At 34.7% G+C, this 72,089-nt stretch overlaps 4 protein-coding genes across 4 annotated transcripts; 3 read left to right on the top strand and 1 right to left on the bottom strand.

Moving 5' to 3' along the window:
* Nucleotides 1-12,931: 12,931 nt before the first annotated feature.
* On the top strand, nucleotides 12,932-17,024 carry LOC131633492 (cold-responsive protein kinase 1-like). The gene is made up of 6 exons (XM_058904207.1): nucleotides 12,932-13,473; nucleotides 13,557-13,669; nucleotides 14,330-14,540; nucleotides 14,622-14,859; nucleotides 14,944-15,094; nucleotides 16,140-17,024. The coding sequence occupies exons 1-6, from the start codon at nucleotides 13,392-13,394 to the stop codon at nucleotides 16,455-16,457; spliced, it is 1,113 nt and encodes a 370-aa protein (XP_058760190.1). The 5' UTR covers nucleotides 12,932-13,391; the 3' UTR covers nucleotides 16,458-17,024.
* A 1,419-nt stretch (nucleotides 17,025-18,443) lies between these two features.
* LOC131633490 (clathrin light chain 1-like) lies at nucleotides 18,444-22,181 on the bottom strand. The gene is made up of 3 exons (XM_058904205.1): nucleotides 21,692-22,181; nucleotides 19,196-19,349; nucleotides 18,444-19,095 (listed from the first exon to the last, which is right to left on the bottom strand). Exons 1-3 carry the CDS (start codon nucleotides 22,051-22,053, stop codon nucleotides 18,667-18,669), a joined length of 945 nt encoding a protein of 314 aa, XP_058760188.1. The 5' UTR covers nucleotides 22,054-22,181; the 3' UTR covers nucleotides 18,444-18,666.
* A 9,863-nt stretch (nucleotides 22,182-32,044) lies between these two features.
* On the top strand, nucleotides 32,045-32,661 carry LOC131633505 (uncharacterized). The gene is made up of 2 exons (XM_058904218.1): nucleotides 32,045-32,215; nucleotides 32,272-32,661. Exons 1-2 carry the CDS (start codon nucleotides 32,045-32,047, stop codon nucleotides 32,659-32,661), a joined length of 561 nt encoding a protein of 186 aa, XP_058760201.1.
* A 12,301-nt stretch (nucleotides 32,662-44,962) lies between these two features.
* On the top strand, nucleotides 44,963-54,722 carry LOC131633508 (putative anthocyanidin reductase). Its single transcript, XM_058904223.1, has 5 exons — nucleotides 44,963-45,170; nucleotides 45,258-45,424; nucleotides 53,687-53,890; nucleotides 53,974-54,362; nucleotides 54,451-54,722. The coding sequence occupies exons 1-5, from the start codon at nucleotides 45,056-45,058 to the stop codon at nucleotides 54,590-54,592; spliced, it is 1,017 nt and encodes a 338-aa protein (XP_058760206.1). The 5' UTR covers nucleotides 44,963-45,055; the 3' UTR covers nucleotides 54,593-54,722.
* The last annotated feature ends 17,367 nt before the right edge of the window (nucleotides 54,723-72,089 follow it).

Genomic DNA, 72,089 nt, shown 5'->3' with positions numbered 1-72,089 from the left:
TAATCTTTTACCATTTGAACCTTCACCATTTGAAACTCTACGAACTCAAGAATGGTCTTCTAGCTCTGCTGCATTTTTGACTCATTTGTATTCGAAATGTTATTTTAGTTCTTCTCCATTTGAAGTTGTTTACGAAGAAAAGGTAAAAACGTTGTTTTGTTGTTGCGGTGGTTCTATACAGTTTACTGAAAGCTTGTGGTGGTCCTATTGAGACATTTGGAAAGCACATCTTGTCCACTAAATTTGTTATTTTTGTATTGAATATTAGTTTTGGGTTTAGGGATCCATCACTTTTATGTAGTAATTAAGGTTTTGATTGTTAATTGTGAATCATTTTTTATACTTTTTTAGTGTATTTATACAGCATTATATTGAGTGTACTTTGATTGTGTATGTGTATACCGTATTTGACTTAAGTTGTACAAATTTGACCCTAAGTGTAATGTACAAGACATGTGGTTATTAAAGGTGATATTCTACACCAAGGGTTATTTTATAAAAGACCTTAACTTTGAAGGATAGAAAAACACTTAGAAAGGGGGGGGGGGGGGTTGAATAAGTGTAGCTTTAAAAACTTGACAGATAAAAATAAATTGCACAGTTATTTTTATCCTGGTTCGTTGTTAACTAAACTACTCCAGTCCACCCCCGCAGAGATGATTTACCTCAACTGAGGATTTAATCCACTAATCGCACGGATTACAATGGTTTTCCACTTAGTCAGCAACTAAGTCTTCCAGAGTCTTCTGATCACACACTGATCACTCCAGGAACAACTGCTTAGATACCCTCTAAGACTTTTCTAGAGTCTACTGATCCACGCGATCACTCTAGTTACAACCTGCTTAGATAACTTCTAAGACTTCCTAGAGTATTCTGATCCACACGATCACTCTAGTTCCTTACAACTTAATGTAATCAATTCTAAGAGTTTACAATTGCTTCTTAAAAGCTATAATCACAAACTGTGATATTTCTCTTAACGTTTAAGCTTAATCTCACTAAAATATTACAACAGCAATGTAGTGAGCTTTGATGAAGATGAAGATTCTGAGCTTTGGATTTGAACAGAGTTTCAGCAAGTTAATAAGCGTTGTTTTGTTCAGAATCGTTAACCTTGCTTCTCATCAGAACTTCATATTTATAGGCGTTGGAGAAGATGACCGTTGAGTGCATTTAATGCTTTGCGTGTTCCGTACAGCATCGCATTTAATGTTATACGCTTTTGTCAACTACCTCGAGCCTTGTTCACGCTGTGTCTACTGACGTAGCCTTTAGTAGCTTTTAACGTTCCTTTTGTCAGTCAGCGTAGCTTGCCACTTGTACTTTCTTCTGATCTGATGTTTGTGAATACAACGTTTGAATATCATCAGAGTCAAACAGCTTGGTGCATAGCATCTTCTGATCTTCTGACCTTGAAGTGCTTCTGAGCGTGATACCATCAGAACTTCAGTGCTTCTGTTCTCTTGTTCTTCTGATGCTTTCATAGACCCATGTTCTGATTCTGCTTCGACCATCTTCTGATGTCTTGCCAGACCATGTTCTGATGTTGCATGCTGAACCCTTTGAGACAAAGCTTCTGAGCTCTGAATTATGCGTACTCTTTATATATTTCCTGAAAAGGAAATTGCATTGGATTAGAGTACCATATTATCTTAAACAAAATTCATATTATTGTTATCATCAAAACTAAGATAATTGATCAGAACAAATCTTGTTCTAACAATCTCCCCCTTTTTGATGATGACAAAAACATATATAAATGATATGAATTTGCGATCAGAAAGAACAGACGGCAAAAGACAAATTACACAGCTATAGCATAAGCATATGAATATGTCTCCCCCTGAGATTAACAATCTCCCCCTGAGATAAATAATCTCCCCCTGAAATAAATACTCGAAGAACTTTAATAAAAGACTTCCCTGATTATTTCGGTAGAGACGATCATATAAGCTTCTGTCTTTAGAGAATTCATAGCTTCTGACTTCTGCTTCCATAGGACAGCTTCAGAACTAGAATTTCCTTAGATCCCTAGAACACTCACAGCTTCTGATTCCTGCTTCCATCTAGGACAGCTTCAGAACTTGAATTTCTTTGATCTTCTGAACATTCACAGCTTCTGATTTCTGCTTCCATTCAGGACAGCTTCAGAACTTGAATTTCTTTGATCTTCTGAACATTCACAGCTTCTGATTTCTGCTTCCATTTAGGACAGCTTCAGAACTTGAGTTTTGTGGATCTTTAGAACATTCGCAGCTTCTGATTTCTGCTTCCCTCGGATAGCTTCAGAGCTTTGAATTTCTACCAACATCACTTCATGCTAGATTTGTATCAGAACATTGTTGAATGTACCAGAGCATCATCAGAGCATCTCTACATCCTGAAATGTTACAGAACAAAAACTAAACGACAAAAGTCAGCATGAACGATTTAGAACATAGAATATATGTTTGAACACATTATATGTATCAGAGCCATATAGGCTAAAATAATGTATCAGAGCAAATAGAATTTTGTCAAAACAAATAGACAAATATGGATCAAATTCTATTATCAGTGCTTCTGATTCATTCTTCTTTCTTGCTTCTGATCTCTGAAGCTTGACAGCACTCGGCTTGCTTCAGTTTCCATGGTTTTGCTTCTTGTGTTTGCTTTGAAGATTCTCTTCACTTCTCTATACCTGCAAAACACTTAAACCATATAGAACTTGCAGTTCTTGTTAGTGAGAGCAACTGATTAAATCAAATCATTTATCTATCATTTATCTTCTCCCCCTTTTTGTCATATCATCAAAAAGCAAAAAAGATTCAGAGACAAACAAAACTAAACACACGGAGGAAGAAGATGATTTCATTGAAGTTCAACCAGCAGGTACAGAAGTACATGAAGATAAGAAAAATCAGATGCACAAAGACAGATGCAACGAAAAGAAAGAAACAACACAGAATCAATCTAAGATGGCCCTAGTCTTGACAAGATCTTGGTCAGCATCTCTTGAACCATATTGTTGTGTCCTTCTTGCCTCACCATGAAAGCGCTATACTCAGCATTGAGTGAGCTTTGCTCATCCTGTCTTTTCTGAATTTCTTCCAGAGTCCTTGCAAGACGAGAAGATTCATCAGAAGAAGCTTCACCGCTTTCAATCACAGGAATAGCATGTTGATCTGCAGCTTCCATGGATAGATCATTTGCAGGTATTTCCTCAACAGGAACAGTTTTAGCAACATGATCTTCAGCATCTGCTTCTTGCATAGAAGCATCTCCATATTCTGCAGCAGGAATTTCCGAGTCTCCATTCTCAAGTGCCTGAAGAATGGCAGCTAGATTCCCTGGAGCAGAAGGACCTTCAACTTCTGGTGGGTCAACAACTTCTGGAATGACCAAGCTTGGGTCTTTCTCAGACGGGTTTTCCCTCAGATAGTCAAAGAGAGTCTTGAAGTCTCCGAGCAGAACAGGATATTGAGGAATAAAGATAACAATATCCCTGCATGGATTTGCTTCCATTTCAGCAGCCAATCTTAATTGTTCCATCTCATCCAAGAAGGGCTTCTCTTCAGCAGCAACACAATTTCTGAGAGGATGGTAGTATATACCATTATCTTCCTCCAGAAGGTAACCAGGGTAACCAGGGGCAGCAGCCACTAGTCTTTTCTGTACTCCCATTGCTTCTACTTGAAAATCCTTGCGAAATCTTCTCCAGAGATTTCTTGTAGAAACATCATCCAGACCATTTAGAAATGCATCCTTCAGAAGGTCTAGACTGTTAATCACCTCATGTCTGAAAAGTTCCAGGTAGGTATAGGGTTCAGGTTCAGGCGGATTGAAGGTGAATTTGTAGTCAGGGTAGAGAAGACAGTAAGGTTTGGATTTTCTGGTAGGTAAGGGATGGGATATAGAAGGTGGAGGTACGGTGGATGAGGAAGAAGGGATATCTGAGAGAATGATTGATGAGGATGGAATATTTGTAAAGGGAATTGGTGAGAAAGATTTATCAGAAGGAGTTGGGGGAAGAATACTTAAAGGTGTGGGGTTTAGAATGGGAGAGGAGAAGGATGATGGAGAAGAATTTGGTAAGGTGAAGTTTACTCTTGGTTCAGAAGGAGGTGATTGGGGAGAAGGTTTAGGGACAGAAGGAGGTGGAGTAAAAACCTTTCTGGAGATTTGTACAGAAGAAGAAGATCTTGTTCTGCGAAAGGAATCTCTGATCCTTTTATCTCTTCGTTCTTCAGAGTCCACCTTGTCAGGATCATAGGTGACCCTCAACTTCTTGGCTTTCTCAGCCTCATCTTCTTGGGCTTTTCTTTTTAGCCTAGCCTTTAGTTCCTTCTGATCCTTCTTCAGAAGATCAGCCTTGGTCGGAAGTACTCTGCCACGGATCCAAGCAGGATCAATATCTGATTGCTTCCTAACACAATCTTCCAGGTAAGACTTGACAACTTGATGCAGTTCTTCTTGAAACAAGGAGGCAAAACCTTCAGCAACAACTCTTCTTGAGAGAATGTCAGGAAAACTTGGGCACACAGAAGGTACATTTTTAATGAGTTCTAATCTGAACAGATCCACACCATTAAAAATGGGACCTTGAACTACTCCAAGCAAATGGGATGCATTGAGTTTTCTGATGGAGTCCAGCACTTTGCTTTCAGTAAGAATGTCTGAAATCATTCTTCCAAACGGAATAGTCGTTCTTGAAAGTTGAGGGTACTTCGCCCTTTCCTCTTCTCTTGACTCAAGGATTGAAGTCTTTAGATTCTCAAACAGAATGTGAGAGATATTGATCTCAGTCTTTTTGCCAATGCAGAAAAGAGTGTGCTTGTGATCTTGACTGATGTAAGAAGAGGAGAGCATCCTTTTTCTATGGTGAAGAGAACCCAGAATAATCTCAGCCCATACTCTATAAAATGGCCTCAAGGTGCCTGTGTTATTAGAGTCAATCCCAGAAGACTTAGAGATTTGTTTTTCAACTATTGACCAATCAACAGATGTATGTCGAAAACCAGACCAACCTTCTTCATCATTCAAATTGTATAGCTTCCTGATCAGTTTTTCAGAGATAACCACTTCATGCCCTAGCACGAATGAAATGATGACCGATGGGGTAACCGTTGCATGTACCCAGAAATCCTTCACAAGATCAGGATAAATTGGACCAACCAATCTATTGAGATACTTGGACCATCCTTGCTCAAGGATTCTTGCATCACACTTAAAGCCATTCGCTTTAAGATTGTTGAAATCCACAGCAGTTTCACATAAAACCTCCAAGTCCTTCGTGGGTATCAAGCAAGTTTTCAAAGGAGCATATTCATAATTTCGTAGAAGGATTTGTGAAGAAGTAAGTCTTTCTTTTGAGGAAGATGAGCAAGAGGAAGAGTTCATGATGATAATGCTTTGAGATCAAATCAGAAAACTAGGGTTTGAAGGGAAATGCAACGAAGTGAATGCACAAAATAGAGAGAAAGAGAGAAAAAGAGGGAATGAAGATGAAGCGGGTTATTTAAAAGATTTAAAAAGAAATCATTATGCATTTAATGAGAAATGACATTAGGAGAGAGAACACAGTAAATGACATGATTTAATACAGTTACCTAGGTCGGCGTCTTTTCAACTGCACGCTTTGTACTAACCGTACAGACACGTGTTCACCATATGCTAATAGATGACAGCTGTAAATTTCAGAATAGACTTTACGCCTTCAGATTCTGATCACTGCTTCTGATCTGATCAAGTTTCTCTTCTGGAAACACTCCTTCTGAAGTGTGCTAATATAAATCTGAATGATCTTCTGATCCATTACTTCTGATATACACAGCTTCTGGAGGTTCACTACTTTGTTCTGCAGCTTCTGATAAGACAAAGTTGTATCTGCAGAAATTCTTAAGCGCTTTGTTTCATTAGAAACAAGTTTATCATCAAACCAGATATTTGTTGATTCGTCCACAATCAATGTTTCAATATTGTCTATTCTGTAGCATTTAGATCATTCAGAATAATCAAGAACGAAACATCAATGCTTTAGAGACAAACAAAACAGATGGTTCCAAGACTAATAAACTTCTTTTCTGATTTCCTACGAACATAGTTTCTTCAACAGATTTAAGAACCAGAACTTGGAAGACAATCTTTCTTCCCTTCAAGTGTTGAGACCAACTTGAGTCCAGGAGACATGTCATGTTGACTTTTATCTTCTTTGTCGCCAAGAGAATCTGCAAAAGAAATAGTCTTTTTCTTTGGTACCCACATTTTCTTGGGTCCTTTCTTGTTAGTTCTCCTCAAGTTCTGATTGAACTTGGGTTTAACATTGTAAGCAATAGGAGGAACAGCATAATAATTCTTAATGTGAGTTTCATGATATTTCCTAGGTTGTGTCACATGCTTTTTGGTGTGTGTTATGTGAAAACTTTGAGCATGTGAAGTGTGCCTAATATCATGGGAGTGGCCATACTTGAACTGATCATACAATGGCTTGTATGTGAATTTCATTTCATCAACAGGTTCAAGTTTGTATGGGGTTTCACCCTCAAAACCAATGCCGACTCTTTTGTTTCCAGACACAGCATATATCATAGAAGCTAGCTGACTTCTGCCAATACTTCTAGATAAGAACTTCCTGAAACTTAAATCATATTCTTTCAGAATATGGTTTAGACTAGGAGTGGATTTTTCTGAATCAGAAGGAGATCCAACATTATTGGATAATTTTAAAAGTTTTTCTTTTAATTCAGAATTCTCCAACTCAAGCTTCTTTGTTTCAAATTCAAATAGCTTTTTCAGCTTTTTGTATTTGAGACTAATCTGAGACTTGAGTTCCAGAAGTTCAGTTAGACCGGAAACTAACTCATCTCTAGTAAGTTCAGAAAATACCTCTTCAGAATTTGATTCTGATGTAGATTCTGATCCGTCATCTTCTGTCGCCATCAGCGCACAGTTGGCCTGCTCATCTTCAGAGTCTGAATCATCTTCTGACTCATCCCAGGTTGCCATAAGACCTTTCTTCTTAAGAAACTTCTTCTTGGGATTTTCCTTTTGAAGATTTGGACATTCATTCTTGAAGTGTCCAGGCTCATTGCATTCATAGCACATGACCTTCTTCTTGTCAAATCTTCTGTCATCAGAAGATTCTCCACGTTCAAATTTCTTTGAACTTCTGAAGCCTCTGAACTTCCTTTGCTTGGTCTTCCAGAGTTGATTTAGCCTTCTGGAAATCAGGGACAGTTCATCTTCTTCTTCAGATTCTGATTCTTCAGGATCTTCTTCTCTAGCCTGAAAAGCGTTAGTGCATTTCTTGATATTGGATTTTAATGCAATAGACTTACCTTTCTTTTGAGGCTCATTTGCGTCCAGCTCTATTTCATGACTTCTCAAGGCACTGATAAGCTCTTCCAGAGAAACTTCATTCAGATTCTTTGCAATCTTGAATGCAGTCACCATAGGACCCCATCTTCTGGGTAAGCTTCTGATGATCTTCTTTACGTGATCAGCCTTGGTGTATCCCTTGTCAAGAACTCTCAATCCAGCAGTAAGAGTTTGAAATCTTGAAAACATCTTTTCAATGTCTTCATCATCCTCCATCTTGAAGGCTTCATACTTCTGGATTAAAGCTAGAGCTTTAGTCTCCTTGACTTGAGCATTTCCTTCATGAGTCATTTTCAAGGACTCATATATGTCATAGGCCGTTTCCCTGTTAGATATCTTCTCATACTCAGCATGAGAGATAGCATTCAGCAAAACAGTTCTGCATTTATGATGATTCCTGAAAAGCTTTTTCTGATCATCATTCATTTCTTGCCTTGTCAGCTTTACGCCTCTGGCATTTACTGGATGTTTGTAACCATCCATCAGAAGATCCCATAGATCACCATCTAGACCAAGAAAGTAACTTTCCAGTTTATCTTTCCAGTATTCAAAGTTTTCACCATCAAATACCGGCGGTCTAGTATAACCATTGTTACCGTTGTATTGCTCAGCAGAGCCAGATGTAGATGCAGGTGTAGACTTTTCACTTTCATCAACCATCTTTTACTGAAGCGTTTTTCTCTTCCTGAATCTTTTCTAAACACGGTTAAGTGCTTGCACCTTAGAACCGGCGCTCTGATGCCAATTGAAGGATAGAAAAACACTTAGAAAGGGGGGGGGGGGGGTTGAATAAGTGTAGCTTTAAAAACTTGACAGATAAAAATAAATTGCACAGTTATTTTTATCCTGGTTCGTTGTTAACTAAACTACTCCAGTCCACCCCCGCAGAGATGATTTACCTCAACTGAGGATTTAATCCACTAATCGCACGGATTACAATGGTTTTCCACTTAGTCAGCAACTAAGTCTTCCAGAGTCTTCTGATCACACACTGATCACTCCAGGAACAACTGCTTAGATACCCTCTAAGACTTTTCTAGAGTCTACTGATCCACACGATCACTCTAGTTACAACCTGCTTAGATAACTTCTAAGACTTCCTAGAGTATTCTGATCCACACGATCACTCTAGTTCCTTACAACTTAATGTAATCAATTCTAAGAGTTTACAATTGCTTCTTAAAAGCTATAATCACAAACTGTGATATTTCTCTTAACGTTTAAGCTTAATCTCACTAAAATATTACAACAGCAATGTAGTGAGCTTTGATGAAGATGAAGATTCTGAGCTTTGGATTTGAACAGAGTTTCAGCAAGTTAATAAGCGTTGTTTTGTTCAGAATCGTTAACCTTGCTTCTCATCAGAACTTCATATTTATAGGCGTTGGAGAAGATGACCGTTGAGTGCATTTAATGCTTTGCGTGTTCCGTACAGCATCGCATTTAATGTTATACGCTTTTGTCAACTACCTCGAGCCTTGTTCACGCTGTGTCTACTGACGTAGCCTTTAGTAGCTTTTAACGTTCCTTTTGTCAGTCAGCGTAGCTTGCCACTTGTACTTTCTTCTGATCTGATGTTTGTGAATACAACGTTTGAATATCATCAGAGTCAAACAGCTTGGTGCATAGCATCTTCTGATCTTCTGACCTTGAAGTGCTTCTGAGCGTGATACCATCAGAACTTCAGTGCTTCTGTTCTCTTGTTCTTCTGATGCTTTCATAGACCCATGTTCTGATTCTGCTTCGACCATCTTCTGATGTCTTGCCAGACCATGTTCTGATGTTGCATGCTGAACCCTTTGAGACAAAGCTTCTGAGCTCTGAATTATGTGTACTCTTTATATATTTCCTGAAAAGGAAATTGCATTGGATTAGAGTACCATATTATCTTAAACAAAATTCATATTATTGTTATCATCAAAACTAAGATAATTGATCAGAACAAATCTTGTTCTAACAAACTTAAGATATGAGGGTGAGGAAATTTATGCATATTGTAACACCCCACTTTCCCATCTCGAATATATATAAATTATAAATACATAAATAATCAGAGTAATACGAGTAGGATGTCACATCTTCTAAAAATCCATAAAACATCGCTTTATTTTTTATGTTGCTTTGTCATCTTTATTATTCAAAACAGAAAAAGACTCAATACAGGAACTTATTATTTTTAAAGATTGTTGTGATACAGATTCAATGTCAAGGTAGTAGAGTCCTCCACTCTCCTTGGCACTGCCAATCATTTTCCTCGAGTTCAAATACTGAAAGACAGTGAGATCGAAAAAAAATTAGTTTGACAATTTATATCTTGAGCTAATTTACTGACAAACATTAAATTACATGATAAGTTTGAAACATGAAGGGTGATTTTATGAGTTAACACAAGAGAAAACACAACTGATCCTTTACCTGCAATGACTGAAAAGAAACCATCTGCGATTTTTATTTTTTGATTACCTGCACATGGACTATATGAAGAGAACAAAGTAGATTCACCTATCATTTGATCAGATGACCCTGAATCTACTATCCAAATATGATTGGGACTGACACTAAGATATGCATAATTAACTTTTGTTGTTATAGAGCGAGAAGGAGTTGGAGACTCGAGGAGTTTGAGCAGTTTGTCTAGTTGTTTTGTAGTGAGTTAAAGCTAAGTCGAAGAGGATTGTTGCCCTTGATAAGAATTACTAGCCAGAAATGCATTACCACCTTTCTTCTTCTAGTTAGGAGGTTTGCCTTTGAGCTTACAACAAGTTTCACGCGTATGCCATTTGCGCTTGTATAGATCACACCAAGGAACTTTGTCTGACATTTTTCTTCTGTTGAGGTTCCTAGTATCCAGAGTTGGGCCTTCATATTTAGATCATAATTCCTTGTCGTGCATTCTCCTTTCTTATTTCTGCAAAAGTTTTATGAAGATTTGTCAATGGTGTTTTTCCTAAAACTCCACCTCTTACCTCATCAAGGTCTTTATTCAGCCCAGCTAGAAACATGAAGACACAATCATTTTCTTGCCTCTTGAGAAACAAAACACTATCTTCTGTACCCTCAAATTGTCATCGTAATAGAGATTCAACTCTTGCCCCCAAATTGCCATAATTTTTATTTTAAACCAAAAATTTGGGAGGAGTTTTGAATATCATAGTATGTTTCCTTAACAACTTCCCACACATCCTTTGTAGAAGGAAAAATCATGTTAGACTTACCTATTCCAGTTTCCATAGACTTACTAACCAAGCAATAATCAAAGAGTTTTCAAACTTCTGTTGTTTGTAAACAGGGTTTCCTGTTGTCGGTTCAGCTATTGCTCCAAGTAAAAAAACCAAGCGAACGGTTTAGACTCATTCATTATAGTTATTCTCATTTATCTTTGGAATATTGACCTTGAGGGGGTTTGACGAACCCTCTTGGTCATTGTAGCATATGTTGGAATTACTGTCACCATAAACACTGTTGTTCATGTTTTCATTGTTGTCGCCATTACCGCCACTGTTTACGACCACCGACGTTTCCTCTAGTCTGCCATCTCCACGACCATTTCTGTTTCCTTTGCCATCGCTACCATGGCCATCGCCGTCTCCTCTGTCACTGCCATTTCTGCAGTCGCCACCATTATCTACGCCTGATTCAGGTGGTTGTTCACTATGATTGCATCTGGTGTAGGCATGTGCTGAAGAAGTTGTGATTCATCATAGGAGTCTAAACGAGTATATGAATCAGGTTGGGTAAGGAAACAAGTTGAACAGAAAAACTCTAAAGGAAACAGCCCCGAACCCAACTAATTATGAAAAGCTTTATGGTGAAACTCTAATCTAATACTCTTATACCATATTAAAGACAATAGATAGCATGTTGTTATATATTATTCCTTAGCCTAAAGCTGATTTATTAAGAGAAAATACAATTAATTACAATAATTCTCTTCTTAAGGAAATTAAACATACATAATGGAATAATCCAAAATAAAATAGATAAATAAAGATGGTATTTTCCAACCATAAATTGCTTTTGAAATCAACAAAATTTGATTTTTTTAAATAACCAGGTATTAAAAAAAAAGGCAAATAACTACGTTTCGGAAAAAATTACACAAATAACCATGTTTCAGAAACCTTTAATCCAAGGCGTCATCCGAGATGGCTCATTCCAATTTTTTTTGCCCTAGGCGCCATCAGTTATGGCTCCTGCAGTACCAATAAGTCATGTCATATGATGCCTCCATTATCTTTATAGGAGGAGCCATCTCATATGACTCCTCCTTGTATATGTGTTTTCTATAAATAAATACCCCCTTTCTCCACCATTTTTCACATTTTCTCACTACACCTTCTCATTTCCCGATGCGGGCCCTTCATCATTTCCCCTTAGCCCAGACATGGGCATACATGAAACCTATTCCCCAACCGACCCAACATACAGCCAACCATCACACCGTAGCACCCAACATACATATATGTATCAAACTTCACAAATGCCAATTCTGCGTACCCCACTTTTTCGGATGAGTAATGCTATCGAGTTCACGTGGACCCCACCCCCACCGATGCGTCAATGATTGTTTGGGTCAATGATTGTTTGAAAGCGAGACTTCGGCAGATTTTGATCTGACACATGGGTCAATGATTGTTTGAAAGCGAGACTTCGGCAGATTTTGATCTGACACATAACATGGACGCTGAACGCATTGACTTCGCAGGGCCCTCGACCCAACCACAACAAGAAGGTCCTACAGTGCAACAACGACATAGGCGAGGATGCTCTAGTCGTTATCAAAATCCAGGCGACCAATAAATTTTATGTAACTTTTTCCTCAATTATGTAATCGTTTTGTATCAATGGAAATCGAAGTCTCATTTCTCCACAAAATTGTCATTTATTTTTATAAAAAAAGTTTAAAAAATGTTAAGAAATACACTAAGGCGCCATCTGAGATGTCTCAGTGCAAAACAGATACACATAGGCGCCATCCCACACTCCTCCTCCTCTAAAAAGTTCAATGGAGGCGCCATCTAACTTGGCTGATCCACTTTAACCATTTATGAAACATGGTTATTTGTGTAATTTTCTCCGAAACGTGGTTATTTGCGTAATTTTTTTTAATATCCGATTTTTTAAAAAAAATCACAAAATTTCAATATTATTTTCTAAGTTATTATTTTTAATTAAATTCATCATTTTGACTTAAAAAATCACCTTGAAAGCTTTATAGTAAAACTCTAATCTAATACTCTTATACCATATTAAAGACCATAGATAGCATGTTGTTGAATATTAATCCTTAGCCTAAAGCTGATTTATTAAGAGAAAATACAATTACTTACAATAATTTTCTTCTTAAGGAAATTAAACATACATAATGGAATAATCTAAAATAAAATAGAGAAATAAAGATTGTATTTTCCAACCAGAAATAACTTTTGAAATCAACAAATTTTCAATATAATTTTCTAAATTATTATTTTTAACTAAAATTCATCATTTTGACTTAAAATCACCTTGAAAGAATCAATATAATCCAAAAGCTACAATTCTTGATTCAATGAACAAAAACCACATTGAAAGGATCAATCTAATCCAGAAGCTGGTCCTCATATTGATCCAATGAAGAAAAATATTTTTTTAGCTTTTCCACAAACATAAGAAAAGTATGTTGACATAAGAAGGAAGAGGTGGTGGATGTGTCACTTTCCACAAACATTGTTGACATCTGTAAACCACATAGTTTGAGAATTATGACCATTTCCATTCAGCCACCATTCCATTAATGTAATCATCATGACATTCACAAGCCGGCTTTTAGAATAATCACTTATTTTCAAAAGTCAAATTAGTTCAGTTATATACTCACTAACATTTTGTTTTCACATTTATAGTTCACTTTTTCACACCTTTGTTTGTCTTATTCTTAAAAGGTTTGTTATGTTTTTTGTTGTTGTCATAAATTGACTTAGAAGATGATTATGATTATGTATTGCAGATTATAGATTATAGATTATCAGTGATATAAGAATAGAAAAACAATTATGAGGTGTAGTAGCTGTTTTGGAACATTGTTTATAAAGAAGGAGAAACAACCTTCTAATTATATTTCTAGTGAAATTGAAGGTAAGATATTTAATTTTTTTTTGTTGATTATTAGTTTCTATGATTTTGTAGGGAAATTATAGTTTTTTGTTTTTGTTTTGTAGGGTATTCTTTGGATAATCTTAAGCATTTTTCTGATAAAGAATTGAGATTGGCAACTGATAATTACCATTTAAGCAATAAGATTGGAAGAGGAGGTTTTGGAACTGTTTACAAGGTATTTAGGTTAACTTATTCTTCAATTTTCAGTTTTTTATTTTTGATTAACAGAAGTAGGGTTCCGGTGTCCAACTCCGCGCTAATCTAGACTCCACAAAGAGTGTTGGTCGACTAAGACAGCATGACAACCGGTCATGGAAGTCGAAATCCGCTAAGGAGTGTGTAACGACTCATCTGCCCAATCAACTAGCCTTGAAAATGGATGGCGCTGAAGCGCGTGACCTATACTCGGCGGTCGAGGTAAGTGCCAGGTGATAGGCCCTGATGAGTAGGACGGCATGGTGGACGCTGCAAAACCCAGGACGTGAGCCTGGGCGGAGCGGTCGTCGGTGTAGATTTTGGTGGTAGTAGCAAATATTGAAATGAGAACATTGAAGGCCGAATAGGGAAAGGTTCCACGTGAACGGCCATGAGTTAGTTGATCCTAAGGGACGGGGAAAGCCCGTGATAGCCCTCTAAGCACATACACGGGATTCGGTGTCTACTTCATCTGAAGTTGTTTTATTGTAGTTGTTTTATTATCGGTGAAAGGAAATTAGCGTTTACAGCTCGCTTCGCGCCTTCCAATAAAATGAAATCGCGCATTATATATATTTTTATGGTTATTATTAAGATGTTCTAAATTTGTAAGTAAACATGAATGTGATAATTTTGGTAGGGAACATTAAAAAATGGAAGAAAGATAGCAGTGAAGCCTCTTTCTGTTGGATCAAAGCAGGGAGTTAAAGAATTTTTGACCGAAATTACAACCTTATCGAATGTTAAACATTCAAACCTTGTGGAATTGGTTGGATTCTGCATTCAAGGACCGAATCGTACCGTAGTTTACGAGTATGTCGAAAATGGCAACCTTCATACCGCATTACTCAGTAAGTTTCATATCATATCATGTAACATATCAAATTCATAAACATATGAAAGGATGAAGAATTTAACATTTCTTTTCTTAGGCAAGAAGAGTTCAAGCATCAAACTAGAGTGGAGAAAAAGATCTGCGATTTGCGTCGGTACGGCGAAAGGTCTTGCATATCTTCATGAAGAACTTGCACAACATATTGTACATAGAGACATCAAAGCTAGTAATGTACTACTTGACAAAGATTTCAATCCCAAAATTGGCGATTTCGGTATGGCCAAGTTATTTCCAGATGATATCACTCATATCAGCACGAGAATCGCCGGAACAACGTATGCATTTTTAGTTTTGATGTTTATAATTTGAATGTGAAAATGATTGATAATTTATACAAGTTCTGGTTTTGATTTAATCAGTGGTTACTTAGCACCAGAATATGCATTAGGTGGACAGTTAACCAAGAAGGCTGATGTATACAGCTTTGGTGTTCTTATACTTGAAATAATTAGTGGCAAAAGCAGCTCAAAAACAAATTGGGATGGATCACATAAATTCCTCTTAGAATGGGTACTTAAATCTCAATTTCCTATATTTATAAGTTTTACAACATTAAACATTTAATGTTTTTTTAGGCCTACAAGTTAATATTATTTAGATTATAATTCAGAGGTTACCTTATTTTGAAGGCTTGAAACTTGAGAATGTGCTTCTCTTAAGGTTTCAGATTTGAATTTCTCTGGTGCTAACAATTTTTGTGTTTGACCCGTTTATACAAAAATTTGCTCTGACTTCATTTCAACCCCCACTAGTAGACAATGTGATTGGCCAGGCCATCTTGATTAGTCGGACATAGAGTCGGATACCGAGTTTCTAAAAAAATATATTTTGACTATGAAATCTTAAAGATATCGTTATTTGTGTATGTCTTTATGCTCTTAGAGTTTGTTTGGAAGATATGATTTAAAAATGAGAAACTTTTAATAAGTAATGTGTAGTCTACGTAGGATTGAGTTAGGTCAAATCTAAATTCCAAGATAATATTAGAGTTTATCCAAGAATTCATCTTCATAGGATTGAGTTAGGTCAAATCTAAATTCCAAGATAATATTAGAGTTTATCCAAGAATTCATGGGTCTCTGCCAAAAAATGGGGCGGGATAGAAAGTTTGGCTTGGCCGGTCAAAAAATGGGGTGGGACGGGCCAAGTAGATGGAGCAGGAGAGAAACTTCGGCTCGAGCTATCACCCATAAAGTCTTAAAATGGCAAAAAGTCATGTATGTCTTGTTTATGTCCACGTCCGTCAAAGCCTGCCAAAAAATGGGATGGGGCAGGACGAAAACTAAAAAATGGCAAAAAGTCATACCTACCACATTTATGTCCGCGTCCATCAAAGTCCGCCAAAAAATGGGACGAGGCAGGCCGAAAACCTTGCCTCAGCCTGCCGTATTTGGTGGGTTAAACGGCAGGTCCAACAACCCTTAGTTAAGAGTCAGACTTGAAAGAAATATGACTTGAAGATGCATTAATAGGTGGCAAACAATTTTCACCTTAAAAGTCGGTTTTGTTAATATTTAAGTGAAACTTTGAATATATTGATGATTACTTCCAACAGGCATGGCAACTACATGAAGATGAGAAATGGTTGGATCTAGTAGACCAAGACATGGAAGAATATCCTGAGAAAGAGGTAATCAAGTACATCAAGGTGGCACTTTTCTGCACACAAGCAGCAGCAAAAAGAAGGCCATTGATGTCACAGGTTGTTGATATGCTCTCTAAGGAAATTCAGCTCAATGAGAAGCAACTAACATCACCAGGATTTTTCAATTATGATGTTGGAGAATCCTCTCAAAAGAAATCAAACCCTGAATCTTTAGTTTATCACACTAGTTCTACTCAAGATAGTATTACTCAGGTCACTCTTAGGTGATGATGAATGATTATATAGTTTTGTGTGAATTGCATAGTTGCAAAATGAGAAGGAAAGAATTTTTTTTTTCTATAGAAATTTATAGATTAGATTAAGATTTTGGATTTTAGTCTTTTAAACTAGATGATGCAAAGAGATTTTTGTTGTATATTGCTTGAGAAGTTCACTCAACTTTCAAATTTGTCAAGGTTTAACATGATTTCAAGATACTAACTTTCTTAGCAAGTTTCATATGTTATTTATTACTTTTATGATTGATAGAAAGGATTAAAGAATGTAAAAAATATCACTTGCTTCAGCAATCCTCAAACTGGGCGCGTAGAAAATCGCTTATCTCTTGGAATTTTCAAAAGTACTCTTGCACGATCATTAACGTAGATGAAAGTTGTAATGGCACTCCAATTCGTATTGGTTTGGATTCATAACAAATTCTTCGGATATCTTTCAAGTAGAGCTTTGGGCCATCTATCAAGGCCTTAATTTAGCGAAGGATATGTGCATTATCGAATCAACTTGCTACTCTGACTCTTCCCTCGATATTAGCCTATTTGTAAACCTCTTGAATAAATATCATAAATATGGAGTGTTGATTCAAAGTATTAAAGATATTATTATGCTAGAAAACACCATGTTAGAGTCATTCACACTCTAAAAAAAGACAACCAAAGCGCCGATTTGATGGCAAAGCTCGCAACTGCTAGTAACATCGATCTTCTGATTCACTCATCCCTCAAGGATTGAGTAACATCTTTGTAGTAGATACGGCTGAAACTTACTTTTTAAGGATTTAATTTATCTTTTGTTTTCTCTGTTCTTTTTCTTTAGCCTTGTAAACAAAAAAACATGTAAAATGAATAAACGATAACTACATCTTGGTGTATAAATGGAGTTTATTAATATATTAACAAACTAATTAATTTATATTAAATTTTAACTAACTAACCAAAACTAACTTCTATATTATATTGTATGTTGTTTAGGAAAATCAATGAAAGATTAGATTAGTTTTGCTTGATCCTCACGCCATTTCTTTAATTTGGATGTCTTATCTTGTGTTTAAAACAATAATAAACAAGCCTTATTTTATCAAGGGATTTGGTTATATGGATCAAATTATATCATAATCTTCTATTCAAAATTGCTTCCACCTAATTTATCTATTTTGAGATCTTTTTTAATAGTCATTTTTTATAATTTTTTATGTCTTCATCTATTTCTAATGGTTTGATTTCTCTTCGTCTTAGTCCACTTTCTCTTATATAGTTATTTCAAATCTTAATTTGTCTAATCTTACCGCTAATCATACAACGCATCCAACATCCATCGCTACATATTCAAAACTCTTGAAAAAATTTGTTTAATTAAATCTATTAAGTTTGTCACATAGACTTATAATAAAGAAAAAGTTCCAACTAAAATAAAATTTTAAACTAACATTATTTATTTTCCTCTAAGCCTATTTTAGAAGTATGTCAAATATTTACTTTCAAAGGATTAATGCTTAGACTTTTAATGAGACCAGTTGAACGAGTGAAGCTTTTAAGATCATTCTCAAACTTAAAATAGAATCTTAGGACAAATTCGGTTCAGCCTAATTTCTATCCCTAGAAGCAACCCCAACCTACTGGGAAAAGGAAGGTGGTAGAATGGAAACTAGGAAGAGAATAAGCTGGTGACGATTACGAAGAGATAAGCAAAATCTGTCACCGTTAAAAGATGATATTAAGGCAGCAGAACTCATACGATATCAGTTTAATATTAGGGATAAGAGAGGAAAATTGAAAGGTGTCGTATTTCTAAAAATTGGGAGAAAAGCTTGTAAAAAAAACATTGAAAATTGTAAACATGGTAGTAACATAGGGGAAAATGTGCCTATAGTGTGGCATCACTTGTATTACAGACAATGAGATCAAGCATTCATCAACAAAAACAAATTGACACTGGAGTATAGAAATTTATATCAGGTCCCAAAAATCAGCAACCTCGTCATCATAAAGTCATTACGCATCTATTTATAACCATGAACATTGAATCTACATGTCATATTTGTTCATAGTATTATATTTAATTTAATAAAAACCTTAATGTAGGTACTAAAATGCAACCAATAAGTATTTCGAACTAATGACAAGATCAAAAGATTCATTAAACACAGCAGGTGCAAAAAGGGATATCAGACAACCGATTGAGAGAAGGAAACAAGGCAAAATTATGCAGCAGGTTGCTCTTCAGTTGCAGAGGCTTCTTCCTTGGGTTCCTCTGCAGGGCCATTGGAAGTCACATCCTTTGGTTGTGATCCTGATGCACCTTCAGCTGTAGGAGTTGCTTTAGGAGTTGTTTCTTTTCCATCCTTACCGACTTTGGCATCTTTGGCAGGAGCAGGTGGTGGTGGTGGAGGAATCATGTGAGGTGGTGGTGTATGCTTCAGCTTTAACAGTATTTGCCGCATCCTGGAAAGATCGGTGGGTTTGCCAGGCTTAGGGCCTTGGATAACAGTGATCGATGGCTTCTTATCCTGATCTTTTTTGCCTCTCTTCTTTTCAATGCTAGGAACCTCACGAGGAATGAGCTCTGCAATTGTCTTCCAGTAAGCTTTGTCTGCCTCTTTGTGAAACTTCTCTTGATTAGCCACAAATAACTGCTCCATAGAAAAATTTCATTTTATATTCAAATTACCAGAGCATGAGAAAATATCATCAACAAGAAAATGATAAAAAGGTGATGCTAGTAAATTTTACCTTCTCCCTTTCTCTATTTTGAACCTTGTTAGTTTCAACATTAAGCTTCCTTTTCTCATAGAAAGCCACCTTATACTCCTCAGCTTCCTCGAGAATCTTCAATCTCGTTTCTTTTTCCTTTTTCTCCTTCTCCTCTAGCTCAATGGCATTTTGACTGTACAAGGAAAGCCAAAGACATTCATTGACAACGGAGTTCAGCAAAACTTACAATACACCCTAAATCTTTATTGAACTAAGATCGGAAATTAAGGGAACGGTTGTTTTTCCATTATGTTTATAAGAATATGCGTCCCTTTAATAACTTTACAAACAGAGGATTTAGATTAACAGCATTATTTTATTTTTTGCTCAAATTTATTAATGTTATTAACTATCCTAGTGCAAAGAGAAGCTTTGGAGCATGGTTGAAGTTGCTTCCATATGACTACGAGATCACTGGTTCATATTGTGCAATCAGCCAATTGCAAATACTAAACACATAATGGGTTTCATGCTCTATTATTGTGACAGGAAATTTTATAACAATGTGTTTCCCTACATTAATTATGCTATGTGGTATATCACATTGACCAGTAATTTTAATCAGTAATTGCAAGTAGCAATTTGCAGCCATTTTTGGAAATCTATAGTACTGAAACTCTAAACATTTTATATAGGCTCCAACAAATACATAAATGTTTTCTGATAATACATGGCCCATGACATTAAAACAAATATTTCATATCAAATTTAGAATCCTAGTTTTTGTATTGCTATGTGATCCTACACAAAAGATTGATTGCACAGTATACAAATAAAAAAAACAAATCAATTTTTTAAACATAGACCAGTCATTCGTTGTGATAATGTCAAATATCATAAAGTTTTCAAATCAAACAGATGAGCAATATTAGAAAATGGATTAGAAAGAGTAGGGTAAAAAGCTGCAATTGTAATGAAGACACAATCATCGTAAAACCATAAAAGAGTAACAGAATGTTCTTTACTCATATGATATGAGAGCATGCTAACAAACAGTCTCCAACACACTATTATTAAATTAAAGTCATACAAAAGCCCCATTAAATTATGTAAAATCCACTCCCTATTTGGCCAAACCCACTTCCTACCCAGAGAAACTCGATTTCACCCAACGATGAAGACCGTGTTAAAAAATGTTTAAAAGTATTTTTTTCGCAGTATAAATTGAGGAGGGGAAGTTCCATTATCTCTACAGAGAATGTAGAACAGACAGGGTATTTAGGGAAGCATAGACATAAACCGGGGAGGAACATGTTGGAGGGCCATGAAGACCTGATTGTAGAATCTCATAACATTCTTTTTTAATTTTATAACACATTACACTAAAAAATATCAGTACATTTGCACAACCAAATTTGTCCAACATCTATTGCTCCTCCTTACATTACATGAGAGGAAGAAAGAAACAGACCGAAAATAGACAAAAATTCTACCAAGGTTATCGATTTTTAAAGCCCAATAGATTAAAAATCTTAGAGAAATCAGATCTTTCATGCTATACTTTCCGCGCCCACAAAATTTAAGAAATGTCAAGAGGATCTGAAGCGATCCTCATCAGGATTGTGAGTCAGCTTTTCGTAAATTGCTTGCCTGACCCAAGTTCAACGCCAGTGAGATGTAAAACCCATGAATGTCACCTTGAATATAATTATCCAACTCCAAATGGCAAGGCGTCAAACAGTGACTACCCTTCAGTTAACACAAAATCAAATAAAACGAGCAGTACACAAGTAAAACCTAAAAATTGTTTAATCTGTGATGAAATTTTTTTAGAAGTAGAAATTCATCTCAGTATTCAGAGTTTACAACACTCACATATAATCACCGAGATGGAAATCCAAATCCAGCTGCAACCTTAATTATAATCTATTTCACCATAGAATTTATCCTAACAAATACCTCGCTACAGATCAAACTTCCATAAGTAAAATATTAACTATTATCCCCCTCTCGTATTACAGTTCAAACTTCATCCACCTAAGGATACCCTTGAAACCTGTGGATATAAATCAATTCCTCCCTATTTTACTCAATTTCCCAGGAAAATTATATATCATATCTTACCATAGCTCAACTAACTACTTCAAGTGAAATTGCAATTGCAAATATGTAGCACCGACACCTCTGATAAAAGGCGTGTCCGTGTCTGCAACAGACACCCACACCCATACTTGTGATTGCTTTAATTTATTATTTTTTAAATTATTACCAGTGTCGCCGTCTCAGTATCAATGCTATGCTTCATAGATTGCAATTGCAATAAACTAAGTTTCAATTCGTTTGTTCCTACAATTAAGATAAATCACATCGATTCCTGATTCCTAATCATAACTGCTTACAATTAACCACAAAATATGTTATGATCGAACTTCTAGGTCAAACCAAAGTCATCACAGTCACAGATCTAAGCAAATTCAAACGAGATCCAACAAATTCACAAAACAGAAAGAAAAAAAAAACCTGCAACCTACTTACCGGCGCCATTCGCGAAGAGCGTAACCTTCCTCTGACTCCATCTCACCAGGCGGAGGAAGAATCGGACCATCAGAAACAAAAACACTGTCACTCTCACCGTAACCGTTTCCGTTATCGTTCCCGTTCTCTACCGAAACCGATTCAAATGGAGACGGAGAGTAACCAGGATTCGGATCACTGAATCCGAAGATGTCCGGTGAAGCCTCAGCGGCGTGATCCACGGTGACATCACCGTCGCCGGAGAAGTTGGAGTAACCGCCGAAACCGGAGTAGGTATCGTCCTGATCGGAGGTAGCGAAGTGGTGAGTTGAAGAAGGGTTGACGTTCAAGTCATCAGTGAATGCGTCGAAGGAAGACGACATAGCTGCGGAGCTTTCTCTCTCTAGAAACTGTTTCTCTCTCTAGAAAACGGTTTCTCTCTCTTTCTGAAAAATGCAAATGCGCACAGTGCTGGCTTTGTCTTGACGGGTTGAGAACTGCCTCTACACTTTTCTTTGACTCGTTTAATACTTCGCGATGAAATAAAAAGAAAAATACAGTGAAAAGAATAAAAAATATTTTCAATAAAATTTTTAACATATATAAAATAAAATTGAATACTTTATTATACCTTTTTTGTTATTAAAATTATTTTTTTAAGGTAAATTAGATATTTAATATTTGACATTTTATTTTTTTTATTGTTTATTTTTTTAATTACGGTAGTGGAATAATTGAGGAAGATCTTTGGGTGAAGGCTAGAAGCGTACACGTTGTCGTTCTCGAGACTCCCCTAAATATATTCGAGCATTCTTTATTTGGTTAGATTTCCCCTTGCTCGGATTAGTCACTCAATTTTCCATTCTTTTGTCTACAATGTGCGTTTATGGGTGGAGCGTGCATTGGGTCAATAGTCAGTATCTAAGAAGTCGTGGGGTATAACCATATCTCATGAATTTCTAGGTATTAACCCCACTTTCGAGAAAGTTGTTATATTATAGGGAGACTTTGTTAGTTCAATCCAATGCCCCTAGGAGACATATAGAGACACCACCCGTACAGAGTTTCTCACTTTATCATGTGGTTACTTCTAGTCCTCAACAAACCCTCAGACATTCCTTATACATTGGGAGGTTTTCACACTCATTGTACTTAAATCCACAATATAATTGACACCCACCGTAAGACCCCGATAAGACTGACCTGGACCACTCTCACTACATTCAACCATCGTATTGTCTTGCACTCTCCCACATCATGAAGAACAAGAAGATAGTTACTCCAGCCAAGGAAGACTTTGACGGTGAGGAAAGCGTCACAGCGCAAATATGTGCCGCTATGGACAATCTTCAGCATCAAAACCAAACTTTGGAAAACAACGTTTGCCATATTGATTAACGTCAGAACTAAATTGTTTTCTAAAATATCATGTAATGTTGTCATCAAAACATAAGGCCAGATGCATAACCAAATCTTGTTCTTACATGTGGATGGTTCATTTTAAGAAGATTACACTGGAATTTATGATTACTGTAATGAAATCCTAAGGACAAGATTTGAGGCATTCAATAGTGTGATTGTAGAGTCAAGGGCTAGGCCATTGGTGACTATGCTTGAGAAGATAAGGACTTGCATAATAGAAAAATGGGCAGCTAATAGGACAAGATTCTCATAGTTAAGTGATGGGGATATCTTATCCAACATTAAGAAGAAGGTGGAGAGAACAAGCAAGTATACAAACTAATGGATAGTAAGGTACATTATTAGTTGTAATTTTGATAGTATGGTTCAATACTTATTGTGAATTTTGTATATTATTCAAAATTATGAATTTTGTTGTAGGATGCCATTTGAGTTCATCTTTGAGGTTAGGCACATTGAGAATCAAGATGACATATTTTCTCTCAACTTAAAGGACCATGAATGTTCTTGCAGAAAGTGGCAACTGACAGCTCTCCCCTTTGTTCACTCTATTTGTGCATTGAAGAGTAAAGATCTAAATATTGATGACGACATCCCAAATTTTTATAAGAAATCAAGGTACCAAGTTATATATCAACCAATCATTTATCCTGTTAACAAAACCAATTTATAGATTAAAACAAAGTATCCAGATGTGCAGCCACCAAAATAAAGAAAAATGCTAGGAAGACCCAAGAAGAGGAGGAACCTTGAGCAGGGTGAAATTGATGGGACAAATTGAAACATGAGAAAAATTGGAATGATACTTAGGTGTAGCTGGTGTAGGAAAATTGGACACAATAAGTCAACATGTAAGAGGACACTATCTACAAAATCATCTCAGAAACCAACTCAAACCACTTCGACAAGGGGTATACAATCATCTCAGCCACCAACTCAACCCACTCAGGCAAGGGCTACACAGTCATCTCATTCACCAACTTAAACCACTCAATCGAAGGCTACACAGTCATCTCAGCAAGGAGGGAGGCCAAATAAGTTACCTTTTAGGAAGGCATCTCATTCATCTGTTATACAGGATCCAACAACCAGGCTAAGTGCATCACAAAATGAAGTTGGCCCTACCACTAGGAGATCCACTCCAACAAAGAGACTCAATCCAAAGAAGACCATTTAGTCATGTCTATTTTGATTTATTTCATGTCTGTTTTGCAACAGCTTATGTAATGTATGTTTTGAGAACATGGTTTGTCATGTTTGTTTTGTAACAACTTATGTAATGTCTGTTTTGAGAATCATGGGTTTATAATGATTGTTTTAAGAACATGGTTTGTCAAGTTACCACTGTTGTTTTGAACAAGGTTTAATCAAGTTGAACAAGTTCATGCAAGTTTGTTATGATTCAAGAGTATTCAAGTATAATTTTGTTGTGATACAAGTTTATACAATTTTATTATGATTCAAGTTCATTCATGTATAATTATTGAACTAGTACAACTAATTAATGCCAAACTCTATTCAACATAACACATTCATTCATGAAAAAATAAGTGAGCTAATACAACAAATTCATGCCAAAATTTATATTGTATAACTGGTACATAGTGAAGCAAGGATTGTCAATTGATGCATAAAGTTGGTACATAGTGAAAATAAGGATTGTTAATTGATACATAATGACACAAAGATGACAAATTGGAACGCAGTGAACATTATAGCATCTTGGATACTACAACAAAGAGCACAACATAAAACATAAACTTCCAAAACTTTTCCCACTCGATGGTGTTCTTCAAAGAAACTTCTAATACCATATTACTGAGCCGGAATAGTTCAACCTCTTTTTTGACTTCATAGATATCTTTATTTAACACATCTATCTTACTTTGTTTCTCCATCATGAATTGCTATTTTTCATCTCTAGCTTATTCGTAGAACTATTCAAAGAATCCATAACCAGCATTACTATATCCCTATATAGATTAAGAGAGAAACATACAATATAATAACAATACATTTCAACTATATTTTAACATAGAATCCTCACACTAAAGCTTACTTTAAAATGTTGACAACCCAAAAAAAAATTCTGTAATTGCTGGTTGTTCTTGCCCTTCGAAGTACAACTGTGTCTCCACAACGACAAAAAGGTTTCCATGGAAGATTAGAGTTGCTATATACTTGCGAATCACTTTTATTTTTTGCTGATGATGATGAAATGTGGTCAGAACTCATGATTAAGGCACCAATATAGTCAAATTAGGTTTCAATTTGGGGATTTTTAGCCTATTCAAATAAGGGTTAGATGTGGGGTAAACAAAACACAGATTTAGCAAGGAAAAAGAAGGTTATGAAGAAGGCAATCCACCTCAGCTGCCACATAATCGCAGTCTAATGTTGTTTATCATTATTTGATAGAAAGGAATGTTTAACTCTGTTTAAGTAGATAAAGGATCAAATTGGTGAAATTGTTAGAGTTATTTTTAAAGAAAAAGGACCAAAATGGACCCAGAGGTTGATGTAAGAGACTAAAAGGGTATTAGCCTTAAATTAATAACCATTGTTCTTAAATACTTGTGTTTGTCATCATCAAAAATGGGGATATTGTTGGAACAAAATTGGTTTGTATCATAAATCTAAGATTTTGATGATACCCTACTTTTAAGAAAAAAATTCCTCAGTTATCGTATTTCTTCAACACCTTCAACCATTTATTGACCGAGAGTACACTATGTGACATTTTAAAGGAGACCTCGACCATCCATTGAAGAGGTATTTTTTAAAGTCATTTTGTTGGGGTTTTAAAGGGCCACAGTCCAAAAAATAATTAAATGAAAGAGGATTTAAATCATTTTAAACTCCGTAACTATGGCTGGAAATGAGTTAATTCGAGTCGAACTCGCCTCAGATCAGTTCGACTCGTTAAGAATTGGTCGAGTTCTAGTTCATCAGGAACTTTTTTCAGCTCAAACTCGACTCGTTAGAAGTTCACGGACAACTCGGTTCAACTCGTTAGGTTTAACTCGCTTGTTTCCCGGACTTAAAGTAATTTTTAAAGTGCGTGTGTGTATATGTATATATATATATATATATATATATATATATATATATATATATATATATATATATATATATATATATATATATATATATATGACAGGTACAGAAGATGTCCTACTCGATGTCATAACATGTTGGGATGAAGACTTTCAACATCTAAAACGTGTCTTATAAGGAAGCACAAGACATCATGCCTGATGAGTTGGAAGATTCAGTCTGTATTGAATGATGCAGAATATTCACTGAATATTATGCAATCTTTAAAGGCACAAATTTAAAGGTCGATCGAGAGAATCAAAAGGAATATTTGAAGAACACAAGACTTTCTATAATTGGATGCAATTTAGAAAGATTTGATTGAAGACCTATTTTTAGCAGAAGATGTTATTGATTTGTAACAGCAAATATGCTGCGATTAGAAGCTCAAATCCAGTTGGGACTAGGTTATAAATAGAAGCGTTGCAACCTAAGAAAAGTAGGAAAGCCGAGAATATAACGATGTAGTCATTAGGGTTAGTCCAGGTAAACCTTCCGGCCTGTGGGAAGGTTACTATTGTGATCCTCAAAGCCTGTAGGCAAGAGGAGTATTGTTCTTGGAGGAAGCTTTGAAGTAAATCCAAGATAGGAATCTGAAGAATGGAAACAATAGAAGAAGAATGCTAAGTCGTTGATACAGTTCCTAGGATTGGAAACTGTTCAACACCATTGCGGTGGTTGGGAGTGAGCAAAGGTTCTCTTGTCTTAGATGAGGTTCTAAGATAAAGATTGCATTGGGTGGTGACTAGGTAAACCGGAGGTTGTTTATCTGTAAACCAGAGGTTGTTTACATAAAATAGTACTATTGATAGTGGATCTTCTTCCTGGCTTGGTATGCCCCCAAAGTAGGTGTGATTTCACCGAATTGGGTTAATAATTTCTTGTGTTGTTTATTGTTCTTCTGATTGTTATGTTTATACCTTGCTGAGCTAAATGTTGCATCAGATGTCTTAACATTCTATATAACATCTGAAGTCTGACCTGTCAGAATTTCAGTTAACGAACTTAGTTTATAGCTCATATTCATCTCATTAGGTTCATGAACCTAGTTCAACGATTTAATTTTCGAATTGAATTTCAAACTATTTTCGAGTTGGTTCGGTTTATTGTCAGCCATATCCGCAACATACTATACTAGTTAAAAATTCCATGTACTTTGGACTTTTTTACCTTCTTCCAATGAATGACTAAGGGTGTTGAGAAAATGGAGTATAGGCATGGCAATAAAACTCATACCCGTAGGTAGCCAGGTACCTACTCGAACCCACACCGAAGTTGACGGGGAAAACCCGTTTTGACTGAGTTTGGGTTTTCCCCGATTATAAAATATGGAGACGGTCGGGTAATTGGGACACTAGTATCCACCCCGAACTCGTCCAATTTATTTTTTTATGTGCATTATTATTTATATTTCATAATTTATATAATTAAATATGTGGCTGATGTTTTGATAATTTGATTTGTATTTATTATTTAAAATATTTGAAATGTATGTATGAAATATTTTGAGATTGTTTTATTTTATTATTTATTATGTAATTTGATTTTTGAAAAAGTAAATATTTTTATTATAAAAATTGATTTAACTAAATGGGTGGTGGCCGTAGGGGTGTACATGGGTTGGGTTGAACCGGGTTTGGCCTAACCTGTTATCCAACCCGTTTAAACTTCAATGAGTTAGGTTCGTTGTCCAACCCGCAATTTCATTATTAAAACCAACCCAAACCGACCCGTTCATTTATGAGTTGGGTTGGATTGAGTTTGTGGGTTGTGTTTTAAATTAAAAAATAATAAGGTTTTTTTAATTTAAAAATATTGTAACACAATTCAATACATTTATACTCATTTTTAACACACAAAATGAATGAAGCACATCATATGATATCTAATAATATTAATCAACATGTAGAGCATAGCATGATCTGACATTCAACCTAGACTGGTTGTTGCTAGGACCAGTTTGGAGAATGCTCAAAAGGAGTTGAATGACAACAGGATGTGTAACGCTTCGGAAAATAAGTATATACTTAATTTGGACGTTTGTGACGTTTATTGGAATTGTACCGTTTTTGGAGTTGTTTCAGTCGGTATTAGTTCGGGATGGCGGACTAATATTTAATTGAAGGTTTTCATATTTTTGGTACCGGAAATATTATTAAGGTAATATTCCGCGTTTTGGGGCGTTTGAACGATATTTGAGCGTAGGGGCATTTTGGTCATTTCCGCGAGGAAGATATTTTCTTTATAAAGAAAACAAAGATAGAAAGAAAAAGAGAAAGAAAGGAAAGAAAGAAAGAGAAGAGAGAAAGAAGAAGAGGAAAAGAAGGAAAAAGTGTAGATTGGTGGATTCTCAACCGAATCGATTACCGATCGTCACAATAGCAAGGTAAGGGGGTGAATCTAATTTATCTTGGATGTATGATTCTTATAGTCTTGTTCTTGTTCTTGTTCTTGTTCTTCTTGTTCCAATTGCCACAATTTTCTTGTGTGTTCTTTGTTTGATCTAAGTTTGTTTGAGAATGATTGTATGATGAATAAATGATATCCTTGTTGTGTTGTGGTGATTGATCATGCTTTCTTTTCCATTTCTATGGCTTGATTGAGTTTGGGTAAAAAGTTAGGTTTTGGGATAGATTGGTGAATTAACCATGGAAAGTGTGATAATAGGTTGTTTCTATGGTTTGTATGTGTTGTATTGGTGTTGTAATGATATTTTGGAGTGGTTTTGGTGGGTATAGGGGGCCTGGAACAGTTCTGGTGCGTTCTGGTTTTTTTCTGGGTTTACGCAGGTCCGCTGAGCGGAGGTGGGTCCGCTGAGCGGAGGTGCTGTTGCAGAAAATTCTCTGCCGAGGTCCGCTGAGCGGAGCTGAAGCGGATGACAGCTTTTTCTGTTTTTCCAAAACTTCGAAACTTCGTAACTCTTGAACCGTAACTCCGATTTTGTCGCCGTTCGAAGCGTTGGAAAGCTAACGCAATGAACTATATTATTATCTAATTAAATGATTCATAGGATGTAGTATCCCATTATTTTTATTAGGATCAAGTGATGAGTTGTGTAGTATGTTCAATTATCCAAACTTTGAAACCTTATAACTTTTAATTCGTAGCTCCGTTTCGTACGCCGTTCGAAGTGTTAGGAAGCTAGTTGGATGTTCTATATGATAGTATAGGCTTGGTTAGCTTGTTATTGATTGGTTATGAGGTGTTGTTGATGAAAACACATAATTGTTTATATGCGCGATATGATTGGTAAATAATCATAGTGCTTGGTTGTAATTGTTAATGATGTAGGATGTAGTAGTGGTTGGTTGATTTTCATAAATGGTTTTGTGAACTAGTGCATGATAAATCATAATGATGTGTTGTGTGAATGTTATCGTAATGGTACGAGGTATGTGATTAGTTGTCGATAACATGAGATCATGTTCATATGTGTTATGTATTAATGAATGTTCGTTCTTGATGTGAGACGATGTTTGGTTGTTTGTTATTAACATGATGTGTGGCCTTATGGCAAGTAAATGTTGTTATGAGAATGATGTATTATCATTGTTGAATTGTTGATATTACAACTTGTTGATGATGTATTGATGAAGTTGTGGGTCGATGGCCAATATTAATTTGATGTGTATAAGTGTGGTATACGTTCATCTATGCCGATGTGGCCAGTATGTTTGAACGGTGAATGTGTGCTGTGTGCTTATTAATGCCTGTGTGGTAATTATGGTGTGATGTAATTGATAACGATGTTATTAATTGGTGATGTATCCTTTTGGATAGAATATAAACGGTGTAACATGGGTATGTGACCGTGTTATATTGTTGATGATGTTGTTGTCGTGTAATAGAGTCATATATTTGCACAGCATAACATTTCATTACGTTAATGGCGGAATGCTATTAGCAGGTGGCCTGAATTGGCAATTATTACCAGTGGGGGCTTAATGCTCGGTAAAAAGGTGTATTTGCCCTAGTGGCAAGAGGTCATCAGTGGGGGCTAAATGCTCGATGACGTTTAGTCGTAGCTTGATGCTCGACAAAGGTGTATTTTCCTGAGGGAAAGAAGTCCCAGCATAATGCTCGGCAAAGGTGTATTTGTCATAATGACAAGGGGAGTTTTACTCCGGATTTGGTACCACATGCATATGCATAGTTAAGTCTCATTCATCATTGTCTGTCTTTATAATTATGTTATCATTCATGTGTCACATTACTTATATATTGATTGTGGTTGAATGAGTGGATTACTTTGTTGTATGATTATTGATGATACTTGTTGGCATTACTATAATTGTCATGCTTTCATTATGAATTATATTCTCACCCTTCTGCTGATTTGATGCTTGAGTGGCATCCTGCAGATTAGCCGCTTTGGGAGTCTTTTGGAAGAGGTAGTTCTCCAGTTGGTCTTGTCGGTCGCTCTGATACGTAACACCGGGGAGTCGGGAGTCTGTTGTTATTTATTTATATATGACTCTTTGAACATGTATATGTGTTTAATGTGTTGATGTGTATTGTAAACACTTTATTTTGGAAAACTCCTCTTTGAGAGTGAGAGATATATGTATATATATATATATATATATATATATATATATATATATATATATATATATATATATATATATATATGTTCATATCTTCCGTGTGTTATGTATCATTTTATTGGCAGGTGTGTATGCGTTTGGCATCGTTGATGTCCGTTTATTTTCCAGGTGTTTGTTTGGTTATTTAGTGTAACATCCTAATTGCGTTGTATGAAATTTTAAATACTCTGATATTTGTACCTATATGCCTGGGTAGAATTGGGGTGTTACAGGATGAACAACAAATTAATTGATAAAATTAAAGGGCTAACTGAACAGGTCATTGAGCTCAATGAGATTGAAGGAAAAATTATGCAGTAGAAGGCTAAGATACAATGGTTGAAAATAGGGGATGCTAACAACTCTTACTTCTATGCTCACATCAAAGCCAAATATCACTCTAATAGCCTGCATAACTTGAGGAAGCAAGATGGTACTATTGTTCAGAGCCAACAGGAGATAAACAAAGAAGTCCTTGAGTTCTATGAGAATTTAATGGACAGTTCTGAGGGAAATCTCAATCAAATAGATATTGTTGCCATGCGGATGGTTAAGCAGCTTACTCTTAGGCAAAGGGAATATCTAATTAGCAGAATTTTTGATGAGGAAATTTACAAAGCTCTTCAGGGTATTGGGGACCTAAAAGCCCCAGGCCTTGATGGGTTTGGGGAAAAGTTCTTCAAAACCAGTTGGAGGACTGTTAAAGGTGATGTGATAGCTATTGTGAGGGAATACTTTGAATAGGGCAGAATTTACAGACCTTTTGACAACACTGTGGTTTCCCTCATTCCCAAGACCAAAGATGCTAAAGAGGTTAAAGACTATCGTCCCATTGCTGTCTGTACTATTCTTTACAAAGTCATTTCCAAGATTATGACTAGCAGCCTTGGGAGAGTGCTTCCAACTGTGATAAGCAATAATCAAGTTGCCTTTGTCCATGGCCAAAATATTCACAACCATATCATGCTAGCCTATGAGCTTATTAAAGGTTATACCAGGAAAGGTGGGACCCTCAGGACTATGATGAAGATTGACCTTCAAAAGGCCTATGATATGGTCAATTGGGGGGCCCTAGAGAATATTATGAGATAGATTGGTATTCCTCATCAGTTCATCCAATGGATTATGCTGGGCGTGACTACTGTGTCCTACAGGTTCAACATAATGGGGGGAGTATACTAATAATTTGCAGGCTCAAAGATGTATTAGGCAAGGAGATCCTATCTCTCCCTTACTCTTTGTGCTCATTACGGAGTACTTGACTAGACTCATGGACAGAATGCAGCTTGATCCTAATTTCAATCACCATCCCAAATGTGAGAAAGTTAAACTGACCAACCTAACTTTTGCTGATTTCATTTCACTGTTCTGCAGAGGGGATGCTATAGCTGCCCAATTGATGTTTCAGACTATGCGTAAATTCTCTACCTCCACAGGTATGGTAATGAATCCAAACAAATGCAAGATTTATTTCTGTGGTTTAAATTTTGATGATAGGGCTATTCTGAAGCATGTTCTGGATTCCAAGAAGGCGACTATCCTTTTAGATACTTGGGAGTTCCCTTAACTACCAAGAAGCTTAGCATAAGTCACTACCTTCCTCTTATAGACAAGATTGTTACCCGCATTCACCACTGGTCTGCTAAGCTTCTTAGCTATGTAGGCAAGCTGCAATTACTGAAAATCATCTCTCATGCCATGGCTCAGTTTTGGATGCAGTGCTTTCCCATCCCAAAAATGGTGATTAAAAAGATTGATGCCATTTGTCGTAGTTTTATCTGGACAGATTCTAAAGAGATTAGCAGGAAGTGTCCAGTGGCTTGGAACACTATGTGCAAACCAATTGCTCCGGGTGGATTACATTTGCTCAATGACTGTGTGGAATGAAGTTATGTTGCTCAAGTGCCTTTGAAATCTCTGTTGTAAAGCTGATAACCTGTGGGTGATTTGGATTCACACATACTACTTCAAGGGTGAGGATGTGATGGAGTACACACCCAAGATTCAGAACTCTTGGATCATGCGTGGCATTCTGAGTACTAGAAACCTGATAACTAAAGTTCAAATGGAGTGGAATAGGGCTGTGGAGAACCACCAATTCAAGGCTATGGCATTCTATGCCAAGCTAATTGATGAAGGTCAAAGAGTTCCCCGGAGAAGATTAATTCAGGGGAATAAAGCTAGACCTCGCGCTGTGCATTGCCTTTGGTTAACCTGTCATGGTAAGCTTGCTACCAAGGCTAGGCTCAAGAAGTTTGGCATGCTGGACAATGACTTTTGCAGTCTGTGTAGCTCCACTGAGGAAACCATGAACCATCTTTTTTTCTGCTGTGAGAAAACCAGTCCTATATGGCGTGGGATGCTCCAGTGGATGGAAGAGTCTCATATACCAACACATTAGGATGCATAGTTGATGTGGTTGACTAATAGAACTAAAAAGGTGGCGCGTGGAGCTCCTCAAGGTGATAACTGCTGAAACAGTTTACCAGAATTGGCATTATAGAAATAGTATTATTTTTGGACACACTGTTGATATTACAAATATAGTTAAAAATACTATAGAGAATATATTGTATAGAAGGTGGAAAAGTAAAAAGATTAGGAGCCACCTTGGGCCTCTCATGATGTAGAACTTGTCCTCTTGGATGGTTGGACCCCTTTAGGATCACCTTGCTTGTTTTGGTATTTTTGAATTAATATATATTCTTTTCTTAATTAAAAAAAATCAACATGACATAACACTAGATAATAATATAATTAAAATTCCTTAAGACACATTATTTTCATAAAATACATAAGTTGGAAATGATACAAAAGAAAATAAGAAATAACATTTTGTCCTGGAATTACGAAAACTAATTGATTTAGTAGTATTATTGGTGGAGAATAAATTTTTTTTTTTGAAAAAATTATGGTTAGTAAGGAGATAATAATTTTATATTTTTATTTAAAATAATAATATAAAATAAAAATTTGTAATGTAACATCAATTGAGTCAACGGATCGAGGGTTGCAAAACTCAAATTCGATATCCGAACCAAAACTATATGGGTTATTGCGGGTTGGGTTAGATATACTCGTAAATGAACGGATTTGGGTAATTTATGGGTTGGTTCGACTTGAGTTAACGGGTTTGTGGATTGACCCGCACCCATGAACACTCTTAAGTGGCGGGACGGGATACCCAAACCCAATCCAAACGTCTTTGGGATGGATTTGAGTTTTAATTCTCCATCCCCATTTAAATTTGAGGCGGAGAACGAAGATTGATTGGAGATTCGAGTTTGAATTTGAGGAGTAAAAAATCATCTCCGAACCACTGTGTTGCGAAAAAAAATTTAAATAACCAGGTTTAATAAATAAAATACAGAAAAAACCAACTTTTCGGGGTATTTACCAAAGTGTCTAGGTTTGGGACATACTGGAAGAGAATGCGCCAAATGAAATGGCGCATGCATGTCACACAAGCCAAACCATTTGGCGCATAAGAAGAAAAATTAGGGCAAGAATTTGCAAGCCATTTGAAATGGCGCATATGGCCATGTATTAACACATAGGCGCCAAACCAATTGGCTCCTATGTGTGGGCCATTTTTTTTTTCAAAATTAACCCGTTTTGGGTATTTTCGCGTACCGTTTTCGATTTCGGTCTATTATTTTCGTAAAAACGTCTAATAAATCGAGTTCGTAAAAATCTTATTAACCCTAAATAATGTAATGTATGCGTTATCGATATCGGTTTTTTACTAAAGCTCAATTTATTGATGAAAGACCGATGAACGGTTACAAGAGGTGAACGGTTACAAGAGGTGAACGGTTACAAGAGTTGGTAAGCGAAACTGATACATTGCATTAAAAAAAATACAGATTATACTAAACTTGCGACGCTGTCGAGCCACGATTAGGGCATCTTTTGATATTGTGCCCCACCTGACGGCAAATGCTGCATTTTCGTTCCATTTTGTCGCGGACGTCCATTTCGGTTCTAATCCGTGTACTATTGGGACGCCCTTTTTTCTTTCGCCGCATTGCGTCGTTGTGCCAAACTACCTCTCCTTCATACTCAGGCCAGTAATCCTCCTTGGCCACCACAGGAAACGCAACACTGTAAACTCTGAGCAATGTCTGAGTCTTGTAAATCGGAGACAGTAGTGATATAGCGTCGCGGTGGGCATACGCACATGCAGCTATGACGTGTGAGCAAGGCATACGAAAAGCTTGAAACCTTCCACAGTCGCACCAATCTTCGTCAAGAAGAACCCTATATTGTTGCCTTGGCAGTCCCTCAATGTGGTCAATTGTCTCGCGCACACTGAACGTGCGATTGAATCGGTCGAAAGAAGTCACCTGATGAGTGTTCGCTTTTGCCGATTGCTGTTGCATAAATTTCATGCAACTATCGCTTAATAGTTGACCAGCTTGCCTAACATCACCCCATCTCCTGCCTCTTGTTGAGAAGAGTGAAGCCATCCTAAAGTATGTGGCCTCCACAAGTGCTGTGATTGGAAGGTTACGGATGCCTTTGAAAACGCCATTCATGGATTCCACAAGATTAGTTGTCATATGGCCCCATCGCACGCCATTGTCGTATGCCCTTGTCCATTTGTCCCTGGAAAGATTATCTACCCAAGTACCTGCCTCTGGATTTGTCATTACAATCTCACTCCTATAATGCTGGAACGTGGGTTGGGTCAATGCATAACCAGCATTGACTAGGGCCTTTCTTAGATGTCTGTCCTTGATCTCCCGCATGAAGTTTTGGGCGATGTGGCGAATACAATAGACGTGTTTTGAAGGGGGGTCATGCCATCCGTTCGCTGGATTATTGTAAGCACTCTCTATGGAAGCGTGCCTATCAGAGATTAAACATATGTCAGGCTGGGGAGCAACATGTTCTCGGAGGTTCCTTAGAAAGAAACTCCAAGCCCCCGCAGTTTCACCTTCGACGATAGCAAACACCACTGGAAATATGTTGCTGTTCCCGTCTTGTGCAACCGCCATGAGCATTGTTCCTTTGTATTTGTCGTATAACCATGTCCCATCAATTTGAAGTATGGGTTTACAGTGTGCAAAACCTCGGACGCAAGGTTTGAACGCCCAAAAAAGCCGATGGAATATTCCGTTTCCTTGGACAGGGTTTCCATCCGGTGCATGCGCGGGCAGTGTCTCTAGAATAGTAACAGTGCCAGGTGCGTAACTGTGTAGCGCATTGAGGTATCGGGGAAGAATTTTGTATGACTCCTCCCAGTTGCCGTAGACTGTCTCAATTGCCTTTGTTTTTGCAACCCACGCCTTTCTGTAAGATGGAGTGTAGTTGAAGGTTGTAACGATGTGTGATATTATATTTTTAACCTTCAGAGACGGATCAGAGCTTACGAGAGGCAAGATCTCCTGACATATAAGATCGACACTGAGTTTTGTATGATCCTGGGAATTGTTAGGGTTGACACACGTGTGTTTCTGCGTAATCGACCCTATTTTCCATGCATTACTTCTCTTCCTATAAGAGGCCAACAGTCTGAACCCGCACTCTGGATTTTTACAAGTGATTACATACCGTTCCAGGTTTGAACGGTCTACTTCAAAATCAACGTTGTTCGCCATGTGCCATTTTTTTATTCTTCTCAGACATGCCTCCTTAGAAGGAAACTTGTCTCCTTCCTTTAATTCTTCGTCATTTTGTATGTAGGGTGTGAAGAAGATGTCTGATGATGGTTCGTCACCTTGGAGGTTCAAGTTACTCATATGTGCTGGAGGTGCGTACGCATGAGCTGGAGGCACCAACGTTTGCTGCTCGTCGTCGGATTCCTCGTTGACCATGTCGTCAAATTCAGTTTCCAGATCGTCTTCTTCCTCGTCAATGACGTCAACCTCGTCTTGCTCGTTGACTGGTGGGTCAATAACTTGTGACTGGACAACATTAGTTTCTTGTGTCTCAACCTGAAGAGTAACGTACAGCTCGATGGAATCCAACCCAGAGTATTCGTGGGTGGTAAACATATCTTGCAAGTCTTCGTCATTGGCAATTTCCATCTCGTAAAACTTGACGGTGTTGTCTTCATTGAAATTGGGACATTGGTAAAAAACGCTTGCAATAGGACCCATTGCAATCTTAGAGTATAGTCGCTGAATGAAGTACGAAAATGTTGCTCTTTTGCTCAACAACAATGGTACAACCTGAGTGTTTCTCATCACAAAACCGGCTATCTCATGAGAGTAGGTCTCACCGTTCAGATGGGCATGCACAAGGTACTGGGTTGATGAAGTCATTTTGACTGGGAAAGTGTTTGGGTGTTGTAAGCTCAAGTCAGATTGGATAAAATTGTTGGTGTGGGCTGTAACGTTTAGAAAATATTGGGTGGCCTTATAAATCGTGCTTCTTACATCCTTGCCAACACATAGACACGCTGATCTATGTCAAGTACCCCATCACGCGTCTGATAAGATTCCTGCAACGATTCCTGATAAGATTCCTGCAATGATTCCCCCTAGACAAAGCATGCATGCAGCCCTACATCTAGCAGCTAGTTCTGAAATAAATATTTATATATATATATATATATATATATATATATATATATATATATATATATATATATATATATATATAAATATATATATATATATATATATATATATATAAATATTTATTTCTATTTATATATTTATTTATTTATGTATATATATATATATATATCAATATTTATTTATAATTATATATATATATTTATTTATATATATATATATATATCAATATTTATTTATATTTATATAATTATTTATGTATATATATAAATATTTATTTATGTATATATATATTTATTTATTTATATATGTCATGTACCCTAGCATGCGTCTGCATGTGTCCTGAAACGATTCCTGATAAGATTCCTGCAACGATTCCTAATAAGATTCCTGCAACGATTCCCCCTAGACAAAGCATGCATGCAGCCCTACATCTAGCAGCTAGTTCTGAAATAAATATTTATATATATATATATATAAATATATATATATATATAAATATATATATATATATATATAAATATTTATTTATATTTATATATTTATTTATTTATGTATATATATATATATATATCAATATTTATTTATAATTATATATATATTTATTTATATATATATATCAATATTTATTTATATTTATATAATTATTTATGTATATATATAAATATTTATTTATGTATATATATATATTTATTTATTTATATATGTCATGTACCCTAGCATGCGTCTGCATGTGTCCTGAAACGATTCCTGATAAGATTCCTGCAACGATTCCTGATAAGATTCCTGCAACGATTCCCCCTAGACAAAGCATGCATGCAGCCCTACATCTAGCAGCTAGTTCTGAAATAAATATTTATATATATATATATATATATATATATATATATATATATATATATATATATATATATATATATAAATATATAAATATTTATTTATATTTATATATTTATGTATATATATATATCAATAGTTATTTATATTTATATAATTATTTATGTATATATATAAATATTTATTTATGTATATATATATTTATTTATTTCTATATTCATGTATATGTTTTTATTTATATATATACATAATATATATATATATATATATATATATATATATATATATATATATAGATATATATATATATATATATATATGTTTATTTATTTATTTATATAGCGTAATTAATCTTCAAAAAACCATAATTAACACAACGACCACATTAATTTTAATTGAACGATCCGGTTTTGGCAACCCAAAACAACCGGTATATCACAATATTACATTGCAAAATAACAAATAAAAACTTGTAGTACATGCTCGATCGTTGCAACAAAGAAAACAACACTTAATCTAAACTACTCAAGTATCACTGCAAGAACAAGTGGATCTTCAACGCCTCGGTTAACCTCTCCACTGTATGTCCAAAACATTAGATCCACGTCCACATCGTCTTTCACACGGTCCCAATAATACATGTAGGTGCCTTCTGGATTATTATCCGTCAACGTAATGTATGGACAACGGTAATCTATCTGTTTAACTTTTCTGGTTGGACCATCTAGTTGACGAAACCCAGTGTTGATGGCTCTAACAATTCTCTGGAAATTCCAGTGGGGGTTAAGGCAGACACGCATGTGCCTACCTTCCTCAAAAAAAACGACAGCCCAAACTGAGTTCATTTTTTAGTGTTTGCAGTAAGAATGAAGAAAGAGTTGGTACTTCAACTCCACACACTCATACCTATATTTATAGGGGGTGAAATACAGAGGAAAATAACTTTGTTAATTATTAATAACTTAAACACTAATAGGAAACTTGGTAATGTTAAAAAAACATTTCATTAATATATGCTCAGAGCATTTAATTGGACGGTACAGAAGTAATTTAAAGGGTAAAGAAATTGCGACATCTAGGAAATTACAACGGTTAGGACAATGTCTTCTCTGTCCTCCATCATTCGAGTGCATTGAATGTCGTCCTCCATAGTCTCCCACCAACGCTGTCTTTCAAGAAAAACACCGCCCCTTGTTCTAAGTCTCTTGATAGATCTGATTTGTTCGCCTGGACTCCACTCTCCGTCCAAAAACCTTAAGAGGGTTCTCTTAAGCTGGTCCATGGTTTGAATGTTCCAAAACAACACCTGCATAGGAGGTTTGACGGCAGAGAAAATGACGTATCCAGTCCTTCGACGATAGTCCGGTTGATAGTCGAAACGCCTCACAGGGGGTGGAGGCTCTGTAGTCCGGTGCGAGCTATCTGGCCTTATTCGAGATCTCATTTTTTGCTTGTGTGTACTAATGCACACAGTAAACCCTAATTTATAGAGGGTCTGAAGTCTTGCCATAGGTCTGGATCACAATTAGGGTTTCGTATACAAGGCATACACGTAAACCCTAATTTTGAAAAAAAAAAAATAGGGCCTTCTAATGCGCCAAATGGAATGGCGCATTAGTTAAAAAATTTAACTGCAAGTCGCCAAATGGTTTGGCGCATAAGAAGGAATTTTAGGAGAATAAGCCAAATCATTTGGCGCATATGTATTATGTGTGGACCCCCCAGGGGCCCACCTGGTCCCACATGGTCCCACCTGCATGTTCTGAAACGATTCCAGGAGTTACTGTAAACCAGCAATGGAGTTACTGTTAACAAGCATGCGACTGCAAAAATTTCTGATAAGATTCCTGATCAGCTTCCTGCCAGGATTCCTCCTACTCCTGCATGCATGCTACCCGAGCTGTCACCTAGACCTGAGCTGCATGCATCCCACCATGCCTTGTCACCGATAGTTTGACTGCATGCATGCCAACACATCCTGCAGAAGCAACACCAAACACTTATGGCTGTGTTGACATGTCAAGCATGCATGATGTTACCGTTTTTTTCCTCATCAATATATAAAGCACTTGGGATTCTGGAAATACATCACCATTATCACTCATCTACTCTTAGAACAATCCTTTTGCAATCAGCTTACGAATTTTCAGCCTTCAACCATGTCTCTCCTAACCATGGGCGAAACACACAGAGGAACCCCCCAGAACATCGCAACCTTCGTAAGTGTATCAGTATTACTTTATATTCATGCAACTGTCCCTGATAAACTAACTGATTTTTTTGGGCATGCTTACTCTTTTCAGAACGTTCAACGTTTTCGCACTCGTAGTAAACATACCATCGCTCCGGACGACCGCATTATACCATACCTGAACATTGCTGGTTTCGGTCCGATTAGCAGGATCGCCGAGTCTTCTATTGACCACAAGTTTGTTCTTGCTTTGCTAGAACGCTGGAGGCCCGAGACACACACCTTCCATCTTCCAACAGGGGAGTGCACCATCACCCTTGAAGACGTTCATATGCTACTCGGCCTTCCTGTTGATGGTAAGGCAATTAATGGTTGTGTTATGCAGGCGAATAGCTTATGCCAAGAGGCAATTGGAATAGACTTGATAGAAGGAGCCGTTGGTGCTAGGGGGCAAGGTGTTAACCTCAAGAGGTTAAAGGATTATTATAAAAATTTTCACTTGAATGATGCGTCTCCCCAAGAGACCATACTGCAGAAAACTAGGTGTTACATACTGTTGCTTATTGGAAACGTTTTGTTCCCAGATAGCACTGGTAACACGGTTAACTTTATGTATCTTCGTTTGCTAATGGATTTTAGTAGAGTTGGTCTGTACAGCTGGGGGTCTGCGGTTCTGGCTACCCTGTACCAGTCACTATGCAAAAACGCGGTTGCTGAGTCCTGCACATTCTATGGATGCGCCCTGTTGGTGCAGGTGTGGGGGTGGTGGAGGATGCCCATACTGGCCCCGGTTAACAACGGAAGTTGGGACTTTCCGTATGCCTTGAGGTAAGTTTTTAGTATACCATTTTCTCCTTACACATTCTACTCCATTCTAACTAAATCATTATATTTTCGTTGTAGATTTTGTGTGAAAAAAATGGACTTCACACTTAATCCGCGGTCAAATATCACAATGTACCGCATGCTAATTGATCACCTTGGACAACATCAGGTATTATCTCTAATTATTTTCTTCTTTTATTTTAAGTATTTTCCTTAAATATTTTTTCCCGAAGTAATGTATAACTCTCATGCATGCAGTTCATATGGCGACCGTATCTCGAGTGCGAGTATGAGCCTAGAGCTCAGGATGCAGAAATTTGGACGACAAAATGCTGCTTAATCCGGTACAACATAATAGAAATGCATCAAAGTGACCGGGTGATGCTTCAGTTTGGGATGCGTCAACGGATACCCGACCCTCCTGTTGACTTGGGAGTGTGGCACCTAAAAAGAGTTAACCATCAATGGACACACCAACACTGGAAGGATTTTGCACCCGATCATCGCCAGATGTGGAAGAACCGTCGCCAGTATGTCCTAAACTTCCCCGTTAGTGACCATGAAATGAAACCTTCTCCTGAATACATGAGTTGGTATCGTACAGCCACATCCCCTAACTTGTTTCTTGCAGCTCCGTTCTATTTAATTGATCCCCGTGCACAGAACTACATCTTGCCACAACAACAACAACCGGAAGAGGAACAACAACAACAACAACAACAACAACACGAACAACAACAACAACTCCGGCAACAACAACGACAACAGCAACGACAACAACAACGCCTACAACAACGCCAACAACAGCACATACAACAGCAACAACAACAACAACTCCAGGAACAACAACAACTCCAGCAACAACAACAAAATATTTTCAGTACTCCTTCCCGTTCCGCACGCAACATCCGCCAATCAAATATGTTCCAATCCCAATCTCAACCATTACAAGGGTATGAAGACCACCATCCTTCCTCGGACCAATATCAGACCCACTCACAACCATTCGGATTTACAACATTTGCTGGGTCCTCAAGGGGATTCGGCCAAAACCTAACTCCCGGTTCATCTAGCCTTCATCTTAGTCCCGACGATGGTCCTCATGGTGAATCCTCTTACCGTGGCGCCCCCTCCGGCTACGCAACACCTACAAACCAATTCGGCTTTAACCAAGGTAGTTCTAGTGCTACGGGATGCTATGCGCCGGAAGTCTTTTCCCACCCCACTCCACCACCACGAATAAGCACATTTGAGGGAATGGGTAGCCGACTTTACAACAGCGGTTTTCCGGATAATTATGGGGGCGTCGACGAATTCATAGACAGCGATCCACGCGACATCCCAGTACCAGCCCCCGTGACACAAACCCAACAAGAAGCACAAAGGGGAAGGGGTGGGGGTAGAGCTAGGGCAAGAGGCGGTGTCAATATTCGCGGCGGAATCAACGATCGCGGTAAACGTGTCATTACAAGACCAGGTTGCGGAACAGATGGCTATCTTGGTGATGGACGTCACTGATCATTTTGTTGTATTTTTCATTAATCTTTGCTATCGTTTCTGAAATTAATTGTAACCGATGTTTAGTTTTTAAATTATATTGTAATCAATGTTACAAGTTCGATTTTCGTTTTCTGCTTTACATTTTTAGGACGAAAAAATATTTTCCAAATTTATTTACGTATATATCTTAACAAATAAAAATAAAATAGGATTTTTAAAAGTAAATATTTTCATAAATATTAACTAAAATAAATTAAAAAAAATGAAAAAAAAAAAAAAAGAAAAAGGATTGCACTTAGGCGCCAAATGGTTTGGCATCTAGGGCAAAACCCTAGACTTATGAGCCATTCCATTTGGCGCATGCTTTAGGAATTTTAGGGTTAGCCATTTCATTTGGCGCATGCATCCCTAATTAACACCTATACGCCATTTCATTTGGCGCATTCAGCTAACGGAAATCCCAAACCTAGACAGTTTGGTAAATACACCGAAAACATGGTTTTTTCTGTATTTTATTTATTAAACCTGGTTATTTTAATTTTTTTTTCCTGTGTTGCCATGTCTAATGAAGTATTTTGGATTTTTTTTTTAAAGTAAGATATATTAGACATTATATTTTCAATTTTTAGACATATCGACGAAAAGTCTTATTTTTGTCATGCTATCGTTAAAACAACAATAACACATCAAAATATATACAAATAAAAATCAACAAACTACACATGCAAATACTTTTTGTCTTGCTACTAAGTAAGACCACCTCGTTTCGCCTACTGCTTTTTGTTCATAATAAATATTGCACCTGTAACTTTTGTAAAAGAAAGTAAGAAACCTAACAAGCTTTTTAGTGTATTTATATTTTTTTTATGGTTCTTGCTTTTAGTACATATATGTTAAATATGGTTTTGTTCCTATAGGGTGCGTTTGATTTGCTAAAAACGAGGTATTGGACATGACAACTTTTTTTGTACTCTGTTTGATGCAAAAACTAATCATGGTACTGGACAAAAAATATGGTAAGGTACTGGACAAAACTATAATTTCTTGTCCCCCACTAAACTATGAGACAACTTTTTGTCCCAAACACTAATTATCAAAAAAAAAATCAAAACATTACTTTTTACTCTCTTTCTTATTATTTAATATTTTAATTCATAAATATAATATTACTATTTTATATATAAAAAAATGTTATAATAAAAATTATACTGTTTTTATTCGGTTCATTGACATATCAAATAAAGTAAAGAAAAAAATCTCAATTTATTATTTTTCTTCTCATCTCATCATTTAATATTTTGATTCAAAAATATTATATAAGAAATTATATTATTTTGTCTGCTGCATAAACATATTAAACAAAGTAGAGTAAAAAAAACTATTTCTTCATCTTTTTTACTCATTAGTTAATATTTTGACTCATAAATATTATATTTTATATATTAATAAATAATATTATATTAGAAATTATATTATTTTGTTTGGTGCTTAGACATATCAAGCAAAATCGGGAAAACAGTTGTTCAGTCCAGTAATAATCAAACACAGTACAATATAAAAAGTTGTCTTGTACTATTCTGTACTGTCTAGTACTGTTATGTCCAGTACTTCATATTTTACAAATCAAACGCACCCATAAAATATTAAATTTTATTTTTGTTTTCTATTAAATAAATGGTATATTTTGATCCATACAAAATTATTATAAATGTAGCTTTAGTCCCTACTATTAAATCAATGTCTATTTTTGAATGATTATCTTGCAAATATGTTTAGAACATTTTAAAAAATTCCTTAAAAAAAAATCAAAATTTAATTTTTTTAAGTAAAAAATTTCATTACTTTTATCATTTTTTTTAATTTAAAAAATTCATATTTAATTCTTCTCATTTTAAAAAATTATAAAGTTTTATAAATAAATATATTATAGTATTTTAAATATATATAAAAAATTATTTAAAAATAAATATTACTTAACCAATTTTTAAATTTTTACAAAATAGTAGTGACTTAAAATAAAATTTAAAATTTATAAGGATCTAAAACATATTTAACCTTAATATATACTAGTTCTTTAAACCAATTTAATATATATATATATATATATATATATATATATATATATATATATATATATATATATATATATATATATATATATATATATATATATTTGTGCGTGTGTAGAACGTGTAAACAAAAGAGAGTGATAATATTTTAATAGTTTTTTACAAACATGCAAATTATTATGGACATCGATACCCTTATCTTACTGTGTGGTCAGTAGTACAAGTATACGTAGATTGGAAACCATTTTCTATACGGATCTATCATGTTATCTAATTAATAAGAAGCTATAAGAGTTTATGTTTTATGTTTTAGAAGATTGATCAAGAAGAAGCTTATGGAAAGTAGATGCAAGGTGTGTGTGACTGGTGGTGCTGGTTACATTGGTTCTCTCTTAGTCAAAAAGCTTCTACAAAAGGGTTACACTGTCCATGCCACTCTTAGAAACTTGAGTAGTACTCTTTCATTCATAATTTGTTCTCTCTCACTTTTTATTTTTTTCATCGATTATTAATTAGTGGTTAATTTATTCATTGTAGAGGATGAATCCAAAGTAGGTTTATTGAAAAGCCTTCCTCATGCAAACACTAGACTTGTGTTATTTGAAGCTGACATATACAAAGCAGATGAGTTTTGGCATGCAATCCAAGGATGTGAGTTTGTCTTTCATGTTGCTACTGCCTTTCAACACCAAACTCATTCTCAGGTTCATTTCTCAAACTCTTTTCTTTTCTTTTGTAGCATGAACTTGAAACTTTGTCCCATTAAAAACTAATATATAGACAAGAGAAATACTCCCTCTGGCCTTATTTATAAGCAAAGATGCCTTTTTTAGATTCATTGAATAATGAATGTATCTGGTCTACATAATAGACCAGATACATTCATTATTCAATGAACCTAAAAAAAGAATCTTTGCTTATAAATAATATGATCTAATAACTAACCATAAATATGGGAAAAAAATTATGATGCAAAAACTTCTTTAAACTCATAAAATAGTATTTATCAATAAACAAGATAAATTTATATCATTTTCTTAATTCTTTAAATTATAGAAAATAATACTAAATGAATACTTGATGTATAACCAACTTATATTCTCATATTTATTATGAAAGATGAATTGATATTAAAATAAATATTACATAAAACTTATATATTATTTAACATGATAACTAAAATAAAATAATTTATTTTAATACACATAACTATTAAAAGTTATTATATTATTTTTTTTATAGAAAAAAAATTAATAAAATTCATTAAATTTATTAAGTATTATAAAATCCAATAAAAAATATTCATTATATTTAAAATATTTATTAAAATTACAAACTAAACAACTAAGAATTGTTAGACTTCTATATTCTCTTGTTTTTAATTAAAAATTAGTTTTAAAACACAATCTTATACAAAATACTCCAATAAGCAAAATGATAAAAAAACACATTTATATTGGCTCGAAATCAAAAAATGTGCCTTGTAGACATAGAGTGCCTCTTGCACACCTAGCGACCCATCTAAGTAGATCTCGTGCCTCACGTGCATTAGACACATGTGCCTTGCGTGCCAGCCAAAGGATACATGTGTATTACATTGGGGGCTTGAACCCCCAAAAAAAAAAATGAAAATTTTATATTATAGCACTCTTCTATTTTTTGACCAGCCCCCATTAAATAAACAAGTTTGAGTGACTACACTTATCAACTTATTAAAGTTTACTCTTGACTAATCTTTAACAACATTAATTCTTTTACCTAATATCATTTTAACCTTCTATTTAGTTTCAAGATTTTTTTAGTTTGGTGTTTATTAAAAAAACATTTTATATGTTTAATTAGTTTTAGAGATTAATATTTATAAATAGACATTGTAATTTTTTTAAACATCCATTAAATTAAATTATTATATAGCTTAAAAATGAGCATTAAAAAAAAATTGATTGAATATAAGTATAAAATAGTTTACGCTGAAAATACATACATATTAATCTCTTAGTTTTATTGGCAAATACAATCAACCATCATTAAAAAAAATTATAAACGTTTCTATATTGATTTTCTGTAATATTGTGTTTAGATCAAAATCAAGACAAATTATTTTTTTAATCATCAAGAAAATGGCTATTTAGATGTTTTATTTTGCTTGTGAGATTTTTATTATTAAATTGAATAAAATTGATATCATAGATTTACTATTTGATAATTAATTTTAAAAGGTAAATGTGATCAACGATTCTTCTAAAATATTGATGAAAATTAAAAAGTATGTAATATATCTAATAATATATTTATACATTATGAAAACATGATTAAATGTTTTTTAAATATAAAAATTCATCAACAATAATTGTAGTTTATATACATTTCTGTAGAATTTTTTCATTATAAAGATTTATGTTACAAAAATTCATCAAAAATTTCTTTAATCAAAATACACACATTTTATTAGCCCCCACCAAATCAAATTTCTGGATCCGCCACTAGTGCCAGCCAATATCGAAATACAACAAATGCACACCTTGCGCACCTCCATGCTTAAGGCAATGCTGAAATATGATATCTTATTTAATATTTGAGATTTTGAGGCATACTTCCACAATTATCTACCTTGTCTCAAAATTGATGATGATGATGTTATTTTACCTACCAACCACTTCTCTCTCTCTCTCTCTCTCTCTCTCTCTCTCTCTCTCCAAAGCTTGAATCACTCTTCAATAATATGATCAACGTCAACAATGCTTGAACATTGATATGGGAAAATGTTGTAAACATGTTCGCGAGATTCTCTTCCAAAGCCACATTTGTTGAACATGTAACTCCAAACACAAGAGCAGAACACGAGAGAGGGATTGTAATGTTTGGTATTCAAAAACGTTTTTGAAAAAGATTGATTTAAAAAAGAGTAGAAGAAGATATTAAGTAGCAGAACATTAAAGATAGAAAATAAAGAGACAAATTATCCTTGTTCAACCTTAAACCACACAAACTTCTCCGATCCCCAAGAGTTTTCTTTTGAGATTTTCACTACCAATAACTTGCACTTTTACACAGGTTCATCCTAACAATCTTACGCCAAACTTTTCACAAGTTTAACTTACAACCTCAAGTCTATTACAATAGAACAAGAGGCCTAAGCTTTTGATTAGGAAAATTTAGTACAATAACAAATAAAACATAACTCTCAGATTAGGCTTCTCTCTCTCTCTCTCTCTCTCTCTCTCTCTCTCTCTCTCTCTCTCAGAGCACTAAGGAAATTTTTAGTTAATAAAAGTGATAACAGAATGAGAATGAGTGAGATAGAAGAGAGTAGATACTTCACAAAATTTATAATATGAAAGTGAGGAAAACACTACTTTATATAGTAAAAAATTTAGCTTAAAAGGTAATAATCTATGAGCTTGAACATTGTCTATTTAATTAGAAACGATAAGCTAGTTGATTAGAATAAACCAGAAAAGGAAATCCTAATATGTTACGTACCTTAATCTATTAAAGGGCTTCCTAACCAACTAAGAGTTGAACTTGCTCCGTAATCAATAAGATGAAGGTTCTAATTGATTAGACAATGAGTTTAGCTTTCATAATTGATCAAAATTCTTCGTAATTGATTAAGCACTTTCCATAATTGATTTTTAGAAAAAATGAGAAAAATATGAAAAGTTTAAACTAGTTTTAGTGCGTGCGCGCATTGCCTTATTACTTCAAGATTTACTCCTGCTTAAATTACACTCAACTGATCAAATACATGATAAAAACACTAAGTGCTTGATCAGGCTAGAATTCCCATACTCAGATACTTTTGTATGATTAATTTGACTCTTTTTAGCTCTCCATAGAGGATTTTGGATACTTTTCTTTGAGCTTTCTTCTTGATTGATGATACTTGTGATTTAACTTTTTCTTGTTCAATTGTCATCATCAAAACCTTTAGAATACTTTAACTTTCACAACACATAGAACCATAACCTTCTCAACCACAATCTTTTTTGACTCGATCATGTTTCATATGAAATAAAAACGAATATCAATGTGCTTTGTCTTCTCATGATATAGTTGAAAATTAGCCAAGTGAATCAACCTTTAAACATCACAATTTATCTTCACACATTTTGGAGTGATCCATAACTCCACAATCATGCCTATTAACAATATGACCTCCTTGACCTCTTCAACAAGGAAATTATATTTTGCTTGAGTAGTAGATAAAATGAATACTAATTGTTGATTCTCTTTCTAACTTATAGTTATTCTAAGCAACATAAACTTATAATTCGGAAGATATTTTCTAGTGTCCACATTACCTACATAGTTCGCATCCACAAAAATTTCTAAAAAATATTTATCTTGAGTTATCTCTGTGTACTTCAAGTCAACCTTCAATGAACCATTCAAGTATCAAAGTATCCACTTTAAAGCTTCCAGGTGAACATGACCTTAATTTGCCAAAAACTGACTTACTATGCTAACTACATATGCTAAGTTTGGTCTACAACAAACCATACCATACATGATGCTTACAATCCTACTTTCATAGGTAATAATCTCCATCATCTTCTTATCTTATTATGTTTGAAGAAGTCATATAGTTAAAAACTTAGTGTGATGATACAAAGGAGTGTTAACGATTTTAGAATCTTACATTCTAAACCGCTCTACCACATTCTTCAAGTAACTATATTGAGACAATAATAATTCACTCCCTTTGTAGTTTCTTGTGGTATCCATCTCTATGATTCTCTTAACTTCACCAATATGTTTCATCTAAAATTATCCTCGAGCTTGCTGATATCTTCCTTGCCAGAGCTGCCATCAAGATATCATCAACATGCAGAATAAGATAGATAATGATTCCCTTATTCCTCATCAATATGTATGCACAAGTATCATAACCAATTCTCAAAAAACCATGTTTAAGAAAAATTTCATCAAACCGGCGATACCACTTTCTTGAGATTTTTGCTTAAACCCATACAGGTATTTCTTCAATAAAAAAATAATAGATTAAGCCAAATAGAACACTACATTATATTTTATCATAAAAAAACATAAGCATCAAGTTGATCATATGAAATATGTTAAAATATTTAATAATAACATTTGTTAAAAGGTCATTACTCAAAGTTTTTATTAAAATAAAAAGTTATACTAAAATTAAAAGTGTATGGAAGAAAGATGGACAAATATTTGTTGTCCTAACCTCTATTAAAATACACAAAAATCATATATGGAGTTTGATTAAGACTTTGTTTGTTATAGATTTTAAAAAAATTGTATTTAAAAAAAAAATCATTTTATGAGAATTTTTAAAAAAATATTAAAAGTTATTTTCAATTATTTTTCATAAGTTAAAAGAATAAATTTTACATCTAATTATTAAATATTTATTATTTAAAGATTTTAATTTAATCAAAACCATATAAAATTTTTAAAACGATATATCTAAAAAATAATTTTTTTTATAAAATCAATTTAAAATAATAAATTTAAGTGATATTTTAAAAAATAAAAACTATAATAGAATAATAAAATACTTAAAATAATATTAAAGAATTAAAATAAACTACACTTTATGATTTTAAAATAAATTATAAAAATCCTAAATTATTCTGTAGGTTAATTTGTGATTTTAAAATGAGATCATGCCAAGAAGCCTTTATAGGGCCACCTTTGTCGTTAAATTAAAGCAATTAAATTGCTAATATATATATATATATATATATATATATATATATATATATATATATATATATATATATATATATATATATATATATATATATATATATATATATATATATATATTCTTTCCTGAAAACTCAAGCATGTCCACTAGGACATTTGTCAATTTTGTAATTATTCCAGAGTATAATATATTTAATTTAAACATAATTATATTTTTACTTAAGTCCATATATAATTTTGAGAATCTAAAATATTTGAGGCATGTGCGGTAGGCTTGACTGCACACCCACAAGGCCGACCCTGCCTATGTGAATCCCAACTTATTAGTTTGTATAGTGGTGTTACTTTCAATCCGCTTGAACTTAAATAAAGGCACTGTGAATATCACATAAACAGTCTTCTAAATTTCCTCAATGACCCGAAAGTACAGTCTATATGCCATTATAAGATTCCTATCATTAGAACTTGAGAAATACATGGATTCAGACTTAACCATAATTCCACTATTTTGCATTATACTACCACCATCCTTTAAATTTGTATAAAAGGAAAAATTATTAATGTTGTATGTAGTCCAAGTTATTACTTTACATGTAGACATGTATGACATCCATTTAATTGTCTTGAATGAACTCTCATCATTAGAAATCCTTTCATTCAACCAATTTATGAAACTCTTGTTGTGCTCTTTGAACAACCACTTGTAACTCATCCGCAGGAATGTTTCCTTGATAAATCTTTTGTGAATGGATATGTAAGGTTGATCATCAAAATTATTCAATATATAAAATATGCTTGAAGAACTACATACCGAGCCACTAACTTAACATTTAAACCTTGTGTAGCTCTACCTTCAAATCTTCCATCATGACGAAACTTTGAAATTGCTATAGAGTTTTCTTGTGAAAAATAGTTTGAACAAAACACAATAGTTTCTAGATAGAGTTTGATATATTAGGGGGAAATGTGTTCTTTTTCCTAATTCTTTTGGGCCAACTCTTGTCATATACCAATCATCATCATATCCAGACGGGAATTCTTGTCATCTTTTGTCTTGCCTTTAATGTTTAGAAGTGTTCCAATCAAACCATCACACATATTTTTCTCTACATGTGTCAGATCAAGACAATATCTTATATTGAGACTAGACCAATATGGAAGATCAATACAATTTATAACATTAATAAATTGTTTTTGTTTATAAATTGCCTCCCCAAATAAGGGCTTAAGAGTGATATCAAACTCATGCTCTCTAATTAAAGCCTTCTAGAATCTATGATATGGATGATTGGGGTTTAGAAATTTTTGAGGCCCAAGATAGATATAGTCTTTTCCATATTGAAGTTGGTGGGAGCATGTATTAGATTCACATATATGACACACTTTATATCCCTTGACGTTGTATCCAGACAAATTTCCATATGCAAGAAAGTCGTTGATTGTGCAAAATAACATGGCACACATCTTAAACTTCTCACTCCAATACGCATCATCAAGTCTTCATCCCAAAAATAATTAAATCTTCAATCAATGGACTTAGATAAACATATATGTCATTTTCTTGTTGTCATGGCCCTAAAATCATCATAGACAACAACATATATTTGTGCTTCAAGCACAACCATGAAGATATGTTGTAAATCATGAGAAGAATAGGCCATTAAGTATGGTTAGTACTCATATTATCAAAGGAGTTCATTCCATCAGTATCAAGTCCAATCCTAAGGTTTCTTGGCTCATGGCTAAAATCTGGATACAACAAATCAACAACTTCTTTCTCATACAAGAAACTTAATCTATTAACTTTCATCCAACTATGATCCATAATAAGTTCTGAAATTAAAATAAAAAATCCATGGAAAATCATGCATCTTGAATGAAATTTTTTCTAAGTCACATTATAAAAACAAAACATTGCTAAGTGACAACAACACATAACATTCTCAACAAGACAAAAACACAAAAAACAATCTCACTCTCAATCACAACAACGTAAAAGATTCAAAATTTTAATAAGTCACAATACCTAAATAACAACAACAACAACAAAAATCACAATCTCAACAAAACAAAACAATAACAACATCAACAATAAACCTTTTACTTATCTAAAAAAATAACAAAATATAACATTCAATCTCAATATAAACAACAACAACATTTAAACTTTAGGGTTTAGGATCTCAACAACAACAACAATATATTGAAAACACCCTTTCTTGTTGTTTTATTGTTGATGTATCACCAACTTTGAAGGTTTAGGCTTCAAAGATGCAAAAACAGTATATTAAAAATTTTAATTTAAAGATTAATGTAAAATTTTATTTTATCAAGTTAATGGTATTCTTGAACCTTGACATTAATTTTCAAGATATTAAAAATTTGAGAAGATATTACGACACAAAAGTGGCTTAAAATGAATGAAGAAATAAATTGTATGTGCTGAAACTCGAAGCGTGTCCCTGAGGGACATTTCTCCACGTGTGGAAAACCTGACAGTGGTTAAAAGTTTTTTAATTTTAATTTTAAAAAATAAAAAAGGAACATGCCATATTTCACCATAAATTTTATCTTTAATCGAGGTGAAATGTGTCTTGAAATTTAAGAATAAAGAAAGTCACCTAAGCGAAAGTTCGTTATATATATATATATATATATATATATATATATATATATATATATATATATATATATATATATATATATATATATATATATATATATATATAAATGTGTCTTGAAATTTAAGAATAAAGAAAGTCACCTAAGCGAAAGTTCGTTATATATATATATATATATATATATATATATATATATATATATATATATATATATATATATATATATATATATATATATATATATATATATATATATATATTTTGTAGTACTCAAAGATTTTATAATTCTTATAGCAATAAATTCTAAGAACTTTTTATTTGTCTCTCTAAGTTTATCTTTAGAAAATACTCCCACACAACAAAAGTGATAGAAAAACACATTTATATTTTTTCAGAAATCGAGAAAAACCTCTCACAGACCCAAAGTGCACCTTGCGCTCCCATGCCAAGTTCAACATATTGAAAATGTTTATTATTACTATGATGATTTTATTTTGAATATGCACCAACTTACTATGATTAAATTTTACAATTTGTAATCATATCTGATTTAATAGTTAAGTTATTTTTTTTATATTTTTTATTAATTATTGAAAAATATTAATCATGTACTTTTTATATCTATCATAATACTCACCCATATGTAAATGTTTGTGGCAGTTTAAGAACATTGAAGAAGCTGTAATAGCAGGTGTAAAAAGTATAGCTACGAATTGTATTAAATCAGGAACTGTAAGAAAACTGATATACACTGGCACAGTTGTTGCTTCTTCACCATTGAAGGATGATGGAAGTGGCTACAAAGACTTCATTGATGAAACTTGTTGGACACCTCTACATCTTCCTCTCACTGCTCTCCATAAGGTAGTAATTAATAATTATACACCTCTCCATCACACTTCCAAAAACGAGAGTATATAACAAATAATAGGTAATTATTTTGTTAGGAATATGCTGAGTCCAAGACATTAGCTGAGAAAGAATTGTTAATTAGTTATGGCAAAGAGGCAAATGGAAGTGGTGGAATTGAGGTGGTTAGCCTAACCGTTGGCCTAGTGGGAGGAGATTCTCTTCTAAGTTACATACCAGCAAGTGTTGCAATTCTTATTGCTCAGCTTAAAGACAATGAAGACATGCATCAGTCTTTGAAATTCTTAGAAGATATATGTGGAAAAATTCCATTAGTCCATGTTGATGATGTTTGTGAAGCTCATATCTTTTGTGCTGAGGATCCGTCTATCAATGGAAGATTCTTGCTTGCAAACTCATATGCATCGTTAGTAGAGATAGTAAATTATTATCTTCAAAACTATCCAGAATTCAATTTGAAGGAGAAGTAAGTTTATATTATTGATGAAAATTGAAAAGTGGAGCATTGAATTATAAGTATGTAAAATGTGAAAATATTTGACATTTGGTTTTAGGTATTTGGAAGGGCCAAATAGAGAAATCAAATGGGCATCAACAAAGCTAATTGATGAAGGGTTTGTTTACAAGTATGATCTTAAGATGATATTGGATGATAATATTGAATGTGCAAGAAGGATAGGTGATCTCAGTATGTAATGATATAAACATGAGGATTTTTCAATCCACCTTTTATATGCTTGAGTCTATCACAATTTACTGCTCAAAGGATCTTTGTAATATTGTATTTTCAGTTAAAATAAATTTTCAGAAGGATCTTTTCGACAAATCCGAGTAGAATCTTTTCAACCAATCCCAATATTTTAGAGGATAATTAATAAACTCTATATAATTAAATTATGTTTGTATAAACTCTCTATTTATTGATAAAATCTCTTTTTAGAATTTGCATGCATATATTTTTAAATTGTTTGGTAGAATTTTATTAAATAATAATTAGTCTTTGTATTGAAGAAAAAATATTATCGTAGAATTCATTAATGAGTGAGATAAGTCAAATGATTAAATTTTTTGGAGTACAAGTTAGGGTTAAGATAATTTTTCTTAATTGTGCTAATAGTGTATTAATTAGGCAAGATTGGGATAATGCATGATTAGTTTAGTGGAGGTTAAGTTAAGGTCATGTATAAGAAATGTAGAAAGGTTAAGGTCATGTGTGATGAGTTTAAGGATGGTTAAGTCCATGTGTAGAGTTAATAAGTGATAAATTTTGCATGAGAGCCAACTCATTCTCTTTCCATTTTCCTTTTCTAATTCCTATACAATTCCCTTTATCCCATTCATGCATGAAACAAAAATTCTCTTAAGAAAAGATCACATAAACTTTTTATATATTGATCTTAGTTCAATATGTGATCTATCTCTTAATAGAAAAATTTCAAAGAAATAATTTTGGTTATGAAAAATTTATAAAAATAAATTTTAATATTTAAATTTAATTTCTATTCATCAAAATATTTAGATAACATATTTGAAATCACCATAACATTGGATATGGTGTACACCATTTTATAACAAAAGTTTCCTCTAATTTATGTGTGTGGCTATGGGCCCTTATTTTAAGATTAATATTGAGCTTTTAAAATTTTACTCCATTAATATCTTATTATAATTTAAAAAATTGATTTTCAATAATTTGGAGTTATGATGAAATTCTTGGTTTATAGGGTAAAAAGTTTATGTTTAAATAAAAAATGCTACTTGATCTAATAATTTATAAAATTGATTATGAGATTTGAAAAAAATTGTCATTGTAATAAATGGTGAGTATGGAGTTTAGGAAAACCTGGGCGCAAAGGCTGGGAATTTTTTTTTCATGCATTTCAACCTTATAAAACAAGAGAGACTTTTACCCCTTTAACAAAATAATAACTCTAATTTTTAAAACAGGGGTGAAATTTTAGCCATATAAATATATGAGAAAAACTTCATTATCACACAGTTTTCGGATAAAAATACTCACAAATATATTTAAGGGTTAATGAACTTTTTCGTCCCTTTAAATATTTCAAATTTCGTTTTTAGTCCCTCCAAAATTTTCCTTCAAGAAATCGTCCCTTCAAAATTTTTCTTCCGAACTATTGGTCCCTAACGTCAAATTTCGTAGCTAATCAGTGGCTAAAGTCGTAGCTAATCTCTAGCAAATTTGACATTAGGGACCAATAGTTTAGACAAAAAAATTTGAAGGGACGATTTCTTAAAAGAAAATTTTGGAGGGACTAAAAACGAAATCTGCAATATTTAGAGGGACCAAAAAGTTCATTAACCCTATATTTAAACTTATTTATTATCATTTTTATTGAAAACGAATAAAATAATAACCTAATAATATTAATTAAATGATAGTATTATTTTAATCAATGTTATTGAATCTAAAAAAAATGAAAAGAAATTAAATTTTGGAAGACTAGACAAAGAGCCTGTTTGCCTATCCTTAGGCAGATTTCGGAGACTGGTCAGGATCTGAGACAAATTTTAAGAATGAAAGAGCATTTATAAAGATAATTATAAATTGTTGATTGAATATATCTTATTACACGACTTTTAAATATGTGAGTCAACTCTTTATAACTCATGCTCAACAATTTAGGTTACAAATGCTTCCTTAATTTCCTTCTCATTTGATCTTGTCGACGAGACACCATCATCCAAACATATTATGTAGTCTACTTCACGCTCACTTAGTATCACACAAAACTTAAGTATCCTCCAACTCAAGAAATGATAACATACCAAATTCATTACAATTCATTTCATTCCAATTGAAGTCTCAATAATACCATTCCCTCTCCTTTCCTCAAATGTTATCATTGCTCTAATCATTATTTACAGGCATAAGCTGCATTCCCATGCGCTTCCTTTAATACCTTCACACCCTTCCTTATACCAACCATATTATCCCCTCAACTCATTCAGTAACAACATATCGCACTTCACCTCGTCTAAAATAAACTACGACAATAACCAGTTAAGTACAATAGCTTCTAATCTTCGTAACCGACTTCTGAGCCTTCCAATGTTGAACTACATCTACTTTGGACGGATTCAGACATACTATCACCAGAAATAGCACGCTCGAGAAAACTTACATCTTTAACTCATAACTTACACTTGACAACTTAGCATAAGGTTTCCTCCCTTTCGACACTGAAATTCAAATCGCAACGTCCAACACGTCTATATTCTGAATTAGATCAAATAATAATATTCTCAAGAAACACGACAACAAACTGACCCAAGTATTTATAATTCCTACACCGAGTTTTAAAAGTTGTCTCTAACCATCCTCTTCCTTCACCTGAATCTGAAAGTAATCCAACCTCAATTCGACTATACTGAAGACATACTCGCCTACCAGTTGGTCCATCAAATTGTCAATCCTCTGAAGTGGATACTCAATCTCAATCATTACCTTAATCAACTATCGACAATCCACATAAAACCTCATATGAGCGTTAACACATACATGGACCCATCTGAGCATCATCTCCAAAGAGTCATTCTACTTGCTTAGCAGATAACTTCAGGAAGTCATCAGATAATTACACATCACTTTTATATCACTCGCCGCCACATCACTCTTTACTCTCTAAAAGAAACCATCAATAATACTTGATCGTTCTCCTTCAGAGACATCCCGACTCATCCAACCGACCGGAATCTTGTATCTACAACATCATCAGACAAAAGAATCTGCAGCGACTTAACAACATAATTCGAAAGCACTTGGTTTACTCCAAATCATTCACCTTCAAGCATAACATCAAGTTAATCCAACATCTTGCTCTAACGATGAGTCACAATTATCCCCGGGAAACATCAGGACTCACACACAACAGACACATCATTAGCCATGGCATCGCCTCCTACTCCTAGAGATACGAACAACACAAGTATCTGATCATCCCCCCTCAAGGACATTTCGACCTGTCCGTTATACCCGGATCTCAAATCTGCATTCTCTTCATCATTGGGAAACAACATAGTCTCACCAACATTTGCAGTTTTGCCATCCATAGCACTATGAACCAAATGTTCACACGTTACAACCAAAACATCTCTGGAAAGCAACAACCTCTCCTCCACTTGTTTCAATCTCCCTCTGACAAACAAGTGATTAGAAAAACAAGAAAGCACTGACAGTGTTTCACACACATGTCGCGTACGAAGGAATCAAACGTCAATAGTATTCTACTATTAAACCACACTACTGACTTCACAACTTGGCCGGACGGACCGACCTGCTCTGATACCAATTGTAACATCCTAATTCCCCTAACGTTTATTAATATAAAATTATAGTAATTTGTTCAAATAATAAACATGCAATTAGGATGTCACACTTCTCAAAACAAATTAAACTTGCTCTATTATTCAAATAGATACATAACACATTATGCATATGAACCAAAACAAAACTTCATAATTCTCAACTTCCTATTTTAGTACGAAGCGGAAAAGATTCACATAATGTTATCAAAATAATCTGCATCTAGCATAAACAATCTTTATTAAAATAATACGTTGTTCATAAGACTCCAAACAATCATTAAAGACAACAAGAGTAACTAAGTGTTCACCCCCCGGTGTTACGTACCAGAGCACAAGCCAACTCGACATAAGCAACAGGAAGATCAACATCTTCCAAGCTACTCTAAAAGCGCACTAATCCTCTTTACCTCCACGTTACCCACGTGGAGGGGACATTCAAACAGAAGGGGTGAGATATCATAACAATATAAAGAACTGTATGATAACAAGTATATGAGAATAAGGTCATACACAATTCACCACTTCACAACACTTCAATACCGTCTATCAACAATTAGTATACAAGTATTCAACAACAAGCAGATCATCATCGCATAATTAGTTATAAAAAAATTTATCACCAAATATCTCATCATCATTCATCATCATGAAAAATGTCATGAGACCAAAAACTCTGCAAATGCATGTGGTACCAATAGGGCATACACCCTCATCGCAAAATTTCCAATAAATAGAGGCATCAACAAGGCATACACCTTATTTTTCAAAAAAAAAAAAAAACGAGGCATACACCTTCATTGCAATTTGCACTCAATCCATACAACATGATTGAGGTCATCTTAGTTTGCAAAACCAGGCCATCAAAATTTTCCAATCCAACCCATCGTAGTTTGCCAATCTAGGCCATCGCTCATGCAATATATACGACTCGACAAATGCAACATCATAAAATGCAACACAACGACAACAATTATGCAACATCATAAAATGCAACACAACAACAACATTTATGCAACCAAAAGGCATAAGCCTTCATCAAACGCCAATATAGGTCATCACTTCATCATCATAACAACATAAATTCATCATGTTATTCATACCTCATCTAGGCTTCATATTACACACATTATCATAACATCATCAATTCATCATATTCATCATAATAACAACAAACATCATAGTACACCAATCATAATAACAACAAACTCCTTAATAAAAGCATATTTATTTTTAATTCATCACAAGACATCATTATCTCATCATAAGGAAAATACACATTGTTGTACCTCAAAATTTGCCCATACTTTTCAAAAATTCAAAACAATTTCAAAAATTGGGTTTTATAAAAATCTTGGGTTCATTTACATTGACATCCTGAATTTTATAAATATTCAATTTAAAGTCTATTTTAAAATATAATAGTTTACTCTTAAAATATTATAGGTTAATAAATAGAAAAATGTTTGCCTATGCTTCATATACTTTCAATTGGCTTTTTATTTCAAATAAATAACATAGCACAATTGGTAAGAATGAAGGTTTGCAAACAGAAGGTCATGGGTTTGAATTCCAATTGGTGCATTTTTATATTTTTATTTAACTTTTTTTGATTTTTTTGCACTCTCTTGGCCGAGGATTTTCATATGAGGCCCCGAATCTTATTTTCAATCTGTTATCTTTTCGCGTTTTAATTTCCAACTTGTTTTTACGAAATGATGATTCTCTGCTGGTGTTTTCTTACTACCGATTTTTCTAACATCCATTCACGTATAGTACACATTTACAAACCATTTTCATACGCGAAATATATTTTCACACTAACTCATTCTCATATACTAACTTTAACACTAACTTCTAAACAAAAAACCTTTTAACAGTCAATAATGTTCACCGCTTTTCCACTTTTTTCTGCAAATCTATCGCACACCAATTTGCACATATTCGTAAACATTCACCAAGAAACAAATACAATCACCTTTTTTTTACCACAAATCAAATACAATCAGGCACCAATCTTCTCATGAATTAGACTTCTTTAAAAACTAACAATTCACCATATCATTTTAACACTAATTTCACGAATCCTTCAAACTATTATTCTTATGGTTAATTGCACCATTCATATGTCATCACTGATTTATTTCAAACTCTGTTTCAATAATTAAACAAATATCATCAGACTCTAATTCTTCAATTCAGGTTGATTGGTTTTTATTGCAGATGGAGGAGGATTGCATCAAATCGCAGCAGCCCAAAACACAATATCACCGACTCGCATTCAGAAATAACTCAATAACTGAACTGACTCTTCAGCATCGAAATCGCAGTAGCTTGTGAATCACCGACGCGAACTCGAGCCAGCCGGACGGAGCAACCGAATCATCTCACCGCTCAACAATTTCAGCAATCACAACATCCGATTCGCGCAACAACACCGTAACCATCGGAGTAATTCCAATCGCGTAAGATTCCTCACTCTTCATCGCGACTTTTTGCTTTGTTACTAGTTGTTGACGTTTTGAGCTTCAGTACTGTGTTTGTTGTTTTTTTGTTTTGACCGATTTGAGTAAATGTTGAGCGAGAAGCGAAGAAAGGTATGTTATTGGCCTATCGTTTATCTGGAATTTGAAACTGAGATATGAAGAGAGTTGTTGCTCAGTGGAAGAACAGAGAGATAAGAAATGAATAGAGTAGAGAGCAGTGAGAGAGGGAATCTCGGTTTTGTTTGTCAATGGCAGAAGGAGTATCGTGAGAAAAAAAACATAGCAAGATGGGAGGAGGCGGATTGATTAGTTTGTACCTCTAGGGTTTGTTTTTGACTTAATATGTGTTTAGGCTTAAGGTACTTGGCCCACCCGAATTACATGTTATGCAACCCCAGCCAGTGAATATACCCATCCTGGGTTTTGAATCATTCGCTCTCGCTCTAACATGTTTTTCTTTGCTAGTGATACCAAACTCTCGGTGCTAAAGCATGGTAACTCCAAAGGGAGAATGACGAACATAAAATACCCATAACCTCAAATGGTATGCTTTCGAGTAAAACCCTATTGATTATGTACAGGCATTATTTCAAATCCCCAAAAACTGGAGATATAAGGAAGTTAATCCCTTGTCAACCCCTTTGAGCCTTGAAGTAGGAGTTTCTTTTCGATACGAAAAAACCCTCACATTTAACCTAGGGGAAGGGTAGTATTTAGTTAACCTGATTGAGCGTTCAAAATTCATCAGGAGCACACATCTAAGGATACAACAATGGTTATCCTTCAAAAGGTTGAGGACAGTCAAAACTGAAATGGTTATCCCTTGCAATAGAAGGTCAAGATATGATGATACCACAATGGTATACCCTCGTCAACAAAAGAATGAGGCAGTCACAATCCTTCCAACGAATCGAAAACGTCTCATACGACTTGTTCAAAAAAAGAAAAGAAAAAAAAAGAGCCCGTTGAGTCAACAACTTGAAAACAAATGACTTAGGAAAAAGTTAGGGCATCCAGCTGGACTTCAAACTCGGAATTCAAAAGAATTTTTCCAGACAAAAGTTAAGGGAAAAAAAAAAGATCCTCAAACAAAAGAACAAAGTCGTGTGATCAAACACCAAATACAAAAAGTAGAGTGACTGCCATGTCTAAACACCTCATTGATTCCTCAATCGTCTCAAACTCCTCTAGAAGGATGAATGCTCATATCGAGTTAACTGAACTTAGGTTGGAGAACATCACGAAGGGGGTGGGCACCAATAAAATTTTGAGCCTAAAATTCTTTTTTTTTTATTTTAAAAAAAACCGTGAACCTGGCCACGTTACAACCCTCAAAAGTCCTAATTGAAGCAGGGTTAATTCGAAAGCATACTTTAACGAGAATACGATAAACTGACTCCTAGGAGTTTTGCTAAAACGCTTGAGCTGGTATCACACCACCTTTCACATAAAAAATCGATGTTTTGACATCCTTTCAAAATTTTAAAAAAAACTTCAAGACAAACATGAACTTTGCATTAGAATTTTATTTCTCATAATAAACATTCTTTGCATATGAATAAGCACTTGACACCAGGAAAGCTTCCATCATGAACTGCAGATGAAAAGTCTAATCCTCTCAAGTGATAAGTTGTCTTCAGAACTCCGTTGAGTTTGAGCGAGAATATCTCAAATACTGATCACGCTCAGGGGCACAAAAACAATTGAATACGCTTTTGAGTAAGAATTCATATATCTGGGGCAATTAGGTCAAGACTCGAAAACTCCCTCAGAAGTGTTGATCAATCAGGGGCATTGTTCCTAAACTCTTGATACTGGGGCAAGTTGCTTATAACAGCACAAATCTCAGGAAGCCCTCCCGACAGGCATGCTTGAGAAGTACTCCGAAAAGCAGAAATATTTCATACGACTGAATCAGTTGGCTAAAACGCCAATATGTACAAGGGGCACGACATGTTATTGTCCAATTCATCTGGGACAGTCAGATTGAGATTCAAATAATCTCTCAAAGGCGTTGAACAGATAGGGATTTATTTTCCCTACAAAACACTGCTACAATTTGCTGTCGTCATTAACGATAATTTGCAGTCATACATCATATACATCATGGCATATGCATAACACTCTCATTCATTTCAAAAAAACATACAAAATACATGCTTCATGACATTGCATGAAGTTAAATTTGTCTTTCAGGTCGACCAACCGGTCAAACGAGTATCATCAACGAATCAAACACAGCCTAAATGTATAGCTTCCCCAAATATAGCCTAGTGTATGGATCGCCTAATGTACGACCTCTCCTGATGTAGCCTAATGTATGGCTCGCCTAATGTATGGCACCTTCTAATACAGCCTAATGTATGGCTCGCCTAATGTATGGCCTCTTCTGACATAGCATAATGTATGGCTCGCCTGATGTATGGTTCCTCCTGTCATAGCCTGATGTATGGCTCGTTCAAATATCGCCTAATGTATGGCTTCTCTCGACATCGCCTAATGGACAGCGCATTCCGGTATAGTCTAATGAATGACTCATGCTAGTACAACCTGATGTACGGTTCCTTTTGTTATTCTCAACAAATTCCTAGTGTATGGCTAATCTTGACCTTTTGGAAAGCATATCCCTCCATACATTCTGAAGACACTTACATCAGATATACATTCCGGAAGCATGAACCTCGGATATTCTGAAATCCTCCATTAGATGCACCTTTTGGAAGCTTGACCCTCAGACTTCTGAAACTCTCTATCAGATACGTTCCAGAAGCCTGAACCCCAGACTTGTGAAAATCTACGCCAGGCACATTCCGGGAGCCTAAACCCCAGATGTTCTAAACCTCTATGAAAGCATGTCCCTCTAGACTTCTCACAAGAATCTCTTTCAGACGGCATCTGCAAGCCCGTCTCCGACAATGTTTTATCAAACCCACTGAATGGCATCTTTAAGCCCATTCATACACTGACAATAGAGTCACCGACAATGGAGTCACCGACAATGTCACGACAATGGAGTCACAAATGATCATGACAATGGAGTCACGACAATGGAGTCACAAATGATCATGACAATGGAGTCACGACAATGGAGTCACAAATGATCATGACAATGGAGTCACAAATGATCATGACAATGGAGTCGCAACAATGGAGTCACAAACGATCAAGACAATGGAGTCACAAAAGATCAAGACAATGGAGTCATATACGATCGAGACGATGGAGTCACATACGATCGAGACAATGGAGTCACATACGGTCAAGGCAATAGAGTCACAAATACAATTCTGATGCTTCATTCTGGGTATTTCTTCAAAGATAATTCTTAAACAATAAAAGAACTTCTCATCTTTTCTAGGAGCCTTTCTAGGTAGTCTTCTCTAAGACGTTTCTTATCCTTTCTAGGAGCCTTTCTAGGTAGTCTTCTTTAAGACATCTCTTATCCTTTCTAGGAGCCTTTCTAGGTAGTCTTGTTTAAGAAGTCTCTTATCCTATCTAGGAACCTTTTTAGGTAGTCTTCTTTAAGACATCTCTTATTCTTTCCAGGAGCCTTTTTAGGTAGTCTTCTTTAAGACATCTCTTATCCTTTCCAGGAACCTTTTTAGGTAGTCTTCTTTAAGACACTTCTTATCCTTTCCAGGAACCTTTTTAGGTGGTCTTCTTTAAGACATTTATCATCCTTTCCAGGAACCTTTTTAGGTAGTCTTCTTTAAGACATCTTTCATCCTTTCCAGGAACCTTTTTAGGTAGTCTTCTTTAAGACATTTATCATCCTTTCCAGGAACCTTTTTAGGTAGTCTTCTTTAAGACATCTCTTATCCTTTCCAGGAACCTTTTTAGGTAGTCTTCTTTAAGACGTATCTTCTTGAGCTTTGTTTAAAGCATAATTTTCTTTAAGACATTTCTGATCCTTTCTAAGAATCATTTTAGTTAGTCTACTCTAAGACATTTATTCCGAGCTTTGTTTAAAGCACAATCTTCTTTAAGCTAGTTTTCTATCCTTTTTAGGAGCCTTTTCTTCAGATACAGTCCAATGTACGACTCATTCTGATACTCATACCATTAACAAAGTATTATCCATCAGATACAATCAAGACATATGGTTCATTATGAAAAGGCATTTGCTTCACACAGTCATTCTGAAAAAGTATTTACTTTGGATGGCATCTGTAAGCCCATCTCAGACAATACTCTGTCAACATCTGGAGGGCATCTTTAAGCCCATCTCCAACAACACTATTTCCTGCACCGACGAGTGCAAATTTTTTGGCACTTTAGTGTTCAATCCTCTTCCACCTTCAGATCACGAATGGCGAACATGCCAATCTACCTCTTCAGGTTTAAGAAGATTGAACAGGAGCAGCTGATGTACCCCAAAATTTGCCCATACTTTTCAAAAATTCAAAACAATTTTCAAAAATTGGGTTTTATAAAAATCTTGGGTTCATTTACATTGACATCCTGAATTTTATAAATATTCAATTTAAAGTTTATTTTAAAATATAATAGTTTACTCTTAAAGTATTATATTTTAATAAATAGAAAAATGTTTGCCTATGCTTCATACACTTTCAATTGGCTTTTTATTTCAAATAAATAACATAGCACAATTGGTAAGAATGAAGGTTTGCAAACAGAAGGTCTCGGGTACGAATCTCAATAAGGAAAACACAATTCAAGATGCTCTATGACATGGTTACGTCAAATCGTAACAAAGAGAATACTTCCTATGTTAACACTACATAATTCATCACTTAATACTAATACAAGCACTAGGAAATTCCATCCTATGAATAATTTTATTCTATCATGGTATATTGCATTGCGTTAGCGTTCCAATGTTTCGAACAACGCATAAATCGGAGCCCGAGAACTCAAGTTATGGCCTTCGGAAAATCTGTCAAAAATTGGAAGTTGTGAGCTGACGTATAATCTCCTTAGGTCGAAGCATAGATCATCCTATCCCCCTCGGGGTCGCTCAGGCCGACCCTATGATCGACGCACACTGTGTGTTTTTCCTGCATGAGCCGACGCATGGATTCTATAAGTCGACGCATGATTGTTTTATGCAGAATTTTTCTGCAATTGTGTTTCTAGGTCTGCGATTTCTTGACTCCAAAACCCATTTTTCCATTATTTTAAACCATTTTAAGCCTGCTAATACATGTCTAAAACTATGGCTATTATCTACATCATCCTAACATAATTTTCATTAATCTATAGGATCAAAACCCCAATCAAAACCCTTTCCACTTCAATTCATCACCAAATCCCAAAATCTTCATGTAATCACACTGTTATACCCCAAAATTTGCCCACTTCTTTTTTCAGGAAAGTTTCAATATGAAAATTAAGAGTCTCATATAAACATGGATTTTTTCAAAATATCCTGACATATGAAGAACTTGGTTTTCAGAATTTTTCTTACACAGTAACTTGGCTTACAGTGGAATTTATTCTTACGCAAACGCCAAATACTGTTCTTTACTTCACAAATACTATTTATTTATTTTACAGATAAATAGTACTAACACAGTTCATGCAGGGTTAAATCTTTTTGCAGGCGCAAAAGCAGGAAACTCACACTGTACTGGTAACAATTGTTTTTGTTTTCCCACTAACTTTTGTGCTATATTCCATTATTTTCAAAATCTTTTCAAATCTATCCTTTCAAATTCAAATCTCAACTTTATTCTATCCATCTCTCTTTTCCCAACAATACCTTACACTTTCTTTCAAATCTCACTACCACTCAAATTTCCTTTTGTACGGAATCACATCATTCCCCAACGTCTCTATCATCTTTCCATTCTATAAATACCTCTCATTCTTCCCACAAATCTCACATCAAATTCTAAATCATCTTTCAAATTTCTACTTCATCATCCATTTTCTTTCTTCTTTCCTAGCAAGAATGGCAAAATGGATAGAGACACTGTTTCTTACAGTCGTCACCATTGCTACGGTGATCACAACTTTCTTCTGCCTACACAGTCCTGAGAAGTGTGGACCTGCAATGGTTGCACTCCCACTCCTCTACATGTTATTAATCATAGCATGGTTCATCAACCGTCATTTTTAAAGTTTGCCGTGTTTCTTATTTTCTTAAACGTACCGTCTATTCATCGTACTGTTCAATAGTATGTAATATTTATACTGTCAGTATTAAATGTTGTACTATTTGTCATAATATTGCTTAATTACTAAGATAATATTTTGTGTGTTTCTGCCAGTCAAATATTTCTATTTCTGTGCATTTAACAATTTTCAGGTTATTATCGGTAATTTTGCCCGCATACCGTAAATATCAGTTATTTATTATGTTTCTGTTTTCTAACAAGTCATGTAAATAAATTTTCATGCTTCACACCAAACAAAAACAAAAATAACAACAAAAAAAAAAAAAAAAAGAAAATTAACTTTGACGGTTGATTTTTCACTTTAACTGCTGCTTCAGTACACGAACAGTCGGTTGACAGACAAACTGCAGACAGTACAATTCACAGTGATTTGTACAATCAATCAAATCAATCATTCACAATTCAAATTTCCAAGATTTTTGTGTTAGAAGTCTTCTGAATATCACATGATTAGCAGAAACTCAACACTGCACAAAAATCAGGTACGCTTAACTGCCTCCTATACAGACAGTCCCTAATCAGGGTTTTTCTTGTTTTAACAGGAGCAACAAGTTTTGGGAGCTCAAATGGATTTCATATACATCCATACATCTCAAAGTACCATCATTCAAATTTTCAAGCTTCAATTCACTCAGACGCACCGTCAGCAGCTCAAACAGTCAACAGACGACCCGTTTGACCAAAAAAGTCAACTGACAGTCAAAAATGAAATTTTTTGTCAAAGTCCATATTTTGTCAAAGGATTCAACATTTGATCATTGGATGATCACAATTCATCAAGGAAAGATCAAAAATCAACAAAACCCTAAGATTCAAAATTAGGGTTTTTGCCTGCAAAGTCAACTCAACTTTGACTGATCATAACTCTCTCATCCTTCATCCAAAAAATGTCAACCAAAGCTCATTTTGAAGGAAATTCAATTATCTTTCAAATGCAATTGATCCCATGGTCATTGCATTTACCATTTGGAAAATATGGCCAAAGACATTACAGGTCATTTTCAAAGTCAACAAAAAGACACTTTTTTCAAAAGGACACACAAGGAGAACCAAAAATCATTTTGACATGAGACCAAAGACATTGGTTAGAAGACTCTTTGAGGTTTCCAAAAAGTGCAAGATCTCCTTCATATGACAAAAATTGAAGGATTTACACCTTGTTGAAGTTGGCTAAATTTTGGGAAAATGCATGAAATCAACATTGCTCAAAAATGTTTTTTTTCCAAAAAGATGCCAAGTTTTTGTGGTCCAAACATCTTTTCCATGTTACTATGGGCCTCCCACGACCAAGACAAAGCCCACATCTATATTATCCATTTTTGACATGATTTTATCTTATTTTAAGATTAAAATCAAAGGAAAATTGCATGGATAATTGGTGACTTGGTCTCCAAGTATGACTCACCTCCAAAATCTTCAATTTTCTGCAGAAGATTGATGCCCAAGGCAAGAGCATTGAATGGAGTCAAGGCTTGGTCAAAAATTCAAAGTTTTTTAATATTAAAGAACCAAACTTTCAACAAAGGCAACTATAGCTTCTTGCTTCACTTCCAAGCAGCCTTTGGGCTATAAAAGGAGTAGCATACTTCAGCAACAAGAAGAGGACACGATTTGTAACAAGAGCATAGCCTTCTTCATCACAAAAATTCTCCAAAAATCTCAAAACTTTGTAAAATTCAAATTCAATTCTCCAATCAATATTAATACAAACCAAGCATTCTAATCATCTTCTCAAACATAATAGAGTAAGATTGAACTCTAAATATAGGCCTATGAGAGTCGTGTAGTGCATATAAGTGTTCTTCATGTATATATGCCCTAACTTTCGTTTTCATATGTACAACTAATTTCAATGCAAACTAACCACTCTAATATCCTTATGGGGACCTATATGTGTGATCTGGACTATAGCATGAGTGTTCCAACGTGAGAACCACGCTCCACCATTAAAACGAGCTCATGAGTGCTTAAGCTTCATCTTCTTCGAATCCATAGCTATGAGCTTCAAACCTTAAAACAAATGACATATTTGGATTCAGGACACTCTAATTAGTGGATCTGGGTCACTTGTTTCTATTGCTAACTCGTATTTTTTGCAGGTTCACAAGTTGTTAAAAAACTGATTTTTTAACGTCCAAATAGGGGAGGTTAAAAACCCCCGCTATTTGAAGCTGAAAACCTCACTTCTGGAGGTTGAAGACGACCACGCGTCCAAGCGTGGTTCGCCTGACTTTTCAACGCTGCATGCGTGGCCCTTCCCTCAATTCTCATTCGCTGGTCAATCCAGCGTGGGCCCCACGCAGAAGGTTTGAATCTCCTTGGATTCAGTGTGTGTTCCCCACCATCACATCATGCGCCCTCAAATATGGGTCCTTGATCTCATCAATCCCACCATCCAACGCTCCAAAACATGCAACCACACCATGCACCTTCATCAAATTCCACACTTGATAAGTATCCTTTTTATATTTTCTATTTTATTTTATTTTTATTGCAAAAATAATTAAAAATAGTTTTAAATTCCAAAAAATTCCACAAAAAATATTTTAGACTTCTAAAAATATATATTATTTTCTGAAATAAAAATATTTTATTTTTCTTCATAATTTCAATATTTTACATAATTAATTAGTATATGTTTATATATTTACTTTTTAATTATTCTAACCAATCAAAAAATCATAAAAAAAATTGTTCTTTGTGTTAAATATTGTTTATATATCATAAACTAATTTTGTACATATTTAGGATAATTTTATCATTAAGTTTTAATTATTTGTGTAATTATTTATATAATTATGTTTTAATTAACTTAAAAAATCCAAAAACAATTTCAAAAATTACAAAAAAATTAGTTTTGTTCTAAAAATCAGTTAACAAATGTTTTATACATATTCTAAACTTATTTTCTAAGTTTAATCATCTTTTTATCTTTTTTTTTTTTCTTTATTTTAAATTAATTAATAATGCATTAATTATATTTAAAATAAATCATAAAAAATCCAAAAACATGCCTTTTATTTATTACAATTTAAATTCCTAGATAAATGTATAGGATGTCAAATTCATGTAACTAGGCTAGTTTACATTTCCCGCACAATCGATGTAATAGCGTAGATTTACTTTCCGCACTTTACATTTCCGCATTTTAATTTCCAGCACACATATAAACTGCGTGTATGTCGAAGATAAAACTGAACTGTTAGATCACTATTTCAAAGATAAATATCTGAATTCAATCACAATCACATTTGCACCTCCTAGGGTAACCCCTTTTCACTCTTTTCAAAATCAAAGTTACATTTCTACTGTTTCGAGTACAAAATCGAACCTTTTGTTTATATCCGACGAATGGATAGATTTTTAAAGGGAACAAGGATAAAGACCTCCTAACTCAGGGTAGACCTCCTAGTTTGCTTGCTCAAAATCAAAACAAACAAAATTCTCATACACTGTTGTTTTTTTTTAAAACGAATTTTCCAAAAGACAATATTTTGTATACATCCAAACACGGATCATTACAAAATTAACGATCTTTTCAAAACATCTTTCGAAAGATAAACAAGCATTTGTATATATCCGCACAAGGATCATTACAAATTCTATTTGCAAAGGTATTTCAAAAACACAGGTAAAGCATTCCGAATCAATTGAAAAGTAAAGCAAATGAGCTAAGCAAACTAAAGAGCCCATGGATAACCATGGATACAAAGGGTGCTAACACCTTCCCTTTGTATAACCTACCCCCTTACCCAGAATCTCTCAAAGGTCTTTTTTCTGTTTCTTTTATAAACCTTTCCTTCATTGGATAAAATAAAAGGTCGGTGGCGACTCTGTAAACTTTTTCAAAAGTGACGCGAAAGCGTCCGATCGACAAAAAAGAGTCAGTTCACGTATCCCACCCACGGAGGGGTATGGCCCGAAAGGACGGTCCACAGACACAAAACCAGAAACGAGTGATTTTTAATAAAACATATTTAAACCAATTTATTTCGGATCCCTACGGTTAAACTACTTTACATACTGATATCTAAATAAATTAGCCAGACATATTAATATGGTTAAACATGCATAAATAGATTCGGTTCATAATTTTAGGCATATTAATTGGCATACAATATGTCATGCAAATAAATATAAATAAAGGCGGTAAATAATAAACCTGAATAAAATTAATCTGAAATGAAATTGAATCTTGGAGTACTTGAACTTCCACCACAGGTTGGTTGGATTGTTCTTCAGAAATTATTCAGTGTAAATTAAACAAGGAAATAAAAACTAAACCTAACGTAAGGTTAGATCGGTTAAAGGTTCACAACAATTTCCAGTGTAGAAATTGTTGTGAGAAAATATGAACGAAAGTAGAAATAAAAGCTGGAATTAAATATGCTGGAATGAAAGGAAAATAATACTGAACTAAAAACAGTGGCTGGGACTAAGCATGGTCCAACCCCTTTTTCACTTCGTAGAAGCCTCTATTTATAATGAGAAATGTGGTAACTGCTTCTTCACGTGTTCCTCTTTCTTCCCCGAGAATTTAGGAACGGTTTTGACTTGGAAAGAGTTGGAGACGTGCGCCTTGTGTGAGAAAGAAGTGGAGAAAATAGTGGAGAGGTGGAGACAGACGTCTCAAGTGGCTGACGTGGCCTTTGGACGTGGGTGAACTTGGGAGACGGACGTCTCCTTTGATGACGTGGCCCTTGGACTTTGGAGACGGGCGTCTCCATGCAATTGGGCCCTAAGACGGGCGTCTCAGCTTCTTCATAGTGGGAGCTTCAGCTCCTTCGTGGGCTGGGCTTCCACACTTGATCCATCCTATTTTCACCCTTCACATTTGATTCATTCCATTTGCACCTCCACTTCACTACAGTACCTTCAACTTGATTCTTTTGCCCTTTTTAATACAATTTCTTCTCGATTTCTTCTTCTTTTGCCAAATGCTTCTTGCATAAACATAATACCTTAAACAAAGGAAAATACCAGCATAATACCGTAATAATATATAATTATAATAAAATAACGAAACAATTTATGTTATAATCGAGCTTAATATATGATATAATTACGTGTTATGAACATCACAAAAACTATTGGAGCCATTGAAGCCACCGAAGAAACCACCCGATTTGCTAACACCACAATAGAAGATTGGAAAAAAAGAAGGGAGAGGAGAAGAAATGAATTCCAATTCTGAAAGAAAAGGAAAATCCATTGGATATTTGTCACATTATCTTGGTGAAA

The sequence above is a fragment of the Vicia villosa genome, unplaced genomic scaffold (assembly GCF_029867415.1).
Source record: "Vicia villosa cultivar HV-30 ecotype Madison, WI unplaced genomic scaffold, Vvil1.0 ctg.001130F_1_1, whole genome shotgun sequence".
NCBI classification, from domain to species: domain Eukaryota; kingdom Viridiplantae; phylum Streptophyta; class Magnoliopsida; order Fabales; family Fabaceae; genus Vicia; species Vicia villosa.
Note: the sequence above shows the minus strand (reverse complement) of the source record. Positions and strands in the feature narration are given on the sequence as shown.

Excerpts from the sequence above, each read along its gene's own strand:
- LOC131633492 (XM_058904207.1), top strand. The coding sequence starts at position 13,392 with ATGAGGTGTAGTAGCTGTTTTGGAACATTGTTTATAAAGAAGGAGAAA. Across the intron at positions 14,860-14,943 it reads ACGAGAATCGCCGGAACAAC|TGGTTACTTAGCACCAGAAT; the intron begins GTATGCATTTTT and ends TGATTTAATCAG. Across the intron at positions 15,095-16,139 it reads ATAAATTCCTCTTAGAATGG|GCATGGCAACTACATGAAGA; the intron begins GTACTTAAATCT and ends TACTTCCAACAG.
- LOC131633490 (XM_058904205.1), bottom strand. The coding sequence starts at position 22,053 with ATGTCGTCTTCCTTCGACGCATTCACTGATGACTTGAACGTCAACCCT. Across the intron at positions 19,350-21,691 it reads GCTCTTCGCGAATGGCGCCG|TCAAAATGCCATTGAGCTAG; the intron begins GTAAGTAGGTTG and ends TTCCTTGTACAG. Across the intron at positions 19,096-19,195 it reads AAAATAGAGAAAGGGAGAAG|TTATTTGTGGCTAATCAAGA; the intron begins GTAAAATTTACT and ends TCTATGGAGCAG.
- LOC131633505 (XM_058904218.1), top strand. The coding sequence starts at position 32,045 with ATGGACAGAATGCAGCTTGATCCTAATTTCAATCACCATCCCAAATGT. Across the intron at positions 32,216-32,271 it reads TCTCTACCTCCACAGGTATG|GGCTATTCTGAAGCATGTTC; the intron begins GTAATGAATCCA and ends TTTTGATGATAG.
- LOC131633508 (XM_058904223.1), top strand. The coding sequence starts at position 45,056 with ATGGAAAGTAGATGCAAGGTGTGTGTGACTGGTGGTGCTGGTTACATT. Across the intron at positions 45,425-53,686 it reads AACACCAAACTCATTCTCAG|TTTAAGAACATTGAAGAAGC; the intron begins GTTCATTTCTCA and ends TGTTTGTGGCAG. Across the intron at positions 54,363-54,450 it reads GAATTCAATTTGAAGGAGAA|GTATTTGGAAGGGCCAAATA; the intron begins GTAAGTTTATAT and ends ATTTGGTTTTAG.